The sequence below is a fragment of the Dendrobium catenatum genome, unplaced genomic scaffold (assembly GCF_001605985.2).
Source record: "Dendrobium catenatum unplaced genomic scaffold, ASM160598v2 fragScaff_scaffold_151, whole genome shotgun sequence".
NCBI classification, from domain to species: Eukaryota; Viridiplantae; Streptophyta; class Magnoliopsida; order Asparagales; family Orchidaceae; genus Dendrobium; species Dendrobium catenatum.
In genome coordinates, this window is record NW_021318613.1 from 267,733 (window position 1) to 333,465 (window position 65,733).

Genomic DNA, 65,733 nt, shown 5'->3' on the forward strand with positions numbered 1-65,733 from the left:
TCTTATTACAAACCTCTTCACCATGACCAATCCTCCCACAATGGAAGCAAAAGGAGGAAATTTTTTCGTATTCAATTCTTTGAAAAAATCTTCCTGAAATACTATCCACCCAAACTCCCACCGGAAGCTTCTCGTCAATCTTCACTCTAACACATATTCTGGCAAATTCTCTCCTTCCCCACTGGAATAAATTACCATCTAACATAAGCGGAATGCCTATCCTGGAAGCAATAATAGAAATATTATTTTCATCCCAGCACTGTAAAGGAAGGTTTGGCATTCTGATCCAGATTGGTGAGGTCAAACCTTTTGATGTTGAGAAATCAGGATTCCATTTTTCCATCCCTATTATATGGTCATTGACGAACCAGGGTCCCCCTGAAAGCACAGCCTCCATTGAGTCAAGATCATCAAAAGAGCATAAAAACCATCCTTCACCAATTGTTGTAAAATGGAATTTTCCCAGCTTATTCCATTGTTTTCTAATTTCCCATGCCACCACATGTGGAGGTAAATCCTTGCCAAATATTTTTATTACCAAAGATTTCAGCAATCTATTAGCATTGGTAATTTCAGCTGCTTCACAAAGTTTTACTGCCTTACCATCTTCAGACAATGAGACATCTTCCTCTTTGAAATTCAACTTGATGTACGTTTTCATCAGTCCATTCCTTGATTTTTGTTCAAGACTTTTCTTCTCCGGCATTACACCATTAACCTTGTCCGCAAATGATATCCCCTTGTCAACCAAGGATGATTTGAATTGCTGTGTAATACTTCCTTCCCTACCAGCTTGAGGAGGATTATCATTACAGCCTCCTAAATCAGCTGAAATACATTGTCGGACTTCCTGTAAGTCCGAATTAGAATCAAGCTGAAATTGTTTACCCTTCAGATTTTCATTGCAGTGATGCGTGGTAGTACATTTCTCTTTGGAATCAGGAGACTTGATAGGAAAGTGAATTTCTCTGTTTACCGAATTTAAGGAATTCGTGTTTATCTTGCTGCCAGGGACAGAGATTGCACTTGAATTCCCAAATCGATTCACAAAAATCTTCAATCCTGAAGAGGAAGCCTCCTGAACTAGAGAGAAATTTTGATCTACCACAATTACCTGTTTACCTTTACCTTCTACAAGCGATGGATTATCATGTTTCTCAGGCACTGTTTCTGAAATTACAAGTTCTCCCCTTGATCGATGAATACGATCGATTTCAATTTGACGATCAGTTGCTGTTTGAAGATGTCGAAGTCCCGAGGACTCCGACGATGTCAGATTAGTCCGGCGGCCATCCGCCGCCATGCCTACCTCCTTCCGACAAATGAGATGGAAGAACCGCGAGCGAGAAAATTTGAAAAATAACGGAAATTCTCTCTCATGAAGTTTATTTCACCTTCCATATGTCTAAGCTAATAGCCTCTTAGGCCTAGGTTACCCAATATTAACCGTTGTTAATTAAGTTAATTTAATTAGTTAGGGATTAGAGGTTGATAAATTTTAATCAAATTGATTGATTACTGGTTTGAATGATTAAATAAGAATTTTTCAGAATTTTAAGTGAATTAATGAATTTTTAGAATTATGAAATTATTTAATAACATTAATTAAGGGGCCAAAAGTTAACTTTTAGAATTAAAGTATTTTTTTGGAACTTTAATATTTTTTCTTAATTATTAGACCTTATGATAGGTAATTAGGCTTTGAGTTTGCTCAATTTGAAATTTTCTACAATAAGTTATAATTTTTTTGAGGTTTTCACTAAATTTTGAATTATGGTTGACCAAGGAGTTAACTTTTTTACCTTGATTTAATATTGAAGTTTCAACATTTTTAGAATTAATTAGGTTTGAATGGATTTGAGTTTGATTTAATTGGATTTTTCTAGAATTATTATTGATTTTTCAAAGTTTAGCTTTTTTGGATTTTTTTAAAATTGCCTAATTACGAAAATTTTTTAGATTTTATTTCAAATCAGTCCTAAACCTCTTGGAATCATCTCCAAGAGTGAGAAATGACCTAAAGGGATGTTTCCAAATTTTTAGGGATTTTATGGAATTTTTAAATATTTTTAATTAACTAATCTAATTAATTATTAATTTTGTTTTGAAATTAAATGAAAGTTAAATTAAAGGACTTATCATGGAGATTTTAATTTTCATGAATTAAGGATTCAATTATGAGAAATTAGAGTTATTATATAAATTTTCAGGATTTAACATAAATTAATTATGAATTAATTAAGAAAAAGGGTCAATTCTAGGAAGGGATTTGGGGGTTCTTAGTTGGTGGACAAAATAGGCACCAATTCTAGTGAAACTTGGGCCATGAGATCACCTGATCTCAAGGCCCAAGCCCACTGAATTTGGGTCCAATTTGAATCCCCTAAGGTGGTTAACCAAACAACCATAGGTAACAACTAGGTTACCTTAAAAAATGCTAGCTCACTATCCTAAGCTTAGAGGGGAATAAAATTAATGGCTCTAAACTCCTTGGGCTAAACAATGTCAACACACAAACATTCAATTCCTAATTCCCATTGGAAATATCATAAAACTAATTTGAACATATGGATCAAACCATGTCCTCTAAGTTTAAATTGAGTCAAACATCCCCTTAAACATTTCAAATAGGAAAAATAAAATTTGGGCATGTCAAGAACATGCCCAAATTCAATTTCCCAAAGTCAAACTTAGTTTGAATGGGTAGGAGTGTTTGAGAAGTTTGGTCAAACTTAGTTGACTTGGTCAACCAAGTTGACCTAGGGTCAAGGGTTGGGTCCATTAAGTTCAAATTGATCATATGAACTCAATAAAAGTGGTCCCATGCCAAGGGGGCTCATTTGGTTTGAAATGGATACTTAAATCCTTAAGGGCCACTTTGGTCAACCATGGTGGACTTGGTCTACCAAGTCAAACCAGAGAGTGGATTTGGATCTAATGTGTCCATAATGATGTTTAGGATTCATTATAATAGGTTTTAAGGTTTTATATGGCTAGGCCATGTTGAAATTTGGGGAAAAGCCAAAAATCTCTTTAAAGGGTATTTTGATCATTTTGACCCCTAATAAACAATGGGTCAAACTGGGTCCTATAAAGTATGTATTACTGATCAACAAGTCAAAATAAAGGTCATGAATGTGGTTATAAGCTTTGGGGAGATTCCAAAGGTTAAATTACATAGGTGGAAAGTCTAGTGGCATAGGCTATAAATATTTGAAAAGTTTTATAACCTTTGGAAATCAATTCCGTTTCTGAGACTAGGAGTCTCATAATAGCTCAAATTTGGTGGGTTGACCTTAAATACATGTATAAATAATATTCAATTGACAGACCATAAATCAGAAGTTATTTGACTAGGTTTCAAGGTGGTATAAAAACCACCCAAAAAGGGTTTTATGACCTAGGTCTTTAACCCAAAGGTTTGGTTTGTAATATTGGATTTGGATTGGTTTTTGGATATGAATGATTGAGTTTGAATTATCCACATCAATGAAAATTAATTAAATGATTGAAATTGATTGGATAAGATTTGAATGTTGATTAAAAGGTTATTGAAGGCTGAACCAGAGCTTAGAAGTATGAAAACTGGATTGAAGGTTGGATTGGAAGATGGACTGGGATTTGATTAAGAGTTGGATTGAAATTTAATTGGGACCTATATGATTAAAAAATGTTCACATGACAATCATTAGGTCACCAAAAGAAAATCCAAGTAGGTCTTAGTGACAGGTCAACATGCATACATATTCATAATAAAAGATCTTACACCTTTGCCCGAGTTCCCCAAAGCATAAGGCGAATAATTTGTAAATTGATTTTGAACTTGCACTTTCCTTGTTATTTCTTTTTTAAGTGAGAAAGAGCTCATTTAGAGTTTTAATTTTATTTTTTATTTAAATATATCCCACCACTAGTCTTTAGTTTTGAGTGCTTGGGGCCTTAGCTCACCGTAAGGAGTAGCACAATCTTTTCTTTCAGCTAGAATCGTGAGGGTAACTTAAATGGCGCATGTTACTCAAGAGGACATGCTTAATTTTTGAATAGTTGAGGTTATGTGGGTTGAAAGGTTTCTCCTTAAAAAATTATTTTCAGTGTGAGTGAACTCATTTGGAGGTTTCATTTTTGGGTTTAAAGTGTAGCCTCCCACTAGTCTCTTGACAAGGAATAAGAAGCGGATCTATCTAAGAAGATGACTTACATTCATGTTGTGGGCTCTAGCACATATGTAGAACTTGAGTGCCTGGGGGCCTTAGCTCGCTACATTGAATAGTCCAATCTTCTTTTTTTTTTCCTCTTCAGCTTGAACCTAGAGGGGGACTTAAATGGCCTATGTCACTCAGGTGATCATGTTAAATTAGCACATAGTCAAGGTATTATTGTTTGAGAGGTTTCTCCTTAGAAATGTCTCCCGAGGAGTTCTCATTAAATCATCCAAGCATTCAATCTTGGCATCCCAAGTTCCATGAGTATCTTAAAGCGATAGTTTTATTGCGAGTGAGTTCCTTCAATATCTTTTTTTAATAAGAGGTTTCTCATGAAGGGTAAAAAAATGGTTCTTAATAAAATAGAGATTATAATGTAGAGTAAGTAATGACAAATGCTTCATTGATTGATAAAATGACTTGAGATCATCAACACTTTATATCATAGGTATTTCATTTTCATTGTGGGTCTATAATTGGTAGGCTTTTGGGCCAACTTGTCTTTTAATAATGTATGATCCTTCTGAAGTAGTTGCTAGTATACTGAGTGTAGAGTGACTATTAGCTGCATCTACTTTTTCATGATTTGGTCTCCACATATGAAGGTTTTCTCTTTTAGTTCTTCCAATAACTCGATAGCTATTTGTAGACCTTCTCAACTGGCTATCTCCCATTCACTGAAGTTGGTGTTCTAATTATTGGTTATGTGTAACACCGTTTGACTCTACAAGTTGAGTTCTATTAAGAGTACATAATAAGTGCCATATGAGAGAGAGAAAGGAGTGTGCTTGGTGGTTATTGATGGGGTTATTCTAAGTAACCATAATGCTGAGGGAAGTAGTTCTGCCCATTTTCCCTTGGCACCTTCAACCTTCTTTTTGAGGAGGTTGAGTATGAGCTTGTTGGCATCTTTGAGCTGACTGTTAGTTTGAGCATTTTGAATAGATTCAAATTCCTTAGATGTTGTAGAATTCTTTGAGACTTTAATCAGTAAATTGTGGTCAATTTTCAGTTATGATGGTAACAGGGACTCTGTTTAATACTGTTTAGATGAAATTTAAAACCATGATAGAGGTTATGTGGGGGAGTGCTATGGATTTGATCCACTTGGTAAGTAGTCAATCATGACTAGGATGAACCTTTTTTATCCTATTGATGGTGTAAATGGACCTAACAAGTCCATTCCCCATATAAAAAATGGTCAGGGGCTCATGATTGAGTGTAGCTTATGAGAGGGTTGTAGCTGTATTAGATAGAACCTTTAGCATTTTATGCATCTTTTAGAAATTTCTTTTGCATATTTTCTTAGGTTTGTCTAGAAGTATCCTTTCTTGAGAATTATGTGGGCTAGTGCATGTCCTCCTAAGTGGCTATCACACTCACATGAGTGGATTTCAATCAATAATGCTTCATCTTGCTCTTCTTGTATGCATATGAGGTTAAGTGAGGAAGTGAATCTTTTGAATAAGCTATCACCTAGTGATTGATGGCTAGCTACTTTGATCTTGAATAACTTGGGGTCATCAACCTTAGTGTTGACCAATCTGATTTTTAAGTACTCGATGTAACACGACTTATAAGATATAAAGTTAGAAGATCCATCTTTGTTTATATCACTTCTTCTTCCTTTATAATAGATATTGAGATTTGTGTGGCAAGGTGGCCGTCAATATATCCTTATTTATAGAGAAGACAAGGGAGTTGGTTTTAATTCCTAAGAATTTTTAAAATGTTAAAGTATTTGAGCCTGCCAATTTCTTATTTAACATTGAATAGATATCTCATGAGTATTTCATCTTTGACTTCATATTCACCATTGATCCAGTTTACCATTAGTTTTGAGTTTAAGTATACTTCCAGCTTAGTGACGCCTAGTGCAGAGGTAAATCGTAGGCTGATGAGTAAAGCTTCAGGCTTAGACTGGTTATGAGTGATCTTGAATTCAAAGTTTGCAGCTTGTGTGACCATAACCCCTTTGGGGCTACTGAGAACCATGTCTACACCAACTCCTTGCTTACCTGAGGTGTCACCTCCCTATAAGATCCAATGAGGTTGTGTCATTATTTATAAATGCATACCTCAATTGTGCAGTTTATGAGAAAGTTGGCAAGCGCTTGAGCTTTGATGGTCATCCTTGTTATATAGGTGATTGACAATTCGTTGAGTTCTATGTTAAGTTGCCAGCATGAATGATCAAGTTTGACAAAAATTGCTTTTGAGAGGATGATTAATTACTATATGAATGGAGTGGGTTTCGAATTATGGTCACAATCTTATGGCTGAGTTGATGAGTGCACATACAAGTTTCGCTATGATGAGGTACCTTTCATTCGCACCTCAAAGTGTATGAGTCACATAGTAGATGGGTCATTTCTTATTTTCTTCTTTTCTAACAAGCATGGAGATGATTGTGTCTTCATTGACTCTAATATATGTCAATAAGTTTTTGACTAGCCAAGTGCTTTAAAGAAGAGGTGGTGAAGTGATGAGGATCTTCAGTTACTGGAAGGCAGCTTACACCCAAGAGAATTTTTTTTATATTTATGAGAATTTTGAAGAAGGGGGCATCTCTCTCTAAGTTGAGAGATGAAATGGTTAAGTCCAGCATTCCGTCTGATGAGTCACTGAATTTCCTTGGTGATTTTGGTTATTTTCATCTCTAATATGGCTTGTACCTTATTGGGGTTGTTTATAATTTCATCGAGTGTGAGAAGGAACCCTAGGAATTTCCTCGTGTTTGCTCCAAAGGTGTACTTAAGAGGATTCAACCTCATGTTGTATTTATTGAGTGTAAGGAATGTCTCTTGGAGATCTTTGATGTGTTGGTCGGGATATTGGATCTTAACTAAGAAGACATCTATGTAGACTTCGTTGTTTTTTCCCCTTCTATTTCTTAAAGAGTTTATCCATTATTTTTTGATAAGTTGCTCTGGCATTTATCATGCCTAAGAAAGCGACTTTGTATCATAATAAACCTTCCACTATGATGAATATAGTTTTTTTTTTTGTAGTCATTAGTGTGCATCTTGATCTGGTGGTAGCCTGAGAAGGTATCCATGAGGCTCATTACCAAATAGCCTACTGCATAATCAACTAAGGTATTTATCCTTAGAAATGGGTAGCCATTTTTGGGGTATGTTGAGTTTAAATTGGTGAAGTCCACACACATTTTCTATTTACATGTTGCTTTATGTACCATCACCATATGTAAATTATATTTGAATATTAAACTTTCCTGATGAAGTTGGCAGTAACTATCTTTTCTATTTCTTCTTGGATGGGTCTGATGAGTAAAGCTATAGTTTCTCTAATCTTCTATTTGAGGGGACAAGAGTCTCCTTTTATATATAGATGATGGCATATGACTTCATCGCTGATGCCTAACATGTATGTTATTGTCCATGTGAATGCTTTTAAGATTATTATGGAGTGTTTGCATTAACTCATATCTATCTTTCTTGTTGAAGGAAGAGCTGATTATGGGACTATACCTTATTCATATTTTGTTATATTTATTGATCTATAAATATCATTTATTATGATCATTCCTATATCTTATACAACAATAATGAGAAATATTGAGAGCTGCATATGAAAATATTTTTGAAGAAGTTAAAAAGGACGTGAAAGGGAAGAATTTGGCTACCATTAATTAGTAAGAGCAAAATTTGAAGATACAAAATCACCAAGACTCTAGCATTTCCTTGATGGTAGTGCGAAATGAGAAAGATTCAAGAATGATTAACAAACAATTCATGTGAGTGTGTTAAATTATTCACCTTTGCTGGTTCAAGTGAAGTGGAAGAATGTTGATGCCATATTCAACACAAGATGCCAAAATATCTAATTTTAATGAGTCTAATCAAGTGGCTAGTACAAAAGATGAGTCATTCAAACAACACACACATAAGATCCAAGTTGTTTAGTTAAATATACTTATGTGAACTATAGAGATAGTTTTCACTATATTTAAAGTAGTATTATAATGAGTGAGTACAATAATAATCAATAGAACATAATTATTAAAAAAAAACCATCTTTACTAACTTATATTCTTTTTCCTCCTAGTCCCCCATAAGATATAAAAATATGGATTAAGTATATACTATGATTGATTGTATGGATGTTACTTATTTAACAAGATAAGAGGGTATATGTCAATATTAAATATCAATACTAATAAGTTAATAACAAATTCATATATGATATGCAACACTGGTAAAAAAAAAATAAAATTCAATAAGAGTTGCAGTTATAAGAATGAATGCTATAATACCAATCATTAGTTGGGACAATATTTCGGTGGTGAATGTTATCAAGATAAGATACCATACCCATGTCAAGTATGTATGATGCGTTGATTGTCATGTAATTTTATAATGGAGTTAAAGTGCCTTATTAGGCATTTAATATTGTGTCGATGACATAATTATGAAGTAGTAAGACCAAGTAATATTGGAGGTTGAGAGGCCAATTTGACCATGTCACACAAATAGGCTATTATGGTGAATTTGGAATAATGGACTTAGTCAAGAAGAGATTGTGGAGATAGGTTCTCTGCTTTGCCGGGGTGGCAAAAAGAGGTTCTTTGTAAAGGCTTTTCCGCATAGTTGTGGGGGCTAAAGGAGAGTCACGAGTGTAGTGCAATACTCGGAGGGCGCCTCCGGGGAGTGGACGTAGGTCGAGCTGACCGAACCACTATAAATTTATGTGTTCTTATTTCTTGCTTCCGCATTTTAATTTCCGCACTTAATTTTGTGGTGTGATTTTGGTTTATGTGATTTTTACTTCTTTGTAAATTTTTTTTTTAAAAATACCAATTCACCCTCTCTCTTGGTTAGCTTGGGCCAGTTCTATAGGGCTTAACATCTCTAACGAACTTTCAGAGATCATGGTTAACTGAATAAGGAAGCCAACTTTATTGCAAAGTTAAGCTTCTTTTAACAATTCTTGGTTATTTTTTGCTAATGTAATGAGCCATAGAGGACTTGAGTTGGTGGAAGCACAAGGAAGTACATACATGGGAATGTTGTGAGAAGGCTATAAATGGGCTTGTAAAATTGAATTAGTTGTTAGTAGGTGGACTGACAGGATCAAGCCATGCCTAAGTATATTATAGAGTTTTAGATCTTCCATTGAGTTTTCCATTGGGTAGGGCCTGTCTTTGGCGGGGTTATGAAAGTTTTCACCATATATTGACAAATGAACAATCAAGACTGAATAAGTTATCATCCCACAACCTTCCATATTCTAATCCATTTTACTAGCTCCACCCACCATTCCATCCCTTCAACCCACGCCCCATTCCTACACTTTGCAAATTACTTCAAATTTCTACTAACTATAATGGTTGACATCATTGTTATTTATGAATATTATTTATAATAGTTGTTGACTAGTGCAATAAACGATGAAGTTTTTGCAGCTCACCTTGGTCTGTTGGTTGAGAGCTTTGTGTATTAACCAAAAGGTTTTGTGTTGGAGTCTTGCACATGTGATGTGTATGTAAGTTTGTTTTAATTGGCCTAAATGTCAAAAAAGGAGAAAAACAAATAGATGATGTCTTGTTTGCTTATAGACACTCGTTTATGTTTGATTGCTTTAATTGATGCTTTCTTACTAACATTTTTATTTTGTTTTCCATCGTTGGTTGGTTGATTTCATGATATATCTAACTCTTTTATTGAGATTTGTATTATAAAGAGTGTTCGAAGTTTTTATTTTATTTTATTTTTTAGGCCTATCATGATTTATTCTTTTGCAACTCATTTAACTATTTGAGTCATCTTGCTTTTTTCTTATTTAAGCATAATATCATTTATTTTGTGCAAGACAATTTATTAGTCCCCTTTTAGTCATTTATTTTGATTAAAGCTGGCTTTTTTGGGTATTTTATTTTAAATTTAAGAGTGAAAAATATTTTTTTTTTTGACTTTTGATTTTATTAAGATTTTCTTTGGGAAAGCTTTATTATTATTATTTAAAATAATTTTTTATACAAAATTTGTAATTTAATATATTTTTAAATTAGAAAATTATTTTAAAAAGCAAGCAGAAATGGTGCTTAAAATGAAAAACATTGAGTAGGCAATCGGAACCGACCTTCCCTGGACTGTCAGGCCCGTCACAGTATTATTTCACTTGTTCTAGCGGCGCGACCTCAGCTTTCTAGGGTTTTAGCGAAGAGGATTTACCCGTTGCGGCTTGCCTGCGTTTCTCCGTTCCTCTAGATTTTCGGATCGTCCAAATGGCGGTATGCTCTCCTGGCAATTATGTTATCGTGAGCTTAGATCCATTTCCATTATTATGATCGGAAGCTTATATAACCCTCTTCTGTAATTGGGAACATGATGCAGGTGGAGCGTTTGCTTAAAGATGAGGCCACAGAAGAGAAGGGAGAGAGGGCCAGGATGGTATGTCTCCACTATTTCCACTATCAGACGAAATTTTTTGAATTATAAGTTTCTTTCTGCTGGCAGAAGTTTAGGATTGATTATGATGATGCTCTTGGCTACTTATAGTACGGTGGAATAGTCAATGTGACAAGATTAAAAGTATGAAATATTGCTTCTTTGCTTATTGTAACTTCTTTCATTAGTGATGAAAGAGTGAAAGACATTATTCTTGTTGCTTTTAACTTCAAATCCTTTAATTAACGAACTTTGTTAAACTGGAGAGCAAGGGTTCTTTTCCGTTCTCTTGTGTGTGTCTGCCTGTGTGTGTGTTTTTTGTTTTTTTTGTTTTATTCTGCTTAGGCATTTCTTTTTCATTTTAATTCTGATATAAATGCACTAGTAATTTTGAAAATAACTAGACATTATCATATACCAATTCATGCCTGAAAGTTAGATAATGGACGGTGGGACCTATGATAAATTAAACTAGTATTGTGCCAACAGATATTTTTTACATCCACCATTATTATGGGCTGTGGATAACATACAAGGCTAGATCATCTTTGTCTTGAAAGACCAAACGCTGATTTTGAATATAAGGTATTTAATTTCTTTAGAAATAGAAACATTGAGATGGTATGTGGTCAAGGTTTAAAATGTTGAAAAGGTTTTTTGACTTTAATGCTTTTGCAGTCATCTTCAACAATCATCCTGTTAATTTTAAGAAGGGCTATACTTAATTATTGATTATGTTTTGCAGGCATCATTTGTTGGTGCCATGGCCATTGCTGATTTAGTGAAGACTACTTTAGGGCCAAAGGGAATGGTAAGCATATATGCCTTTTGCCAAGTTAATTTTTTCTTTTTGGAATTATTGTTAGCAATCAATCTGTGTTTATTTTTTGTTGCATGCCATTTGTAGGACAAAATCCTGCAATCAACTGGGAGAGGTCGGAGTGTTACTGTCACTAATGATGGAGCAACTATATTGAAATCTCTTCACATTGATAATCCTGCTGCTAAGGTTCTTGTTGGTATCCTTTTTCCTATTCTTAGTTTGTTGGTGACCATTTTAGATCTTGTTAGCTACATATTTCCTCTTCTATTAATTATTTGATTCAAAATTTTCTGTAATTATCTTCACTTAACTGCTGATGCAATATTAGTTAAACAATAGTACTTGACAATTTATGTTATTCTTTGTGTACTTCTTTTGCTATATTAATTATACAATATTACTTGAAAATTTATGTTATTTTTTATATACTTATTTTGCCTCCTAAAGCGATTTTTTTCTTCAATATATACATTTTCATGATCAATGTGGCGCAGTAAAAAAAAGTAAAAAAGAAAACCGGGTGCAATGGAAAAAATTTCATATTATTCCTTAATTTAAAATAAGATATCTCTAAAGTTCAAGATGATGAGGTTGGTGATGGAACAACTTCTGTTGTTGTTTTGGCTGGGGAACTTCTTAGGGAGGCAGAGAAATTGACAAATGCAAAGGTCCATCCAATGACTATAATTGCAGGTTTGTTTGCACGCACAACTCAGATTTGTAAGTTTTTAAAGTAAGCGCAATGCTTTATTGTATCTTGCTTTTAACTTAGATTGTTATGACGCTGAATTTTGTAGAGCATATTTCCACTTATTGCTGATTTAGTCATTTTTATATTGTATTATCCTCTATTCTATCCTCATCTTTGATTTTTCTGCTGCTATTGTTTCCTTCTATTTCCAGGTCATTTGTTCTACTTGTGAGATCAAAATTGTTAAAAAGCACCTTTAAAGCACACACGTCAGGAGGGAAGTGCTTCACTTTGCTCAAAAGTTTTTGTCAAACAAAATAATGCTCCGAGCAGTGAATCACACAATTTGCTTCTGAATTAAAATACACCTCAATTGCACGTTTCAGTTATACAACTAGTATCAACTGGTTGAGTTATTTTTTTTTTATTTGTTGTGATTTAAGTGGTTTTTTTCTTAGGTTTTCCCGTTATACCCAAACTATTATCTTATTATTTCTTCATTACTTATTTAGTTATTCATTATTGTGGACTTTGTAGCATAGGATATATTTTTTCACTTAAAATTTAAATATACATTAAACTATAGGGTTTTAATTGCTTTCTGCATTGCTGTCTAGCTTGTATGGTGTTAATAATTTTATCCTTGTGTTTTTTCTAGCAGATTCAAGTTGTTATCTGTCAAGTTTGAACTTTTAAATGCTTTATTTATATAATGCATTCTGAGTTTTATATAATGCCAATGTCTAAATTGTCACCAGTATGCACAATTTGGCCATATGTAGCCTGTTATCATAAACAATTAGTTTTAATTATTAGAATAGATTTTCTTATATCTCTTAATTGCGATAGAATTGTGCTTAGTTCACTTTGAAAAGAAAAAATTTCTCACAATTCGCTTTGTGCATTGCATTTTGAAGACGAATTGTACAACAACTGTGTGCCGCTGTGTTCTTGAAGTACAAGTGAAATAGAAGGATTTCATATTCATTGTTAGTGTGTTTTAGAAAATCTATCAAATTTAGTTTACGAGGATGCTACATTTAGTTTTGAAAAGATGAGAATTTTTACATTTAAAAAGTTTTTGAGTTGACATAATAAACTTAAACTCAATTTCTTTTTCCTCCAAACAATTATTTTCTCTTTTATTCAGATAAGCCTTCATGTAATTGAAATTGCTTAGGTATTTGATGAAAACATAATAGTTCATGAGGATCCATATGTCCATCGTCTTCAACTTGGTAGCTATGCATTCCTGCTTCTATCCTTTATTGATTTAAGCTATGATTATTTATTTAGTACATTGGGCATAGTCAAGTTAGTTATTGGTTTCCCACGTGAACAGGCAATCTGTGATCCTTTTATGATATATAAGCCTACAAATCTAACTTAGAAAGAGCCAGATAGCCTTTCTGTTATTGTAACTTTGATGGAAGTCAAATTCATAAGGAAGAGTGTTTCACAGAGTATCTTAGTCTTGTTGTTTTTTGGATGAAGCTGTAGAAAAATGCATTGAAAAATATGTGGCTGGAGAAAATGTTAATATTTCTTTGATTTAATTCGCTTAGGCCGAGGAGGGGAAGTTAGTTGGATGGGTGGCTAGAGCCTAGAGAGAGCCAAGGAACTAGGACAGGTGGGGCAATCCAGACAACATTCCATTGCTCATTGAGAACAAAGACGGTTTAATTAGATATGATCAAGTCAGTTGTTACTTTCATGTGGTACACGGATAAGTTGGCACTTTATGGGGTTCTGTTGCAGCATTTGCTTAATATTGGCCAAATTGCAGTTTGGTCCTATTTTGAACAGTGGTTCCATTTGGTTAATTAAATTTTCAATTTGCATAAACAGGCCCCTCTATTTTCCAAAAATTGCAAGTTCTTGCTTTTATAAAGAAATTCCTTAAGTTTTGTTGGTATATGGATATTTTTAATAATGAATTTCCCTTAGAATATTTTAATTGACACCCTCTATAATGAATATGTTTAGTAGAGTGTGGAGTAGGTAGCAGGTTGTTGATGTAGTAACAGATCTGTGGGCCATGCTAACGTGAGCCTCATTCCTTGGCTCAGGCCTTGGCCTAACTTGAATGAAATGATGATAGAAAAGTTTTGCAACTCGTTTTGGGGATGGGGGTCTCGTGGGTGGAGAGAGGGGATATGGGCAAGTAGCAGGTTTTTGTTGGCTCAATTGTTCTTTAGCCTAGGCTAACCTAATCTTGGTTCCTTGGCTTAGGCTTTGGTCTGAAATGAATTAAATGATGATAGAATGGGTTCGACTCGGCTGGGTTGGATTGATTCCATATTGAATTGGTATTTAAATCAAGGCAATTTGGTTCCTCAATGAGTGGAATCAAAATTAGCCAAATTTACCTTAGAACCAAATTAGGTTGAACCACATTTTACTGCTTGGTTTTTCTTTGGTTCTCAAGATTGATTAATACTCATGGCATTGAGATTTCTTTGTGTTGGGATTGGGTCTTTTAGAGAAAACTTCATTCTTTCAACTATAACCTCATTCATGATAATCAAATTTAAACAATTTAATATTTTCAGCTATGTATCATTTAAAACCTAATTAAACAAAATCAGTTTGCAGTATACAATTTTAGATGTTTATGTTTTGATCTATTAGCATGCAACCTTGCGAAGCAAGTTGAAAATGCCATTTAAACTATGTGAAACTTACAAATTCACTACTTAATTATCAAGGATAGATTTGAGCAACAAGTCTCGCCTTGAATTTCTAAATTCACTATTATAATCATCATTAGACCCTATCTTAACTTTTTGTGTTCAATTCTAAATTTGTTTAGGTTACCCTTTAGTTGTTGTTTGGGTTGGCGCATTGATTCAAGCTCTAATGTCTGGGATTTTTGACTATTGGTACCTACAACCGGCCCATTGGAATTTTATAAGTATTTTAAAAATCTGACTCGAATCATGTTTTTCATGAACTAGCCCAAATTGATTTGATCATTTCAATTTAAATAAGTTATTTGGTATTTTTACACATTCGTAAATACATTAATAAAATAGGAATATTTAATATGGATGTTTTTATGTTTACTTAACTTTTGCATCTCCATTTGCATTATGTTATGCGGTGTTTTATTTATTTGGCCAGGTGGTTTAGGTCGACTCAAGTTGCCCATTGCATAAGTTTTAAGAGAAGGCAGTTGGATACATGATAATAAATTTAAAAGATCTAATAGCATTATGCTCTTTTAAGGTAACTTTGAACTTTTGGTATTTGTTTGTTAGTTAATGAACATGGCCAACACTTCTACTTGTGAACTAGTGGTTTGTTCACATAAAATGATAAACAAGGGAAGAAATAGAACATAGATCCTAAATGTTTGGACTTTAATTAGTTAACTTTTTTATTTGATGTGCTAATCCTTATTCTTCTGTAATGATGAGTAACTGTTAAGGAATTAGTACCCTATAACATCATTCTCTTAGTCTAGCTAGGTACCACTAGTGCATCTTGCCAACAAGGCATGTTGAAAGGTCGATTGTATCACTGACTCGACATCAGTACTTGAAACACTATAGTCAAGAATAGCAGCTGGATGGTGATTTAATTCTTTCAACAACAACTAAAACGATAAAATAAAATAAAATAATTTTTTTTGGAAAGAGCCAATAATTATCCATTACAAGTTTGAAGACGAAGGGGATCTAATGAAAATATGTATGAATTGCACTATATATATAGTGCAATTCATACATATTTTCATTAGATCCCCTTCGTCTGTTTATGCAACCTTTTATGTCAGCAATTTATTCAATAGGTGCTTTACCCCCCAAAAAAAAAAGATTGAGTTTTCATCATCAAATCGAGTTGTTAATTACTATTTTATAAAATAGCAATGATAATTTAAGGTTTAAAATTTGATATTCAGGTATGAGTCATAGTAAAAATGATGGTGATTATAAATAAGAGTTTAAAAGATAATGCTGTAAAAATTAATAAAATTGAAGATAAAATTTTAACTTTGAAGGTTGTTATTGATGCTAAGAGTATTAATATTATAAGTGTTTATGCTCCTCAAATAAGTTTGGATATGTGTTCAAAAATAAAATTTTGGGATGGCTTTGAAGAATTAATACTAAAGATATTTCTTGAAGAAAGAGTTTTTATCGGAGAAGATTTAAATGGACATGTTGATAGGGTATTAGAATATTTTAAAAGCATTTGTGAAGGCTAGAATTTGAAGTTACTAATGAACATGGTAAGATCATATTAGATTTTACTCTAGCTTATGATTTTGTAATTGCTAATACTTTATTTAAAGAAAGAGAGGAACATTTCATCACTTATAAAAATAATTATAGTAAACATTAGTTTGATTATCTTCTTATAGAAAAAATAGATTGTTTAGAGTTTAAAGATTGCAAAGTCGTTTCGAGTGAAATTTTATGTACCTAACTATTTATTAGTTTTGGACTTTTACTTGAAGGGGTGAAAAATGAAAAATAAAATAAAATATTCTAGAATTATATGAAACTATTTAAAGAATGCTAACAAAAAGATTTTTTAGAGTAAGATTTCGGATCTTAAGATTTGGGTTGATCATGAGAAAGCTAATGTTATGTGGGAAAAAATAGCTTGTGATATTAAAAATGTTGTAAAGTAGACGCTTGAAAAATAAAAAAAAGTTCATAAAAAGAAAAATAGTTGTTGGGGAAATCAAAATATATAAAAAAGATAAAAAACAAGATTTCTTATAAAAATTAGTTTATATAAAAGCTTGAAAAAAATAGGAAAGATATAGAGAGGCTCGTAGTGATTTTGAGAAAGTAATATGTGATGTAAAGAATTTAGCTTTAAGTGATCTATATAATAGATTATATATTAAGGAAGACGAAAGATGTATGTATAAGTTAGCCAAACAAAGAGATAGGATAAATAAAAGTTTAGTTCAAGTGAAGTGTATTAAGTATGAATATTATAAAGTTTTTTTAGAAGAAAATATTCAACATAGGTGGATGATTTATTTCGATAAAATTTTCAATGAAGGTTGTGAGAATACGATTGAATTTAGTAACCTTAGTACAACAATAATACAACAACAATAACAAGCCTTTATCCCACTATGTGGAATCGGCCACATGAATCATTTTCCTCCATTATGTTATGTTAATAGTGAAATTCTCATTTAAAACTAATAAAGAAAAGGCCATTTCTAATATTTTTTCTAACCAAGTCTTTTTAGGTCTACCTCTTCCTTTCTTAACATAAGCTAAATCTAATACATATACTCTTTTAATCGGGTCATCGAAAGGCCGCTATTTTATGTGACCAAACCATTTAAGATGAATTTAGTGACCTTAGCACCCTAAAGTAAAATAGAGATTTTTATTTTCATCGTCATATTAGTAAAATTGAAGTTGGAGAGACTTTTAAGAAAATAAAGTGTGGAAAAATAATAGGATCTGATGACATCCCAATAAAAGTGTGGAAATGCTTAAGAGATCATGCAATTTCTTGGCTTACTAATTTTTTATATTATTTTGAATAATAAAAAATGCCAAATGTGTGGAGAATAAAATGAGTGTGTTGATTCCTATTTTTAAGAATAATGATGATGTACAAGAGTATGTAGAGTAGAGAGGAATTAAGTTGATGTATTATATATGAAAATTATAGGAGAGTAATCTGGCATAGATGATGAAGTGATACTAATATTTCTCAAAATTAGTTTGGATTCATGTCGGAATGGTCTACTATGGAAGTTATACATTCGTTGAGAGGTTTCATGGAGAAGTATAGCAAGAGTAAGGAGTATCTTCATATGATTATCATTGATTTATAGGAAGCATCTGATAAAGTTCCAAGAGAAGTGCTCTGGAGAGTTATAGAAAATCAAAGAGTTAATAATGCTTATTTTCAAGTCATTAAAGATATGTATACATGAGTTATTACTTGTGTTCAAACATATGGTGGTTTGACCAATTTTTTTTTATATTTCAGTTTTTATTACATCAATGATTAGCTTTATACTCATCTTTTTGCTTAATCATTGATGTTCTTATTAGACATTTGCAAGAGGATGTACCTTGTTGTATGTTTTTTACTGATTATATTCTTCTTATTAATAGAATTAGAGAGGGAGTCGATGAAAAGCTTGAATTATGAAGGTCAATGTTATAGTCTAAAGGTTTTTGTTTGAATAGATCTAAAACCGAATATATGGAGTGTAATTTTAGTAGTAGTAGATCTAGATGGAGGATTATGACTTTAGATGATCAATTCATTAAAAAAGGTGCATGCTTTGGATATCTCGGATTTATTGTTCAAAGCAATGGTGTAATAGATGGGGATTTTATTTGTAGAATTTAAGTTGCATGGTTGAAGTGGACTTAGTGGAGAAATACATCGGGTCTGTTGCGTGATAGGAAAATACCCCTCAAAGTTAAGGGAAAATTTTATAAGATGGTTTCCCAACTTGTAATGCTTTATGTCACACAATCACAAAATGTTAGCTAGGTAAAGAGAAGCATAAAATTAAGTGTGTTATAGTGATGAGGATGCTTAGGTGGATGAGTAGCTTTATACTTAAGAGAAACAATGCGAAACAAGTATATATGTGAAAAGGTTGGAGTAGCTCTAGTGGCAGATAAGATTAGAGAGCCACTTTAGATGGTTTGGTCACATAAACTTCAGCCTTCTAATGATTAGGAGAGTAGATTTATTAGGGCTGGCCTATGTTAAGAAAAGTAGATGTAGACCTAAAAAAATGACATTTTTTTAATTGGATTTAAATGAGAATTTGACTTTTAATATGATATAATAGAGAAAAATGATTCATGTAGCGGACTCCACATAGTTGTTGTTGCATAAAGGCTTGTTGTTCCATCAATGAGATTTAAATTATGGCTTTATTGTTATTATTATTATTATTATTATTATTATTGCATGGGTCCATTACTTATTGAACTAGTATCATAAAAGGATGAACTCTTATATTTGCCTATATATATCTTTTCCTTTTAGTATATTCTTTTCAATATTATATTTTATTCATTCCATTTAAATTTGCATAAATTTGAATTTTAATATGCTGTTGTCAGGTCCTAAGCCCTGGGTGAAAAAAGTGGAAGGTTTCGTTAGGTAGTCGATAGCCAGAGTAAAACTTGTCGAATAATCATGACATATATCCTTTAATACATTGTCATTAATAAGACTATAAGAGTATACTTTTTAGATATCTTGGGTATGTTGGTTAAAATGATGGTGAAATATATGAGAGGATATTATTAGTAGAATTCAAATTTGATGGTTGAAGTGGAGGAATGCATCAGGTCTATTGTGTGATAGAAAAAACCCCTCAAACTTATGGGAGAATTCTATAAATGGCGGTGAGACCTGCAATGTTTTATTGCACAAAATGTTGGCTATTAAAAGAGAAACATAAGATAAAATGAAGTGTTGCTGAGATAAGGATGCTCAAGTGGATGAGTGGTTTCATTCTTAGAGAAAGAATGCGAAATGAGTATATATGTGAAAAGGTTAGGTAGCTAAGCTTCTATGGCAGATAAAATTAGAGAGAGTTACCTTAAATGATTTGGACACAAAACATCGGCCTTCCGATGACCTAGCTAGGAGAGTAGATGTGTTAGATTTGACTTATATTAAGAAGATTGAGGTAGACCTATAAAGACTTGGTTAGAAAATATTAAAAATGACTTTTTTTTAATTAGATTTAAATGAGAATTTGACTCTTAACAGGACACAATAGAGAAAAAAAGATTTATCTAGCTTACCTTACGTAGTGGGATAAAGCCTTGATGTTGTTACTGTTATTGTATGAATTTCAATATGATGATATCACCTTTAATGTGTATTATATTCTAATTAAGGTTATTTAGTTTTTCATTTTAATGCAATGCATTATTGCTAAAATTAGCAAGTATGAATATAAGGTGCCATGTGTAATTGTAATTATTATAAAATAAAATTATCATTACGCTCCTCACTTCCTTTTTGAAGGTTAAATCTACTTCAATGTTCCTTAAATTCTTAGTCAATCCTTTCTTAGTGCACAACCTAACCATCATGTACATAATTAAGTCAATTTATTTAGCTAATTCAGATATATATTTACATTAAATTTTCTAATTTATTAATAATAACAGCAATTTCAAACCTTATCTTATTTTTCAAGTGCACGCTTACTTGCCTTTAATGTGTTGCTTCATCTATACTGTTCAGTTATTTCATTGTCTAATACAAACATTAAAGGTGTCAAACAACATATAAAACAATGTCATAGATGTGGAATCTTGTCAAGGGCAACGTCAAAAATATTGAACGTTGTCAAAGATAACATTGAACGCATCAAACGTCGTTAAAGACAACATCAAAAATATATAATTATTAACTCAGACTTTTAATTACATTTTATATTATATTCTATAAAAAATGATTGAAAATATATTTATATAAATTTTCTTTGTTACCATAACTTGTTCTTCATCTTCATTCATCGAATTGAGCTCGCACAGATCGATCCTCCTTTTTTCCTATCTAACATATCACATAAATTAATTAAATCAAATATAAATTATAATTTTTTTATTTTCCACACTGACAGGAAATTCACTCGCTCTTATCTTTTTTCTTTGTCTACAGTTCTAACGAACAAATGACACTTCTTTTCATTCTTCTTCTCTATTTCTAACTCTGATTGAGTCTGGCAAACAGCCGTCTTCCAACAACTTATTACAATCAGGGTCATTGAACAAGTTGCACGGGAAACACAATTGATGGGCAAACTCTTCTTCACCTTTGTCTGCATTGAGCTACATCCGAATGATTGAACCTTTTTCTACCTCTCTTATTCCAGCAAATAGATTGATATTGCACTATTCTATCTCCTCCATCTCTGTTGAGTAGGGCTGGAAAGATCGCTCATTTTTTTCTCCTCCGGTTTTATACGAACTCATGTTCTCTGTCGATCGAAGCCATGAAACCGCACGTGATCCCTCTTCTTCCTCTTCTCTGCCTTTAACTCCACCAAACCGATTGAGGCCTGTTTTGTTCTTGCGAGAAGTCATGCTCGCTGGCCACTTCGAACCCTCTTCCATTTGATTGTTTGAAGATAATGGTTCAGTTGAACTGGTTTTGCTGGATTGGTTTAGCTGGTTCTTACAGATCGCCTTAGTGCCTTCTTCAGTTGGTTCTGGGTGCCTCAGGAGAGAATCTTTTTTTGTACTTTGCCTAATTTTCTAAAACTAGGTTTGCAATCGATCCAGATCGGAATGAACTTGGGCTCTGATTGCTTCATTCATTGATTATTGAGTTGAATACAAATGATATCAATTACAGGTTGAACATCTTGTTTGTGTCTAGCTCATTTAGAATTAAGTTGAATATGAAAAATAAGCATAATTGATGTCCATCAAATGCATCAACAATTTTTATTGATTAATAGCTCCAATTGCATGAAAAAGTGAGTTTCCATAATGCAATTTCTTTCGTTCTTTATGATACAGTGTATGAGTATAATGAACTTTTATGTATATACACATATGACTTACATGTATAGCATTTATATATAGTGAGGTCTAATCAAGTAGGATTTTGTTCGTGTTTGTCTCATTTAGTAAATGAGCTGAAATTTTGTTCGAACTCAGCGGTTTATTCAATTAATGAACTAAACATGAATAGTTTTTTAGTCAAACATGAGTTGTTTGTGAATAGTGAGCTTATTTGACACCATTATATAAAACCAACCACCTTGTTTTTTCAACATTATTGATATATTGGGTACAATTTTTTCTAAGAAGTGTTTAACATAATCATGAATTTAAGTAATATTATTTTGTCATTCTTTTCTTTGTTTCCCTCTTTTTTTTGGAATTTTCTTTGTTTCCCTCTTGTAGAGAGAGGCGAAGCAATTACTTTCACTCTCTTGTTCTCCTTAGGTCAACTTCACAGAAATTTTTGTGATTCAAAATTTTTAATGACCCAGTTCTCCATTGCAGACAATGAAAGATCATTCACTTTCATTCTTCTTCTTCTGAGGAATACTTTCATTTTTCTGAATATGTTGTTGTATTGAATTTAAGTGTATAATTTATTATGCTTTTATGTTTTTAATTCATTTATAAATTTTATTTATTAATTCGATCTACTTATGAGTTATAACTTGAGCTTGCTCATGGAAATTTTTTTTTTATTTCATGTTTCTGAAGTTAAAATATGTTAAATTTACTATATATTAAGCAATTCTACATGATAAAATATTTTTGTTTAATTGACCTATTTTTCCAGGTTTGTATGATTCTATTCATGTACCATCATCATTCTGTGCTGATTATGCCGCATATGTCAATTGCCAATTTGTTTGGATTTGTAAAAACTTCCTGCTAGCGGCACTTGGAAATTAGGCTTTTATATGAAGGTGGTGGATGCCTTGGGGTGGTTTTGAGCTTTACTCTCCTCATTCGTTATATATCTTTAATATGTATGCGGTTGATTTATATCACTTCTTAGAAGGAACTCAACATAGCAAATTATTGTATGGATAGTTAACAGAGGGTAGTTGAAATCAGAATAATGCCACCTGCATCTGTTTGGACAACCAGATGCTGTCTGATATGGTGGTTCAATCATTATGGGGGTTATTTTGATGTTCACTTTTGTTCAAGGATGGAACATCTTCTTTGATTGACCATCCCCGTTCGCTTGAGTTGAATATGGGTAAAAAGGGCACGATTAGTGTGTGAGGTTCTCACTAATACTGGTTTAGCTCATAAGGTTCTTACGCTGTTTTGTTGTGGAGGGGTTGATGGCACTCTGTTTGAAGCTTTTTGAGTGATTCAAACTAATGTCCGTCAATTCAATCATTGTTCCATGCTTGCCCTCACATTTTAAGGTTACAACTACTCATTGATGGAGTAAGATGAAAAATCTTGGCTGACATGAGCTGTAAAACATTTTATTTGTTGTCGTGAACTGTAGGACATATATTTGTTGTCATTAGCTGTAATTTTTTTATATGCTGTTAACCATGCTCTTTTATTGTTTTAAAATAATATTATATGGTCTGAGCAGTTTATGATGTCCTTGATTGCCAGATATAATATTTATTCTTTTTTGGGTATTGTTAATTCACCTCCTTTTGTTGGATGCCTTCTAGCAGAAGAGTACAAATTTGTTCTGTTTTTATTTTGAAACAGTTAATAAAACCTATACGGATATGAACTTTTAATCACTCAAACAGGTTATAGAATGGCGGCTGAGTGTGCACGGAATGCATTGTTGCAAAAGGTTTTGGACAACAAAGATGATCCAGGTATTTCAGTGAATTTCACTAATGTGGCAGCCTTCTCTGATATTCTGATTGTTAATGGTTACAATTTCTCATTTGCTACTTAAGAATTACCTAGAATTTAAAATTCAAACCAATTTTGTAAAGAGCTCCTTCAATTCATTATCTTGCTTGTTTACTTTCATTAATCCTTTTTATTATGGGATTGAATTTGTTAATCTATATTTTATAGATATTTTTATGTTTGTTGCTCTTGGTAATTCTTGCTTAAGTTTGACGAATCTTGTGTAATATTCTGCTACAGAGAAGTTCAAGTCAGATTTGATGAACATTGCAATGACAACATTGAGTTCGAAAATACTTTCGCAGGACAAGGAACATTTTGCGAAGCTAGCAGTTGATGCTGTTCTGAGACTTAAGGTATATTACATCTCTTTGTTGACTGTTTGCAATATCTGTTATTAGTCTTTTTCGACCTTTTTCTTCCGTGATGATGAAAATGGATTTTACTTTTTAAAGAAAATTAAATAAAGTGTTTATGTTGAACAAAGAATGTATTGTGATTCAAAATTTAGCTTTTATTGGAATAAGACGACTGATAAGTTGAAACTTTGGAAAATTTTACTTGAGGTATTATTTTTCTTCGTCCTTAGCGTTGGTAGAACATAAGAAAGATTTGGCAGCATTTACTTGTGAAAGAGGAATATGTATGAAGGGTTGAATCATGGATGCCTAAGGTAAAAGTAACTGTTGGAAGTATCACAATGCAATTATTTAAACAAATTCATATGAAATTGAGTCTATAACTATTTCAAAAGCGTGCTGCAAGTTTTTTTCCACGCAGATATTCAAAAGCGTGCTGCAAGTTTTTTCCACGCAGATATATTAGTGATCATCGTTTTGGATTCTTTCCTGCTTAAATGTTTGCTATTTGAGCTTGTACAGTGAGTTTATATGGGGGTTGTCAATGAAATCAATAATATCTGTCATTATCTGGGTGGGATTATTATTAAATTTATGATTGACATAAAAAGAAGTTGATTGATATTGAAATAGTTTGACTGCAATTATGGGAGCTTATTTCAATTGGCTTGACTTGTCTGACATGACAGTTAAGAACATTGCTAATCAATTAATGATCAAAATATTGGGCTTTTTTGTTTTGATGTCTGGGTCTTTGGGGAACCCCTTCCGCTTTGCTTTTCTTAAATGGTTGCTATATGGTTAACTAGAGCTCTTCTTAAATGGCTGCTATATGGTTAACTAGAGCTCTTTATAGGAGATAATGAGAGTGAGAAGAAGAGTTATGGGTCTGATCTCGGAACTCATTAACCATCAATGCCTAATTTTTTATATTCAACCCTCTTGACCCTAAATAATTGTACAACAATAATAATAATATCAAGCCTTTATCTCATACATGGGGTTGGTTATAGGAATCCTTTTTCTCCAATATGTCCTATTAAGAGTCAAATTACCAATTAAATTTAATATAAATGTTCATTTTCAATATTTTCTAACCAAATCTTTTTAGGTCTACCTCTACCGATCTTAACGTAGGCCAAATCTAATACATATACTCTCCTAACCGGGTCATCGGAAGGCCGAAGTTTTATGTGACCAAACCATCTAAGGCGACTCTCGCTAATTTTATCTGCCATTGGAGCTACTCCATTCTTTTCACGTATATACTCGTTTTCATATTGTCTCTAAGGGTGAAGCCACTCATCCACCTGAGCATCCTCATCTCTACAGCTCTTAACTTAAATTTATACTTTTTTTTTAATGTCCAACATTCTGCGCCATAAAGCATCACAGGTCTCACCACCATCTTGTAGAATTTTTCCTTAAGTTTGAGGGGTACTTTTCTGTCACATAATAAGCCTGATGCATTCCTCCCCTTCAACCATCCAACTTGACCCTAAATAACTGTATTGTGTAAAATAGTGCTATCCGAGGCGCACCTTAGATCTAAGCACTAAAAAAACCTTGAGATTTACATCTCATGTGGAACAAATGAAGCGAATGCCTCAGTTTTGTGAGGCTCGTCTCAAGGCATTGGCGAGGGGGCTTAAGTATGTTACTTTGATGTTAGCGCACTCTTACTAAAAAATATGGAAGCAAACATGGCTCAAATTCCACTCAACATAATCATTGCTTACACCAGCGGTGGAGTAACATGATGGGTGAGGGATATTATGGAGAATTGTGTGCCAGTCGGTTTTGTTGGAGATGGGGCATATTGGGGCGATGAGGACATCTATGATAGAATGGATATTGAGTAAGCCAAATTCAAGGGTGCGCTTTGCAAATTGCTTTGTACACTTAACATACTTTGGGAAGCTTGAACACCTTTCTTTGGGTTGGTGAGTGCTGAAATTCCAAGCAGCAAATTAACTCAAGAACATGACATTTCTAAGAGTAGTCTTTAGTTCTTGTTTTCCCTGGTAAAAAAAGATAACAATTTCTATGAATTTTTTTTGGATATGGTGTTTACATGGATATATTTACTTTTTAGCATTCTTTTTAATTGCCTAGTTTAAGTTCTAGCAATCTTACCCAGTGATGATGTTAAGAGAATAATAAGACGTGTCAATAAAAAAAAAAAAAAACTGAGTGTTTTTGCCTTGCGTACTATTGGTGCCTATAAATGCCTCACAAGATTTGTATTGTTGTACTTTTTTGAACTTTGATTACATTCTATGTTTGTGTTGCGCATAATGCAATTATCTTGCAATTATACCAGGGTAGTACAAACCTGGAGGCTATCCAAATTATCAAGAAGGCTGGAGGATCCTTGCTAGATTCATTTTTGGATGAAGGGTAAGAATTTAAGCGTTCCTACACTATGACATATATTATACGGTAGCATAGGCTGTTGTGGGAAACTAGATATGTTCTGTCTCATTCACTAAGTTGAAATCTTGCTTAAATAATGTATTTTTTGTGTGTAAGCTGGTATTTTTTTATTTTACATATATACTAGCATCTACCTGTTGAAGAAGGATTAAGCACTTTTTTCGTTGTCTTCTACATTACAAACTATCTAGACATGATATGCTTAGAGCACTGCTTCATGGATATTAAATTCTCCCAATGCCTTCATAATCTTTTGACATCAGATATCAGAGATTTTGAAACGGCCTTGGGGCTATTTGGCTGGGTGACAATTATGTAAAGACTCTTTACCATGTAAAGAAATTTGTGATCTTGGGTTGGAGTAAAATTTATGAAGTAACCTTACTCAAAAACTTGCTGCAAGCAGATCCGGTCAGATTAGCAGCATTTACTTTTCAGACTTTCCAAATTTGCCAAACCAAAGAGCCGTGCGTTTTTTATTGACTATATCTCTAGAGCACTTGGTTTTCTTGGATCTCCAGACCATTATAATGTTATTTGTGCTATATGCTACATGCTACAAGTTGCACAAACTTCTTTATTATCTTGTTTGTCCATCTTATTAGAAAGTTGGCTTGCTTGGAAGGGACACGCTATATGACCTGAATATAGCGATAAATGTGCATGGGCCGCTGCACTGGCGCCCGGGTGCAATTTTAAATAGGCAAGGGTTCTCACATTATGGTCGGATATATGCAAGCTAGTCCATGAAACTAAAATTAGGATAAGAACTTGGAATATAGATACCCTTACAAACAAATTAATGAAATTAATGTATATTATGATTCATTGGAAAATAAATATTCTACGCATTTAGGGAACTAAATTGGTTGGAGAGAAGGCTAAGGAGATTGATAGTTTAGAATTTAAACTATGATATTCTGGTAATATTCGTACTATAAATGGTGTAGGTGTGATTATAGATAAGAGCTTAAAAGATAATGTCGTAAAAATTAATAGAATTGAAGATAAAATTATAGTTTTAATGATGTGAAACAAACATGCGGCAAGAGTTGCTTAGATTTTAACAATAAATATTGAACATGAACTTTGCTATTTAAGAACTTATGCTTCACTCAATTCAAACTCGTAGAATTTTCAATAAGAGATTGAGTGATGACAAAAGTTACAAGTAGGATAACAGGACAATCTCAATAACTATGAAACAAAATAATAATGCTAATAGCAAGAAAACAAGAATCCACAGCAGAGGAGGATGAAGCACATGAGGAAAGAGATTACCTCTAGGAAGATGGCGCCAAGGATCTTCGTCGGTGGAGAGGTAGCCGGCGGTGGAGAAAGTTGTGTATGACTAACGATTATCCAATGACCCGGTGAAAGGTGCTCTTCAATCGACAATGTTAGTTGGTACAAGATGCGGTTGATGTATCCTTCAACAGTTTCGTCGTTGCCAAAGAAGACGTCAAAGAACAGGGAACCAAGAATATCTGTCCTTCCTTGCTCGTCGAATAAAAATCCGTGGTTGATCTCAAGATCGGCCATGCACCATTGACGTGAGAGAGGAGAGAGTACAAGTAGGGAGAAGGAGAGAAGAGGGAGGTGGAGAGGGAGGCTGGCGGCTTGGGTAGGGGGAGATGGGTGGGACGACTTGAGGAAAAGGGGGAGGCAGCTAGGGTTTGAATTAGGAAGAGTTTGGGATTAGAAAAGTTGAATTTAATTTCAGTTTAAGTGAATTTGGAGGGAAATGTTTTGAAATTAAATTCAAATTTCAAATAGGGCTTAGGGATTAAGTGGGAAATTAATGGGTGAAGCCCATCTTGGGGCCGACGGCTTTATGAGGTGGTGGGAGGGGATTGGGAAGAGAATTATTAGCTTCCAAACAAGGCTTTGTAAATAAGGAGAGCTAATATTAAATCCAATCTAATTTAATTTCAAATTGAACTCATGATTATATACTTTCCTTATTTAGACTTTTAAATATGAAAGTATTTGAAATTCAAATTTGAATTTAAATATTTCCTTTACTTGCTTGAGCCAATCTAGGGAATCATTATGATGATGGGAGCAATGAGGTGGCCGACGGCAAGGGGAAGAGAGAGGGATTGGCGCCGGGTTGGGGTGTGGAGAGGGATTAAGCCTGCGGGTGGGGTTTTGGTGGTGGAGTTATAGGGTGATTTGGAAAGGTGAAGATGGCCGGCGGTGGAGGATAGGGAAATAGACGGGTGGGGTGGGGAAAAGGAGGAGAAGAATAAAAGAAAATAGAAAGAAACCACGAGCCGCTGACTCTTCCAACGACTGGTGGATATTGCGCTTGCTCACCTTGAGCTCTCTCTCCGTTCTCTCTAGTGCACTCACAAGAAGAAGAAGAAGACAAAATAAAATATCATATCATTTATCATCCTGCTACAACACATATGGCCACTATATGTAGGCATCTAACATGAAAAAGGAAAAATGACAAATTTAACTCCGGGCTACAATAACAAGACACTCCCCATAGGGGTAAAATCGGAAAACAACAAAACTAAATAAAACATAATGCATACAACAAGATTAAATAAAACATAATGTGTCAAAAGTAAAGACGCTGAATCGTAGCCGTCGATCTACGATTCCGTTGCCGGCGCACGTGTCTGAATCTCTGAATGATGTCCTCATCATTTAAAGATTGTTGTTGATGCTAAGATTATTAACATTATAAGTGCTTATGTTCCTCAAGTAGGTTTGGATATGGGTTCGAAATTAAAATTTTGAAATGACTTAAAAGAATTAATACAAAGGATAACTCTTAAAGAAAAAAATTTTATTGGAAGATATTTAAATAGACATGTTGGTAGAGATATAGATGATTTTAAAAATCGTTCATGGTGGCGATGAATTTGGAGTGACTAATGAATGTGGTAAGATCATATTAGATTTTTTTTTAGCTTATGATTTTGTAATTGCTAATATCTTATTCAAGAAAAGAAATGAGCAGTTCATCACTTATAAGAATGGATATAGTCAAACTTAAATTGATTATTTCCTTATAAGAAAAATAGATCGTTTAGATTGTAAAGATTATAAAGATATTCTAAGTGAAAGTTTATGTATCCAGCACCGCTTATTAGTTTTGGACTTTAAGATAAATCATAAAATGACAGAAAATAAAAAATAAAGTAAAATATAGAGATAAGATTAGTAAGGATTTAGTTCAAGTGAAATGTATTAAGGATGAAGATCAAAAAGTGTTTTTATTAAAAGAGGATATTCAATAAAGATGGATGAGATATCTTTATAAACACTTCAATGATGATTATGACAATGCGATTGACTTTAGTGACCTTAGCACCCTAAATGAAAATAAAGATTTTTTTTAATCGGCGTATCAGTAAAACTAAAGTTAGAGAGGCTTTAAAGAAAATGAAGTTTGGAAAAGCTATTGGACCTGATGATATTCCAATAGAGATGTGGAAATGCTTAGGAGATGAATGGATTTTTTGGCTTACTAAACTTTTTAATATTATTTTGTAGACTAAAAGATGCCAAATAAGTGGAGAATGAGTGCGTTGATTCATATTCTTAAGAACAAAGGTGATGCACAAGATTGTACGAATTATGTAGGAATTAAATTAATGTCTCATACTTTAAAACTATGGGAGAGAGTTATGGAGCATGGGTTGCGGCGTGATACTAATGTTTCTCAAAATCAATTTGGATTCATGCCGAGTTGGTCTACTATGGAAGTTATACATTTATTGAGAGGTTTGATGGATAAGTATAGAGAGAATAAGGAGGATCTGCATATGATATTTATTGATTTAGGATAAAGTTCCAAGAGAATCGATATGGAGTGTTCCAGAAAAGAAAGGGGTTAATGATGCTTGTATTCAAGTCATTAAGGATATGTATGCAAATAAAAAAAAAGATATGTATGCAGGAGTTGTTACTTGTGTTCAGACATAAGGTGGTTTGACCAAGTATTTTCTTATTTCAATTGGATTACATCAATGATCAGCCTTAAGCGTGTACTTTTTGCTTTAGTAATGAATGTTCTCACTAGACATGTACAAGAGGTTGTACCCTGGTGTATGTTTTTTGTTGATGATATTTTTCTTGTTGATAAGACTGGAGAGGGAGTTGAAGGTAAACTTGAATTATGGAGGTCAACCTTAGAGGCTAAAAGGTTTTCGTTTGAGTATATCTAAAACTGAATATATGGAGTATAATTTTAGTAATAATAGTTCTTGTGGGGGGATGACAACTTTGGGTGATCAAGTCATTAATAAGAGTATTCGTTTTAGATATCTTGGGTCTATTATTCAAAGTGATAGTGAAATAGATGGGGATATTATTAGTAGAATTCAAGTTGGATGGTTGAAGTGGAGGAATGCATCAGGCTTGTTGTGTGATAGAAAAGTTCCACTCAAACTTAAAGAAAAAATTCTATAAGATGGTGGTTGGACTTGCAATGTTTTATGGTGCAGAATGTTGGCCATTAAAAGAGAAGCATAATATTAAGTTAAGTGTTGTAGAGATGAGGATTCTCAGGTGGATGAGTGGCTTTACTCTTAGAGACATGATAAGAAATGAGCATATGCGTGAAAAGGTTGGAGTATCTCCGGTGGAAGATAAAATTAGAGAAAGTCACCTTAGATGATTTGATCACATAAAACGGCGGCCTTCCGATGACCTGATTAGGAAAATAGATGTATTAGATCTGACTTATGTTAAGAGGAAGAGGTAGACCTAAAAAGTTTTGGTTGGAAAATATTAGAATTGATATTTCTTTATTAGATTTAAATGAGAATTTAACTTTTAATATTGCATAATTGAGAAAAAGGATCCATGTAGCCGACCCCACAGTGGGATAAAGGATTAATGTTGTTGTTTTGTAGTATTAGAAAGTTGGCTTGCACTCCATGTTCATTAGGTCTTTGACATGTTTTAAATGAGAATTGATGTAGTTGAAAGTGATTGATTGGTGTGATGTGACTGCAGCTTGCAGATTCTTGTATTACATACTTCTGAACATGTTTTAAATTCCGATCTTCAATACAATGTGCTATCCCGTCCGCTTCTATCCGTTCACATTTTTTCTTTGGCCGGGGATATCCAATTGAGATAAAGATGTTCCTCGTCTTTACACTCGAAGTGTATGTGTGAAAATTGAACTTTCAGTTCTTGCCTGAATTCTATTCTCTGTTATCCCCGGGTTTTGTACATTATTATTTTTTTTATTTTGGACGGTTTAATTAGCAGTTTTGTACAGTAATTTTATTTTGGACAGTTTCATTAGCTTTAGTGTGTCTCTAATCATTCTTTTGATATGTTTTGGTACACTTTTAAGCTTTAATAATTGATAGGATTTTTAAGATTGATTTAATAATGCTTTTAACCTTAAAACGAAAAACAATTTCAAAAATAATTTACGGTATGAAGATTCTTTTATTCTTTTGAGTTTAGAAACAAATAGAGAGTATTATAGCACAGATAGTTTGATCTTACAAATAAAAAATATAGTTTTAAAACTTTATTAAAAAAAAAGTTCTATTAATATTTTGAATATATAAATAAAGATATTACAATGTTGATGCATAATTTTTTGTGAAGTCACTGTTAATGAAGGCCTTTTGCATTAAGTGCTTTCCTTCTATACTACAAGAACGCATAGGACTAATGATGTAACGGGTTGTGGCTTATATTTGAGTAATATAGGTTGGATGATAGAAGCGTTGAAATTTGCTCTATACCAAATTTAATGATGGAGATGAATATAAATATTCTTGATTGTCATTCTAGAAGCTTTAAAATATAAGTACATGAATAAGAAAAATATTGGAATGAATATAAACAAAAACAATTCCATTGTTTTCCAGAGCACTTGTTGTTCTATATGTGTGGTTTGTTGATGCGAGCAAAAAATACAGGGGACCCTATATCTCTTGATCACAATAAGAAACGACGGACTTCTACCGACGAAATTGACTAATGACGAGAAGTAGGACGAACAAACTCTTACATTTCAAATTAAAGAAATAAAAAGAAATTAAAAACACAAACTCGACTCAAGACAAAATGACGACACCCTAAAGTTGCTGCACTTGGAGAAGAAAGATACAGGTGGAGTGGCACTTGCGGAGAGACGAAAGAGGTTAGAAGCCCGAGAAGAAAGGGTGGAAAGAGCCCGCAGGATTTCCGGACAACCATGGGGCAAAATGCAAAATACGAATAGCCAAGGAGGAAGCCAAAGGGCCACCTCATGGGGAAAAGAAAATCTTGGAATTCCAAAGGTCGGTTTGGAATTCCAAGAGACAAACATTAATACTAACATAAAAAGCATAAAAGACATTAATTAAAAGATAATAAATGAACTAAAATGTTAGCTCATAATGAGCTAACCCTTAGTTCAATAAATGAACTAAAGTCCAGCTCATAAATGAACTAAAAGTTCAGCTCAAATATGTTAAACTACTAGACTCAAGAGAAGACAAAATTTGATTTATTTTGGACTAGTGTTGACCCCCCCTTTGTCTACATCATTTGTCATTTTGTTGGTGTAGATGAGAGCACATTTTGTTTTCATGTGCATGTGTGTTTTTTTCTCGGTGTCTGAATTGATGTGCTTGTGCGGTCATGTGCATATAAGATTGTATTATATATAAGATATATTGGGATAGGAGATTTCTTATTAATGCATATGATGTTTAACCTAAAAATAAGCCTTTTAAATTTATTTATTTATTTTTATTTTTCCATCTTGGCCATCTGAGACTATATAAGCCTTTTAACTTGATTTAAGGTTTTGTTAGGTATAAGGTATGCTGCGCTGATACAAAGCGCTTTACCCAAATATAAGGTCTTTGACCCATGAAAATTCATGAAGGTCAGTGGTTCTTTTTGTAGCTATAATAATGATAGTCTTATAGACTGATAATGTAGCCTTATGTTAAGTATTTATTTATTTGGTTTGTACTTTATTCAAAAATGTAAAAGATACTTTATGTTAAATTCAGAGAATTAGAGAGAGACAAAAGGCTTAATTTTATTGCTCAAACATGTCCCTATTTATAGATCTATACAATATATCTTAATAAAGAAACAAATAATTATAAAATCATACATAATTGCTCTAATATAATCCTTCCTAAATCAGCCACCTAAATATGGAAGGAGATCGCTGCAATCCAGGTGAGCCTCCCACAGATTCCCATCCTAGCCGTAGGATCAAAATGCCAAGAGACGATTGAGATCGGCACAATCTTGGTGAGCCTCCCATGGATCCCCTTCGTAGCTGTGGGATCAAAATATTAAGGGACGACTGTGATTTAACACTTCATCTCAAACTGGGGAATATAGATCTGTCATTCCCAGCTTGGTAATCAGTCCCAGAAAGATAGAGTTATCAAGTCCCTTGGTAAGAATATCTGTAAGTTGATCTTTTAATGGGCATCCTAGATACATATAAGATTACTGTTTAGTTTCTCCTTTATGAACTATCTGTCTACTTGTATATGCTTGGTTCTGTCATGATAAACCGAATTGTTAGCTATATTGATTGCTGATTTGTTGTCACAGTGTAGCTTCATGGGTCCTTCCCACTTTATTCTTAGGTCTTCTAGAATCTTTTTAATCCATAGTAGCTCACATATTCTCAAGGTCATAGCTCTATATTCTATTTTTGCACTAGACCTTACCACCACATTCTGTTTCCCATTTATCCATGTAATAAGGTTTTCTCTAAGGAATGTGCAGTATCCTGAGGTAGATCATCTATCTATTGGTGATCCTGCATAATCTGCAACAACATATGCTTATGGGGTTATTATACTCTTTTGAAGAGAATCTCTTTACTTGGGTTCCCTTTAAGGTAATGCGATATTCTGTCTATAGCTTGCATGTGAGTCTGCTTTGGATTTGGCATGAACTGGTTGACATGCTTACAACAAACACTATATCTTGTTTGGTGTGGGAAAGGTAGATACCTGTTTCTTTAAGAAGTTTATTAATGTATTTTTATTGTGAAATGAAGATTCTTCTGAAGGAAATATTTTAATCTACCATGATCTTTGATCTCATATTCCTTGGCAAGATATTTCCTTAGAATCACTTTCTCCTTTCATCATTTCCAATCAAGATGATATCACCACATAAACTAATAAAATAGTGACTTCTCCTAAGTTTGAGTGCTTGAAGAATAATGTATGGTCCCCTTGGCTCTATCGATAATCAATAAGTAGCATGAATTTTGAGAATATTCTAAACCAAGCTCTAGACATTTTCTTTAACCTATATAAAGCCTTTTTTAATCTATACACTTTGCCACCCCCAAATTTCTCCTTGAATCCTAATGTAATCTCCATAAATATTTTTTCCTCCAAGTCCTCATATAGGAATGCAATTTTTACATCCAATTGTTCCATATATCAGTTGTAATCATCTGCTAGTAAGAGCAGGATTCTCACAGTGTTAATCTTGGCCACATGTGCAAAAATTTTCTTGTAATCAATATCATACAACTGAATGTACCTTTTCTCCACTAGTCTTGCCTTATACCTTTCCAATGTGCCATCAGCTTTGTATTTCATAGGGAACACCCATTTGCATCTGATTAGTTTTTTTTTCATACTAGTAAGTCGGTGATCTTCCATGTATTGTTCTTTTTCAGGGCCTACATTTCATCTTTCATAGTACTTTTCCAATTTTCATCAGATAAGCTCTCAGAAATATCATTAGGAATATGAATATCATTTAGTGTAACCATAATTTTTTGTGTGAAGGTGATAACTTATGGAAGGATACAAAGTTGGTTATGGGGTACAAGGGAGGTTTTTTTGGTGAACTTGTGCTTACCTCAATTTCAGGAGACGGTTCAAATTCTTTGATATGCTCTGGAGCATAGTTTGAATTTGTACGCCTAGAATACACTTACCCAAACCTCCTATTATCCATAATAACTTTGTCCTCAGTTTTCTTGGCTTTGATTTTAGGTTTAGGTGGATTGGTTTGAGGTGGAGCTAGAAGGTCAAGAGGGGCAAGCTCACTTTCCTCATATATCTCAGTTTTATTCTCCCCCTGAAGATGAGGTTTGGCGAAATAGGAATTTTATTCATCAAAGATAACGTCAACAAATCAAGAGTTTTTTGAATATCTAACAAAAATACATTTGAGTGATCTTGAATCTAATTTCTTCTATTTTGACGGTGGATGTGAACATAGGCAATGCACCCAAAGATTTTGTGTGTAAGGTTATTATTGGTTTGAAATTCGGGATAAAAATATGATAGAATATCCATTGGTGTTTTTAGTCCCAAGGTGTTTGAAGGTAGTCGGTTTATGAGATATGTGGCAGTTAGAAGGGCTTCCCTCTAGTAGGATTTCGATATATTGTGGTGGAATATAAGTGCATAGGTGGATGCTAGAAGGTGACCATTTTTCTTTTCTACAACCCTGTTTTGTTGTGGGGTGTGGATGTATGAAGACTCTTAAATGATGCCTTCTTTTTGAAAGTAGGAGGATAGGGTTTAATTGAAATAATCTTTAGCATTATTAGAATAAAGTTTTCTTATTTTTTACTCCGAATTGGTTCTAGATCATGGTATGAAAAATATGGAGGATAGTGGTAACATCGGATTTTTTTTTGAGGAAAAAAAATTAGGAGACTCGAGTGTAGTCATCAATGAAGGATATAAACCATCGGGTCTTTGAGATGTTGGGGATTTTTTAGGGTCCCCAGATATCACTATGAATAAGGTAAAATGGAGTGTTACATCTCTCATGTTTGTTTGGAAAAGAAACTCGTTTATGCTTGGTGAACTCATAGGTTTCACAATGAAAAGATTCGTGCAGCATCATGAGCTTTTGAGAAGGTTTGCCTTGCGACATCTCATATGTATTTTGCAGTAGATAGGAACATGAAAGTTTCGCTAATTTTTGGAGTCATGGAATTCCACAACCATGATATGATCATGGAGTCTGCTTCATCCCATACCCAAAATTAGGATCTTCTTCTTTTGGTCCTACCCCAAGGAGGTGATTCATCTTTCCTTTCCATTTCAATTAGGTTTTCATAAATTGAGTCCACTTCAAGTAATTCTTCCCCATTTAAGCAACATGAAGGTTGCATATTTTGGAGATTTCCTCTTCCTTGGTGCACCATAGAGTTTGGGGAGGAATGGGAATCAGCGGGATTCTTGGATTCGATGGCCAAGAGGTATGCATGCTAGATTTTTTGGTTTCTTCCCTCTTGTTTTGTTTATACAGAGGTTAACAAAAGGATAGCGATGCTGGTTATATTAAGCATGTTAGCAAGGTGCAGGATAACAATAAAGATTGTGTTGGTTATAAGAGTAGCAGCAATAACAAGAGAAGGTCGGCAATGAAGGTCGCTTGCTCTTCTACGCATCCTTCTCTTTAGTCTCTGAATGAGAACAACAATGAATGCTGGTGGTGGAACTCACAGATTATATCTCTTTAGGCTTTGATACCTTGTTAAATTCAGAGAATTGGAGAGGGAAAATGTTTAATTTTATTGCTCAAACATGTCCCTATTTATACATCTATACAAGATATTTTAATAAAAAAACAAATAATTATAGAATCATACATAATTTCTCTAATATAATCCTTCCTAAATGAGCCACCTAAATATGGAAGGAGATCGGCACAATCCAGGTGAGCCTCCCATGGATCCCTATCCTAGCCGTGGGATCAAAATGCAATGGACGGCGGAGATTGGCGCAATCCAGGTGAGACTCCCATGGATACCCATCATTGCCGTGGGATCAAAATGTCAAGGGATGGCTGAGATTTAACACTGTAGAAATGCCCCTCTCACAGCCCTCTTATATAAATTTAGGTTAATATTCTATGGATCCAACTAAAGAGAGCTAACGTTATTGACCCTAGTGCTGTTCCCCTCAATTTAATATGATATCATGAAACACTTCTCTGATGACACTGTAGCTTCTTTGTCACGAGGAATGTGTGTGATAGGTGAGAACTCTTGCTAGTACTAGCCAATCTATTTCTTTACAATCATGATTGGTAAGAAAACCAAATATTCTGAATGTTTTCTTTGGTTGTGAGCCTCTGATTGTAGCTGATAGGAGAAATTCCTAAACGAATTGTTTGTGCTGCAACTTCCAACATTGTCTTTTGACCAGATGGTAACTCTTTTCTTTAATGTAATTAATCAACTGCAGATACATTTTGTTGCCATTTCAAGTATTTCTGAAGATATAGGCCTCGTTTAATAATGCCTTTACAACTGTTTCACTTTTTGAAAACCTTTCATCATAATTTTGATTTTTGCTGAATGTGGTGGAAATAACCGTTTGCTGTTTTTTCTTTTAATTCATCGCAATATAATCTTCTTTATTGAATTACTTGTTTGCAAGGTACATTGATATGTTATTTTATGATTTATAGGTTCATTCTTGACAAAAAGATAGGTATCGGCCAACCAAAACGCATTGAGAATGCTAAAATATTAGTGGCAAACACTGCTATGGACACTGACAAAGTGAAAATTTATGGGGCTCGAGTGCGAGTTGACTCGATGGCTAAGGTTGCTGAGATTGAGGGTGCCGAGAAAGATAAAATGAGAGAAAAGGTTCAAAAGATTATTGCGCATGGAATCAACTGTTTCATTAACCGGCAGTTAATCTATAACTTTCCTGAAGAGCTTTTTGCTGATGCGGGGATACTTGCAATTGAGCATGCCGACTTTGAAGGGATTGAGCGTCTTGCTCTTGTGACTGGTGGCGAAATTGCTTCTACCTTTGATAATCCAGAGTCCGTGAAACTTGGACATTGCAAGCTCATTGAAGAAATAATGATTGGTGAAGACAAGTTGATTCACTTCTCTGGGGTTGAAATGGGCCAGGCATGTACAATAGTGTTACGAGGGGCCAGGTATGTATCATCTATGAACAATTTTACAAATTCATTTTCCTCAAAATATTCATTTTCTTGCACACTGGCCACTTCCTGTGATTATTTTTATGAACCGGATACGTAAGCCAACTTTTTTATGCACTGATGATACCATTGATAATTTGCTGGATCATATATCTATCAATAGGGTTGTAAGCAAGTTAATTCATTTGATGAATAACTTGATACTAGTTCATGCAAGGCTAGCTTATGCTTATTTATTTAAAGAATTAAATAAGTTTGAGGAAAATTTTAAAAACTTGGCATACATGAATAGATTTGGACATTAACCGGCTTATTTAGTTATGTTCATGAACATACTCATTTGTTATTCAACTAGTAGCCCTCTAAGTACTCATTTAATGATGATTTAATTATTTATTTGTTGATTTATGCTATGTTATTATATGATTTTCTTATATACGATACACCATTTAATCTGTGTATATTATTTGAGTTATGAGTGTGATGTAAATATCAAATAAATAATTAAATATATAAGCTAAATATATTTTTAATAAACATTTGAACCCATCAAATAATATAATTATTAGTTATTTATGTCAGTTTGTCCAGAAAACTAATAGAGGAGCTTGACTAAAATTTCAGAACTTCGGTAATGTTCAAGCTCAGTTTGAATTGAATGAAAAAAAAAAAGAGGGATAAACGAGCTTTAGAAGAAGAAAAAAAAAAAAAAGATGATAAACGACCTTTTACAAAGCATTAATTCACAGCTTTACAAAAAGGATAACGAGTTTGAGTTGAATTAATTCACAGCCTCATCTATATAGTTAAATGTTGGGATGTTTTGGATTCTATAATACCATATTAGTATGAAAGATTAAAATCTATATTATAAGTTTTATTATAGAATATATCATCCCTATTAGAATATCACTTCAATATTGATTATTGACATTCGGATCTATCTAGCAGCATGAGAAATGGCTTTTGATCTGAAACAAAATCTTTTATTATAAGTTTTATAACAGAATATATCAACTACTACAGGATTATGTTGATATTAACATGCTGTTGCAATTTTTAATTTTCAGCCATCATGTTCTGGATGAAGCTGAAAGGTCCCTTCATGATGCTCTGTGTGTGCTGTCCCAAACTGTGAATGACAGTCGAGTATTGCTTGGGGGTGGTTGGCCAGAGATGGTGATGGCCAAAGATGTTGATGATCTTGCTCGTAGAACTCCTGGTAAGAAGTCTCTTGCCATTGAGGCTTTCTCCCGTGCACTCCTCGCCATACCAACCATCATAGCTGATAATGCTGGACTAGATAGTGCCGAGCTTATTTCCCAGCTCAGGGCAGAGCACCACAAAGAGAAGAGCAATGCCGGAATTGATGTTATATCTGGATCTGTAAGTACCAAATTTTTTTCCTTTCCTGTTGGTCTGATGTTCAGAATTGTTTCATGAAAGAAAATCATTATAACAAATGCTTAATAATTACTAAAACCCTGTAGATTATATGTTGCTTTTCATATATACAAAAGAAAAAAATTGAGTTAGGATATATTGATATATTTGGCTATTTTGGCATACATTTCAGCAATGGTGGAGCCATTTTTTTTAACAGATACATATAAATTAATTTAATTATTTGAAATAGCGAGAATTTATTGATATACACGTATTATATATAAAAATATTAAAAATTTAGTAGATGCACAGCAGGCCAAATATACTCCTTTAAATGAGAAATTATTACGTGCCGAGTTTAGATGCCATCCGAACTCCAATTATGTGAAGACATGTGGATTTTTTCGCTCTCTTGTATGTAGGGTGTATACAAGAGAAAAAATTCATGTGTTTTCATGTGATTTGAGTCTAGATGAAAGCTACGTCCAGACTCCGCACGGAATAATCTCTCCCTTTAAATCCACCTTTGCATTTAACAGTAAAAATTTTCATTATTTTTGAATGTTTATGGAATTGATGTCTGATGGAATTGCATGCAATTTAAAAACAATAAAAATGTACCATATCATTTTTGTTTCTGTACAAACAACTTACTAATAAATGCTTTACACTTTTACCTGCTTCTGATATTGAGCAACTGATTTGCAGGTTGGTGACATGGAGAAATTAGGCATATCAGAGTCCTTCAAGGTTAAGCAGGCGGTCTTATTGTCTGCTACTGAGGCTTCTGAGATGATTCTCAGAGTTGATCAGATTATTACCTGTGCTCCTCGCAGAAGAGAAGAAAGAATGTGAACTTCTATCTCTTCTATTTTCTGGTTTGTATTTGCCACTATGGATTGTTAGTTACTTTCCTGTGATGATTTTTGTATGATGGTGAATTTTGTTTTGTGAAGGCTCCACATTTTTAATCTGAATGAGACTTCTTAGGTTTTTACTTTGTTCTGTTTGTGATTGTTGGAGAAATATTTTGAAAAAAAAAAAAAACAATTTTCAAAGCTATTTTATGTATTGCAACTCTTTGCTTGCAAAATTTGTTCATGAGTACAATGTTAGTAAATTTTACTTTTCTTTGGGACAGCTTTCTTATAATTTTTTAAGTTGTTTTTTAATATACAATTTTTTAATTATCTCATATAAGCTTTAGGTGGAAAAATATATTTATAGAAAACTTTGAAAAATAGCAAAAATTGTAGCCATCAACAGTATTAAATTAGTTGTGAAATTTTTATGGCAAAAAATAATTTTTGAAAGCTTTAGGTAAGTTTTAAAATTTTTCTTTGTAAATTTTGTATTTGCTTTGTTGTGATTATAATCTTAAAGATCTGATAATGAAATTTTTTTCTCATTATAAAAAACTCTCTAAAAAAGACGGTTTGAGCCAAACAAAAGTGATCAGGTATGGAAAATAAAACTCGAAAAAACTATATTAAACGGGCAATTAATAATCTCATTAGTATTACTGTGCTGTTGACTTGGATAAATGATAAAAACGTTGCTTGAATTGCATAATAATGACCATTAATTATCAAGCTTATTTTAGTTAGAATTAAGCAATTGTTAACTGTAATAATAAATTTTATTTACAAATCAATGCAATTTAAGAGGCATAAGTTTAATCAATCTCGTTTGGATATTGAGAAACACAATATAAAATGCATGACTTGTTTTCAAGTTTGCTTCATAATATTGTCATTATCTCGGCCTTATTTAAATTTAGGCTTTATTTGGGAAAGTTTTTTTAATATTTGTTATAACAACTTTTTAATATATAAATTTTTTGAAAGAAATAAAAAAATAATGATAAAATTATCTCAAATGAAATCTTAATAATATATTATATGTTTGATTTAAATGCATACTAAGTCGGGTTTTGAAAATTTTGCTACAATAGAAAAAGAAAAACAAATGATATTGGAGTCCTTCAAAACCCTAGTTGCCTCTTTGGTTCCTCTTACATCTTTCTCACCTCCTTCGACTCTATTAGAAGCGTGACTCTTCCATATGGAGTCGGCTGACCACCTCTCCATCTTAGGTTTCCCTCCACTACCTACGGGGCCTCATTCACCAAAATTCCTTATCCCTAATGATGAGGCCGCAATTGTTGCTATCAATTGGAAAAATGCTCTTTCTTCTTGGAGCTGCTCATTGGTGGATTTTCCTATCTTTTTCCGACCTCCTAAGGAGTCTGTGGTTAAATTTACACCATATATGATTGTCAAAGGCGCGAAAGATTGCAATCTTGCCCTAATAAAAAACTCTTTTGGTAAGTGTCTTTATTGTCTGGCTCTTCTCACTAACATGAAACAGTATGGCCCTTCAAAGATAATCTTGCCCTATTCACATTATCAGATGATTTTTTTTTTTGTTATTATTATTATTATTATTTTAGTTTGAAGGCTATGATATGATTTAGTCCGGAGGACCTTACTTTTTCATCAGGAAATCTTTTATCTTACATAAATTTTATACTTTTTATTTCCAAAAGTGAAAACTTTACTTACTATCCCTCTGTGGATCAAGATCCATGTTGTGCCATTAGTGTATGGAATCCTGAGGGTATTTCCATGATTTCTATCTTTGTTGGATACCTTTAGCTATTGATTGACTTTTTGTTGAGATATCTCATCTCACTTTTGCCTAGGTCTGTGTTTAGATTTATGGGAAATCGCAACTTGTAGATGAAATTCCTATTTCTTTTGATGGGAAATTCTTTAACCTTAAAGTCCAGCATGTTTGGAAACCATCAACTTTTGAATTATGTAGTTCATTTGTTCATCCCATCAATATTCTCCCTAAAAACCCTAATCGTAAAGTTCCTGAAAATATATTGAATCGGGGGAGAAGCACCAGTAGGAAACCTATAGGGTCTATGTTTCAATCTAAATCTAAAACTTCCAAAATTTATATACCTAAAACCTCTACTACTCAAACGGGTCTATAGGGTGCTGGCCCATCTAGGACTTGTATGATTATGTGGGCGTTTTGGATACTGTTGATAATCTTAATGCTATTGCAGATTTTAATATTGAGATTGTTCCTATGGGGCATGCAAATGACACATTGGGAGCTATTGATGAAGATGTAACTATAAATGCTCTGAACGATTGTATTAAATAGATTTCTTCTGCTCTTGTTGAGGAAAATGTGGCTATTAATATTGGCATTCCTACTGCTAATAAGGGCATTTTTGCTAATTTAGAAGTGTCTGTGGCTAATCCCTCTCCTTCTGTTAAAAATATTGTGGTTAGCAATGCTTTTAACAAACCTTTCTCTTCTGAAGATTGTGCCTCCTCTTCTTCAGAGGTTATGGTTGTTATTCCCAACTTAAACTTACCATTCAGGGAAACTCACTCCTCATTTATCTCTTCTCCTATTATTAAGGATTCTACTTGGTTGCACACTTCTAATAAATATGAATTACTTAATAATTATAATATTTTCTATATAGTTGCTGATGCCTTGGCTTCTCCTATTAAAGGTCAAGGGACCATTAATACTAGATTCAAAAGGGCTAGACAATGTTTCAAACAAAGGTCTAATAATATTTCTGTTTGGAATGTGATGATTTTAACAACCATGATAAAGTTTTGATGTGTAAGGATTTTGTAGGTATAAGCTTGATTTATTTGTATCTTGGAAGCCAAGATTATTTGTTGCTCTCTTTATGATCCTTAATTTTTTACTTCTCATTTAATCTTTTGCATGAATAATAGTTGTAAGAAGTTTGGTTTGTGCTCTCCTAGTTGTATTTGGGTTAAATGGAATTCTCTCTCTACTAATTTTATTTTTATTTACATTGATAACCAGTTTATTCATAGGGAAGTTTTGTTTAATGGTAGCTTTTTTTGTTATTTAATTTATATATGTGCTTCTAACTCTCCATGTGATAGATATTTACTATATCAGCAACTTTTAAAAATTGGGAGTGGCATCTTGAAACCTTGGGTTATTTTAGGAAATTTTAATTACTACAGGCACTATAATAAGGCTGGGGCGGCATCAAGTGGTTATAAGTAAGATCTAGACTTTTAATAATATGATCTTTGTGAATGGTTTGCATGATTTGGCCTCTTCTATGCTATTTTACTCCATAGGTTTATTACCCCATTCATATTAAACATGATAGAGTTGTGGTGAACAATTTGTGGCTTTAGAATGATTTTATATCTTTTTATAAAGTTGAGTCCTTTATTCTTTGATCATTCTCCTTTAATTTTAGATTTTAACAATATTATGCCTATCAAGCGTAGATTTTTATTTAAAAATTTCTAGCTCAATTATTATGATTATAGGGATGTTCTGATTTCTTCTATTTCTATGAATTATAATGGCGATTCTATTAATATTTCGTATAATATTATCATAATTAACCTCAAAAGAAAGATTAAAGCTATGAATTGGTCTTCTTCTTCTCTCCTAGCTCCTACTGTTTATGAGTTACAAACTCAACAAAAATACTATTTAGATTTACTTAATGATAACACTTTATCTCATTCTCTTAATTCTAATCTAAAATCTATTAATGACAAGCTCTCTGTTCACCATGATGCCTCGGCCTCTTGGATTATTCAAAGGGCCAAAGCCAAGAGGCTTTTTCATGGTGAGGATGATTTAAAATTTATCTGTAGTAAAATTAGAATGAGGCAGAATTATAATACTATTAGAAATATTACTACTACTGATAGGAGCTTTTCTTCTCCCCAAGATATCAATTATGCTTTAATCTCTCATTTTGCTAATCCTTTTAATTCTAATTCCCAAGACTTTGTCTTTCATGTTAATCTTCTTATTAGCTCTTCCCTACATATTCATCTTATCTCTGATTTAATTGCTCCTGTTAATGATGATGAAATTAAAAGAGTAATATTATCCAGTCCTAAATCTTCAACTCCTGGCCCAATGGCTTCACTTTTGAGTTTTACGAGAAATCCTGGACCTTTATAGGCAATTAAGTTGGTAAAGCTATCAAGCACTTTTTTATCACTTCCTTCCCAAAAAAGTTAAGGGCACTACTCTTGCTCTTATTCATAAACAGCATCATGCCTTCCATATTAAATATTTCAGGTTTATCTCTTTATGTAATACTTTTTATAAAATTATTTGCTAAAATTTTAGCTTTGAGTATTAAATTTTTCATGCCTTACACTATTCATTCTAGTTAGTCTGATTTTATCAATGACATAATTTTCACTAATAACATTATTCTCGCCTTTGAAATCCTTTCTAAATTTAATATTCATGGCAACCCTAAATATTTTTGTGGCAAGATCGATATCTTTAAAACTTTTGAACTGTCTCTAGAAGCTTTCTTCTAAATAGGATACGTCATAAGGGTTTCCTGGAGTCAATTTTTTCATGGGTTCAAGCTTGCATTTTTTATGTTCCTTTCTCTATCTACTTCAATGGAGGGTTATATGGGTTTTTTAATTTTTCATTTGGCTTGAGGCAAGTGTTTTCCTCTCTCTCGCTATCTTTTCTACATCATCATGGATAATTTCTCTAATCTTATTGATAGCTATAATGAGGCTTCTCTCTTTAAAGGTTTCAATCATGTTGGCTCTCCTATTTCTCATTTACTTTATATTGATGATTTGCTGATTTTTGCAATGCTTTTTCTTTATTTTTTTTATATTTTATTTATTTGGCAATGCTTCTTTAGCTAATGCTCAGATTTTGAAGGACATTTTGCTAACTTTTAAAAGTACTTATGGTCATAGTATTAATTATGATGAGAGTACTATTTTCTTCTCTAAAGGCTCTGTTAACTTAAGAGAAATTGCTGATTACTAAAGCTCTCTTTGAGTGATGATTTCTTTAAATATCAAGGTATTCTAATTGCTGGTAGGAGACTTAAAGTGGATGATTTTTCTTCATTGTTGAATAAAATTTCTAATATGTTAGATGGTTTAAAGGCTAAGTTGGCATCTTTTGCTGTTAGGCTCTAGTTTATCTAGATAAGGGGCTCAATCATTCCTAAGTATTGTTGCAAATTCATTGATAAATGTTGTGCCTGATTCCTTTTTAATGGAGCTGTTCATGGGAAGAAACTTCATATTATTTCTTGGAGGAAAATTTGCTTACTAAAAATTTACGTGGTCTTGGTCTTCCTTCTTTATATGTTCTTATTCATGCTTATTCTTCTTGTTTAATTTAGAGGTGAATCTTTTGTGATTCTCTTTTTAGCAGATGGTTTAAGATCATCTTATATATCTTTTGGGAAGCATATCAATAGGAAGGTTTCTACCTATTAAAAGCATTTGGTTACAATGGAAAGTCTAATTAAACCTAACATTTCTTTTAACATTGTAGTTGGTAATAATATCTCTATGGTGGGATCATTGGTGTGCTGGGAAATCTCTGGCTGAGATTTCTCAAAGTCTGATTAAACCTAATATTTCTTTTAACATTGTAGTTGGTAATAATATCTCTATGGTGGGATCATTGGTGTGATGGGAAATCTCTGGCTGAGATTTCTCATAGTTTTGTGACTCTCCTCCCTTCTAACTCTTTATTGGCTGATATTATTTTTGATGGGGTTTGGTCTTTTTACCCCAAGCTCTACCCCCTTCTCTGCATATTTCTATTTCTTCTATTAATATCTCTAATGCTAATCCTGATTTTCCATTGTGGTGTAATTCTAGCAATCCCACTTTTAAAAGATTTCTTTTGGATTTTTATAAATTTTGTACCGAGGTTGATTATTTTAAATTCATCTGGCACAAAAGGTACTATGTTTGTTTGGCTTGCTTTGCCTGGTGGTCTTAAAATTGCTGATCAATTTATATAGAAATATTCATGAAAATCCTATTTGCTCTCTTTACAACAACTATGATGAATCTATCTCTCATATGTTTTATGAATATGATTTCTCTTTTAACATTTGAAATGATGTCCATCCGGGTGCTAGTATTTTTTTGCTTAGACCTAATATTATTCAAGTTTTTAACTGTATCCATGGGGATCATAGGCTTTATGTGAATTTTAAATGTTATTTCTATTTAACCATTTGTGCTTCCATCTACTACATATGGTGTGAGCATAACAATAAAAGGTATGGCAATTCCCATTCCTCCTTAAGCCCTACTTTGATTATGATTAGGGGGGCTATAAAAGCCAAAATTTCTTGTTGAAGAATTAAGATAGCCTTTTAAGTCACATTTGTTAAGTCTAGTTCTAATTTTGGTTTGTTCTTTCTGGTTATGTTGAAATTCCTCTTTGATCTCTTTGGATTTGTTGCCTATTGCTACTGGAGCTTTGGTTATTTTGCGTCAGATTCATTCCTTTTTATATGCTGGGATTTTTTTCTAGACAATGATGTGATGGCATTCCTCTCCCATTATGGATGGTCATCCCTATGTTTAGCAACCTTCAAGGCAAATTGGGAACTTTTGGATTTACTTTGCTATGCTGCTAGATTATAATTTATCAATTGGTCACATATGCTCTTCATATAATGTTCTCTGTCCTGGCTATCTTGGTTGGTCTTTGTCGTATTCATATTGGGACCTCATATTTTATTTTCTTCTAACCGTCATTTTGCTTTATATGGAAGGCCCTCAGCCTTGGCAAGCAAGTGAGATTTTTTTTCTTTTGAGGAATTTTTGCAAGAATGCTTGCCTTCCTTGAGTCATTTAGGCTTTTTTCTTAATTTTTATCTATTTAGTTTTGGTCTTTTGGTTTTTTGAAGTTGTTGTGCTCAACTTTTAGGTGTTTCCGCTATCTTTTTCTTGTAGTTTCTATCTCCTTTGGAGGTATATATATATATATATATTTCCGTTATGTTTTTCTCAGTATGAAGATTATGATGTGATTTAATCTAGAGGACCAAAGTTTTTACTTGGGAAATCATCCTACAAATATTTGCCCTAAAAACACTAACCCTAAAGTTCCTGAAAATATATTGAATCGGGGGAGAAGCACCAATAGGAAACCTATAGGGTCTTGGTTCCAATCTAAATCTAAAACTATCAAAATTTATATAGCTAAAACTTCTGTTACTCAAAAGGGTCTATTGGGTGCTGGCCCATCTGAGAGTTGTATGATTATATGGGTGAGAATAATATTGACAATTTTAATGATATTTCAGATTTTAATATTGGGACTATTCCTAGAGGGCATGTGAATGCACATTGGGAGCTATTGATGAAGCTGTAACTATAAAGGCTTTTAATGACTGTATTAAATAAGTTTCTTTTGCACTTGTTGAGGGAAATGTGTCTATTAATATGCACATTCTTACTGCTAATAAGTAAATTTTTGCTAATTTAGGGTTTAGGAAGTTTTAGGTTGATGATATCTATAGCAGCAGACACTTCCAAGACCCTATAAGATGATGATAACTATAGCACCAGACACTTCCATCTTTGCCTCTTCTCCTGTTGGTGTTAAGGATTTCACTTGGTTCCACACTTCTAATAAATATGAATTACTTAATAATTATAATATTTCATCTATAGTTGATGATACCTTGGCCCCTCCTATTAAAGGTCAAGGGACCATTAATACTAGATTCGAAGGGCCAAAAAAAGTTTCCAAACAAAACTCTAAAATGCAATGGATAATCCTAATTTTGTTGTTTGGAATGTCATGATTTTAACAGCCTCGATAAAGTTTTGATGTGTAAGGATTTTGCAGGTTTGCATAAGCTTGATTTGATTTGTATCTTGAAAGCCAAGATAATTAGCTACTCTCTTAATGATCCTTGATTTTCTACTTCTAATTTAAACTTTAGCATGTAGAATACTTGTAACAACTTTGCTTTGTGCTCTCCTAGTCATATTTGGGTTAAATGGAATTCTCTCTCTACTAACTTTATTTCTATTTGCATTGATAACCAGCTCATTGATGGGGAAGTTTGATTTAATGGTAGCTTTTTCTGTTATTTAACTTTTATATATGCTTCTAACTCTCAATGTGATAGAGATTTACTCTGGCAGTAGCTTTTAAAAATTGGGAGTGGCATCTTGAAGCCTTGGGCTATTTTAGGAGATTTTAATTATTGCATGTACCCTAATAAGGCCAAGATACATCAAGTGGTTGTAAGTAAGCTCAAGACTTTTAATAGTATGACCTTCATGAACGGTCTGCATGATTTGGCCTCTTATGGGCTATTTTTACCTAGCATAACCATAATGTTGATTACCACATTCATATTAAACTTGATAGAGTGCTGGTGAATGATTTGTGGCTTGAGAATTGTTCTATATCCTTTTATAAGGTTGAGAGCCCTTTATTCTTTGATCATTCTAATTCAATTTTAGATTTTAACAATTTTATGCTTATCAATCATTGATTTTTGTTTAAAAATTTATAGCTCAATTATTATGATTATTGGGATGCTTTTATCTTTTATATATCTATGAATTATAATGATGATCCTATTAATATTTAGTATAATATTATCATTAACCTCAAAAGAAAGATTAAAGCTATAAATTGGCCTTCTTCTTCTCTTCTAGCTTATATTGTTTTTTAGTTACAAACTCAATAAAAATACTGCTTAAATTTACTTAATGATAATACTTTATCTCCTTATCTTAATTCTAATATAAACTCTATTAATGAAAAACTCTCTTTTCACCATGACGCCTTAGCCTCTTGGATTATTCAAAGGGCCAAAGCCAAGTGGCTTTTTCATGGTGAGGAAGATTTGAAATTTCTTTGTAGTAAAATTAGAATGAGATAAAATTATAATAATATTAGAAATATTACTACTGATGATAGGAGCTTTTCTTCTCCCTGGGATATCAATTACGCTTTGATCTCCCATTTTGCTAATCTTTTTAATTATAATTCCCAAGACTTAGTCTTTCATGGTAATCTTCCTACTGGCTCTTCCCTACCTGTTCATCTTATCTCTGATTTAATTTCCCCTGTTAATGATGATGAAATTAAAAGAGTAATCTTCTCCAGTCCCAAATCTTCTACTCCTGACCCCAATGGTATCAATTTTGAGTTTTATAAGAAATCCTAAACTAATATAGGTTATTAAGTTTGTAAAGCTATCATGCACTTTTTAATCACTTTTTTCCTTCCAAAAAAAGTTAAGGCTGCTGCTCTGGCTCTTATTCCCAAAGGCCTCATGCCTTCCATATCAAAGATTTTCAGCCTATCTCTCTATGTAATACTTTTTATAAATTGTTGCTAAAATTTTAGCTTTGAGTCTTAAACCTGTCATGCCCTTCATTATTCATTATAGTCAGCCTGATTTTATCAATGACATAATTTCCACTGATAACATTATCCTTACCTTTGAACTCTTTTCTAAATTTAATATTAATAACAACCCTAAATATTTTTGTACCAAGATTGATATCCTTAAAACTTTTGAACCATCTCTAAAAGCTTTCTTCTAAATATGATGCTTCGTAAGGGTTTTCCGGACTCATTTGTTTCATGGATTCAAGCTTGCATTTTTTATGTTCCTTTCACTATCTGTTTCAATGGAGGGTTATATGGGTTTTTTAATTCTTCATTTGGCTCGAGGCAAGGGTTTTCCTCTCTCCCTATCTTTTCTGCATCATCATGGATGCTTTCTCTAATCTTATTGATAGCTATAATGAGGCTTCTCACTTTAAAGTTTTCAATCATGTTGGCTCTCCTATTTCCCATTTACTTTATATTGATGATTTTCTAATTTTTTGCAATGCTTTTTCTTTATTTTTTTATATTTTATTTATTTGGCAAAGCTTCTTTAGCTAATGCTCAAAATTTAAAAGACATTTTGCTAACTTTTAAAAGTACTTATGGTCAAAGTATTAATTATGATAAGAGTACTATTTTCTTCTCTAAAGGCTCTGCTAACTTAAGAGAAATTGCTGATTTACTAAAGCTCTTTTTGAGTGATGGTTTCTTTAAATATCTTGGTATTCTAATTGCCAGTAGGAGACATAAAGTGGATGATTTTTCTTTGTTGTTGAATAAGATTTCTAATATGTTAGATGATTTAAAGGAGAAGTTGGTATATTTTACTTTAGGCCCCGTTTATCAAATTTAGCATTTGAAATTTCATTGCCTACTAGATAAGGGGCACAATCATTCCTAAGTATTGTTGCAAATTCATTAAAAAATGTTGTGCCTAATTCCTTTTTAATGGAGATGTTCAGGAAATCTTCATATTATTTCTTGGATGAAAATTTGTCTACTAAAAATTTACGTGGTCTTGGTTTTCGTTCTTTATATGCTCTCATTCATACTTATTCTTCTTGTTTAATTTAGAGGCGCATCTCTTGTGATTCCCTTTTTAGCAGATGGTTTAAGAACCTCTTATATATCCTTTTGGAAGCCTATTAATAGGAAGGTTTTTGCCTATTGGAAGCATTAGGTTAAAGTGGAAAGTTTGATTAAACATAATATTTCTTTTAACATTGTAGTTGGTAATAATATTTCTCTCTGGTGGGATCATTGGTGTACTGTGAAATCTCTGGCTGAGATTTCTCATAGCTTTGTTACTCTCCTCCCTTCTGACTCTTTATTGGATGATATTATTTTTGATGGGGTTTGGTCATTACCCCAAGCTCTACCCCCTTTTCTGCATATTTCTATTTCTTCTATTAATATCTCTAATGCTAATTCTGATTTTCCATTGTGGTGTAATTCTAGCAATCCCATTTTTAAAAGATTTCTTTAGGATTTTATAAAATCTTTATTAAGGTTGATTATTTTAAATTCATCTGACACAAAAGGAACTATGTTTGTTTGGCTTGCTTTGTCTTGTGGTCTTAAAACTGCCGATCAACTTATATAAAAATATCCATGAAAACCCTATTTGTTCTCTTTGCAACAACTATGATGAATCTATCTCTCATATGTTTTATGAATGTGACTTCTCTTTTAACATTTGAGATGCTGTCCTTCTGGGTGTTAGTATTTTTTTGCTTAGACTTAATATTATTCAAAGTTTTAACTGTATCCATGGAGATCATAGGCTTTCTGTGAATTTTAAATGTTATTTCTATTTAACCATTTGTGCTTCCATCTACTACATCTGGTGTGAGCATAACAATAGAAGGTATGACAATTCCCATTCCTGCTTAAACCCAACTTTGATTATGATTAGGGGGGCTATAAAAGCCAAAGTTTCTTGTTTAAGAATCAAGATGGCCTTTTACAACACATTTGCTAAGTCTAGTTCTGATTTTGATTTGTTCTTTCTGGTTATGTTGCAATTCCTCTAGATCTTTTTGGTTTTCTGGCTGTTGCTGCTGGAGCTTTGGTCGTTTTGCATCAGATTCATTTCTTTTTATCTGCTATTTTTTTTATAGACAATGATGTGACGACATTCCTCTCCCATTATGGATGGTCATCGCTATGTTTAGAAACCTTCAAGGCAAATTGGGCTCTTTTGGATCTACTCTGCTTGCTACTAGATGATAAATTGTCAACTGGTCACACATATGCTCTTCTTATAATGTTCTCTGTCCTGACTGTCTTGGTTGGTCTTTGTCGTATTCATATTGGGACCTCATATTTTATTTTCTTATAACTATCATTTTGCTTCATATGGATGACCCTTAGCCTTGGCAAGCAAGTGAGGTTTTTTTCGTTTGAGGAATATTTGCAAGAAGGCTTGCCTTCCCTGAGTCATTTAGGTTTTTTTTGTTAATTTTATCTATTTAGTTTTGGTCTTTTGGTTTTTTGATGTTGTTGCGCTCAACTTATAGGTGATTCATTTATCTTTTTTCTTGCAGTTGCTATATCCTTTGGAGGCTTATGTAATTCTTTTTTTCATTTAATGGATGTGTGGAAATCCCCTATACAACAACAACATCATCAAACCTTTATCCCACTACGTGGGGTCGGCTACATGAATCCTTTTTCTCCATTGTCCTATTAAAAGTCAAATTCTTGTTTAAATTAATCTAATAAAGAAAGGTCATTCCTAATATTTTCTAACCAAGTCTTTTTAGGTCTGCCTCTACCTTTCTTAACATAAGTCAAATCTAATACCTCTACTCTCCTAACCGGGTCATTGAAAGGCTGCCATTTTATGTGACCAAACCATCTAAGGTGACTCTCTCTAATCTTATCTTCTACTGGAGCAACTCCAACCTTTTCACTTATATGCTCATTTCGTATCCTATCTCTAAGGGTAAAGCCACTCATCCACCTGAGCACCCTCATCTCTGCCACACTTAACTTAGTATTATGCTTCTCTTTTAAGGGCCAACATTCAGCACCATAAAGCATTGCAGGACTCACTACCATCTTATAGAATTTTCCCTTAAGTTTGAGAGGTACTTTTCTATCACACAATAAGCCCGATGCATTCCTCCACTTCAACCATCCAACTTGGAATTCTGTTGATAATATCTCCATCTTTTTCACTATTACTTTGAACAATAGATCCAAGATATCTAAAATTTGTAATCTTATTAATGACTTGATTGCCCAAAGTCACAATCCCCTCACTAGGAAATCCCCTATAATTTTCTAAAAAAAAAAGTGCTGATTATAATAAAGACAATATGCAATGCATACTTGGCAGCTGGCATGATATGAACTCATCATTTGTTCAATCATTAGCATGTGGACTCCTATCAACCACTTTAACTAATTATAATAGTTGACAACGACTCCCAATTTTTTAATATAATTGATAACAACATTGACAACCCTTTATTTCATTATGTGGGATAAGCAACATAATTTTTTTTCTTCATTGAGTCTTCTTAGAAGTCAAAATCTTATTTAAATTTAATAAAAAGACCATTCATAATACTTTGTAACAAAACACCAAATGATAAAAATATAGAATTTTGTTAATTAAATAATTAGTTAACAACTAATGTAAAATTTATTGAATAATTATGACAAATTATTTAATATAATTTTTATATAAATAACTCTTATTCTTCTAAAAAATAAAATAATTAAAAAAAAAATTAATGGTTAAAAATATTTTTCAATTATCTCTTTTAAAATTAATCTCTCATTAATTCTTGACTTTATTCAATTTCTTCACTCATATTAGCATCTTATTAAATTAAGAAGCTAAACAATATTTTCCAAAGTAGTTGCATCAACTTTTGCTTGAATGATTTCAAATGATTTATAAAAAACTTAGGTTTCATTTGTGGCAGCTTTTTTATTCCTTTCAAAAATAACTTTTAAGTATAAAAATTTGTAGTTTAAAAGTGTTTGTATTAAAAAAATTGCTTTAAAAAGTAATAAGAAAACTGTCCCAAAAGAAGCCTTAAGTAAATACGCCCAAATATTTGAGAGGCTAGATTATTTAATATAGGAATGATCTTCATTTTCTAATCCAATGGTTAAGTAAATGAAGTAAATTAACAAAAGGAATTAATCATACTATGAAGACTAAGTTTTTCGCAAAGTTGCACTCATGATATTGCCAAAAACATTTTTAACGATGGTTAAAACCTACCAATTCATTACTGGATTAAACCGCCACCTAATACTCCTCAATAACGGTTTTTAAAATCGCCAATACTAAGAGCCGCAAAAAACATGAACTTTTAGTAGTTAACATAAAATAAATGAAGAGTTTGAAACACATTTGAATAGATAAATTAATACAAAACTTTATTATAGAAAATTGAGTGGGTGTTTGACTAGGACTTGAGATTAGTGTCATGATAATACAATATTCTCCAAATTCATTGATAAGGGAGATACTCAAAAATAATTTTTTAGAAGATTATAGAAGGGTTGAGAAAATCTAAAAAATATTCCATCAGTAAGCCTAAATTTTTATAAAGACAAAGGCATTTAATCATACAAACATAACAACAATAATAACAACAAGCCTTTATCCACTATGTTGAGCCGGCTATCTGAATGATTAATCTCCATTATGTCCTATTAAAAATCAAATTATCATTTAGATCTAATAAAAACATTATTTTTAATACTTTCTAACCAAGTTCTTTTAGGTCTACCTCTCTGGCTTTATCTTTTTTTAATATTGGCTGAATTTACATGAAGTATAAATAAACAAAAATGTTGGACCTAAATGTAAAATTTTCAAAATCCTAAGATAGAGGGATGACCACATAATGACAGGATCAAAGCTAAATTCAAGTAATATTTCAACCTCCACATAAAAGGAGGAGATAACAAAGAAATTCAACATTCAAGAAAATATCCTAAAAAGAAGAAATGTATTAAGTAAAACCTATCAAACTCTATACTTCATTGGAGGGTTATATGGATTTTTTAATTCTTTATTTGACTTGAGGCAAGGGTTGTCCTCTCTCTCCCTATCTTTTCTGCATCATCATGGATGTTTTCTCTAATCTTATTGATAGCTATAATGAGGCTTCTCACTTTAAAGGTTTCAATCATGTTGGCTCTCCTATTTCCCATTTACTTTATATTGATGATTTACTAATTTTTTGCAATGCTTTTTCTTTATTTTTTATATTTTATTTATTTGGAAAACTTCTTTAGGTAATGCTCAGATTTTAAAGGACATTTTGCTAACTTTTAAAAGAATTTATGGTCATAGTATTAATTATGATAAGAGTACTATTTTCTTCTCTAAAGGCTCTGCTAACTTAAGAGAAATTACTAATTTACTAAAGCTCTCTTTGAGTGATTGTTTCTTTAAATATATTGATATTCTAATTGATGGTAGGAGATTTAAGTGTATAATTTTTCTCGTTGTTGAATAAAATTTCGAATATGTTAGATGGTTTAAAGGCTATGTTGGTATCTTTTGCTGTTAGGCTCCAGTTTATCAAATTTAACATTTGAAATTTCATTGTCTACTAGATAAGGGGCTCAAATTCATTGATAAATGTTGTGCATGATTCCTTTTTAATGGAGATGTTCATGGAAAGAAACTTCATAATATTTCTTGGAGGAAAATTTGCCTACTAAAAATTTATGTGGTCTTGATCTTGCTTCTTTATATGCTCTCATTCATGCTTAATCTTCTTGTTTAATTTAGAGGTGCATCTCTTGTGATTCCCTTTTTAGTAGATGGTTTAAGAACCTCTTATATATCCTTTTGGAAGCCTATTAATAGGAAGGTTTCTGCTTATTGGAAGCATTTGGTTAAAGTGGAAAGTTTGATTAAACATAATATTTCTTTTAACATTGTAGTTGGTAATGATATTTCTCTCTGATGGGATCATTGGTGTGCTGAGAAATTTCTTGCTGAGATTTCTCATAGTTTTGTTACTCTCTTCCCTTCTAACTCTTTATTGGCTGATATTTTTTTTTTTTTGATGGGGTTTGGTCTTTACCCCAAGCTCTACCCCCTTTTCTGCATATTTCTAATTCTTCTATTAATATCTCTAATGCTAATTCTGATTTTCCATTATTGTGTAATTATGGCAATCCCACTTTTAAAAGATTTCTTTTGGATTTTTATAAATTTTTTTACTGAGGTTGATTATTTTAAATTCATTTGGCACAAAAGGTACTATGTTTGTTTGGCTTGCTTTGCTTGGTTGTCTTAAAACTAATGATAAACTTATATAAAAAAATCCATGAAAACCCTATTTGTTCTCTTTGCAACAACTATGATGAATCTATCTTTCATATGTTTTATGAATGTGATTTCTCTTTTAATATTTGAAATGTTATCCATCCGGGCGCTAGTATTTTTTTGCTTGGACCTAATATTATTCATGTTTTTAACTGTATCCATGGGGATCATAGGCTTTATGTGAATTCTAAATGTTATTTACATTTAACCATTTGTGCTTCCATCTACTACATTTGGTGTGAGCATAACAATAAAAGGTATGGAAATTACCATTCCCCCTTAAACCCTACTTTGATTATGATTAGGGGGGCTATAAAAGCCAAAGTTTCTTGTTGAAGAATCAAGATAGCCTTTTAAGACACATTTGTTAAGTCTAGTTCTAATTTTGATTTGTTCTTTCTGGTTATGTTGCAATTCCTCTTTGATCTCTTTGGATTTGTTGGCTGTTGCTTGTGGAGCTTTGGTTGTTTTGCGTCAGTTTCGTTCCTTTTTTCTAGAAAATGATGTGATGGCATTCCTCTCCCATTATGGATGGTCATCGCTATGTTTAGCAACCTTCAAGGCAAATTGGGAACTTTTGGATTTACTTTGCTATGCTGCTAGATGATAATTTGTCAATTGATCACATATGCTCTTCATATAATATTCTCTGTCCTGGCTGTCTTGGTTGGTCTTTGTCGTATTCATATTGGGACCTCATATTTTATTTTCTTCTAACTGTCATTTTGCTTCATATGGAAGGCCCTTATCCTTGGCAAGCAAGTGAGATTTTTTTTCTTTTGAGGAATTTTTGCAAGAATGCTTGCCTTCCCTGAGTCATTTAGGCTTTTTTCTTAATTTTTATCTATTTAGTTTTGGTGTTTTGGTTTTTGAAGTTGTTGTGCTCAACTTTTAGGTGTTTCCGCTATCTTTTGCTTGTAGTTGCTATCTCCTTTGGAGGCTTATGTAATTTTTTTTTCATTTAATGGATGTGTGAAAATCCCCTATAATTTTCCCAAAAAACAAAATGCTGACTATAATAAATATATTAATAATATGCAATGCATACTTTGCAGCTGGCATGATAAGGACTCCTCATTTGTTCAATCATTGGCATGTGGACTACTCTCAACCACTTTAACTAATTATAATAGTTGATAGTCACTCCCAATTTTTTTAATATAATTGATAACAACATTAACAACCCTTTATTTCATTACGTGAGATAAGCTACATAAATTTTTTTTCTTCATTGTCTTCTTCGAGGTTAAATACTTATTTAAATTTAATAAAAATATCATTCATAATACTTTTTAACAAAACACTAAATGATAAAAATATAGAATTTTGTTAATTAAATAATTAGTTGTTCAACTAATGTAAAATTTATTGAATAATTATGACAAATCATTTAATATAATTTATATATAAATAATTCTTATTCTTCTAAAAAATAAAATTATTAAAAAACTAAATAAATTAATGGTTAAAAATATATTTCAATTATCTCTTTTAAAATTAAGTCTCTCATTAATTCTTGGCTTTATTCAATTTCTTTACTCATATTAGCATCTTATTAAATTAAGAAACTAAACAATATTTTCCAAAGTAATTAAAAAATTGCTTCAAAAAGTAATAAGAAAATCGTCCCAAACAAAGCCTTAATTAAATGCACCCAAATATCTGAGAGGCTACCTTATTTAATATAGGAATGATCTTCATTTCCTAATCCAATGGTTAAGTAAATGAAATAAATTAACAAAAGGAATTAATCATACTATGAAGACTAAGTTTTTCACAAAGTTGCACTCATGATATTGCCAAGAACGTTTTTAACGGCGGTTAAAACCGACCCAATCATTACTGGATTAAACCGCCGCCTAATACTCCGATAATAACGGTTTTTAAAACCGCCAATACTAAGAGCCGCAAAAAACATGAATTTTTAGTAGTTAACATAAAAAAAGGAAGAGTTTGAAACACATTTGAATAGATAAATTAATACAAAACTTTATGATAGAAAATTGTGTGGGTGCTTGACTAGGACTTGAGATTAGTGGCATGATAATATGATATTCTCTAAATTCATCGATAAGGGAGATACTTAAAAATAAATTTTTAGTATTTATTAGAAGATTATAGAAGGATTAAGAAAATCTAAAAAATATTCCATCACTATAAATTTTTATAAAGACATACAAACATAACAACAATAATAACAACAAGCCTTTATCCACTATGTTGGGCCAGCTATCTGAATGATTAATCTCCATTATGTCCTATTAAAAATCAAATTATCATTTAAATCTAATAAAAATATTATTTTTAATACTTTCTAACCAAGTTTTTTTATGTCTATCTCTTTGGCTTTATCTTTTTTAATATTGGCTGAATTTACATGAAGTATAAATAAACAAAAATGTTGGACCTAAATGTAAAATTTTCAAAATCCTAAGATAGAGGGATGACCACATAATGAGAGGATTAAAGCTAAGTTCAAGTAATATTTCAACCTCCACATAAAAGGAGGAGATAACAAAGAAATTCAACATTCAAGAAAATATCCTAAAAAGAAGAAATGTATTAACTAAAATCTAGAAGAAGACCACAACCAGGTCTTAGTAAATTAGAGAGCTGCCAGAGACACAAAGGATAAGCCACCACTTCTGGCACAAAGAATAAAGAAAGTAGAACTAAAAATTAGAAAGGAACATGACCAATCTTATAGAGTATATGTCCCACTTCTATTTATCAAAAATAAGGATGGGACTAAAATTCATCTCCCGAATCCAAAAGTGGATGAAATGCCTAAGATAAGACATCAGAAGATAAGGATGATCATGTCCAATCACAATATGATATGGCAGATCGGTGGAAATAATGTGCTAGAAGGAACACACAAAACCGGGGAACAAACACAGCTCAAGACTTAAAAGATATAATATTTTTCATTATCCTCCTTACGCATAATCTTAGCTATTTATAAAGCAAATAGAACAATTTTAAAATTAAAGATAGCTCCATTATAATTAAAATGTTTCACATCACAACATCAACTTCCATTTAACTTTAATGCAAAGTTGACGATCTTTTTTCGATGTAGTAAATGAGAATAATGTAAACAATAGGTTGGAAGCATTTCAAATTTATCTTTTCACAACTACAGTATTACACAAAAAAACATCTTATACTTGATTAAAAATATCATCATATGCTCTCATGTGATGAAAGGCCAATCCAAAAAACTATGACATGACAAATTTGGCATGTTCTCAATCTAAAGGCCTCACTAGGTCTCAATTCTTTAACAATGCCCATGAAGAAGACCAATATATGCAATAGAAACAACAAAAACAAAAGTATTAGCAATGCCTACATGACTACACCACATTATTTTAAAAGCAAGCCTTCATGATGCATAAGATAAAGTAACAGATTATCATAGCCTCACTACTAAATCAAGATCAATAATCAATGCTACTATATATAGATGATGTGACTTATGAAATAGTGCAACTAAAAAGCAAGTTCTCTTTGCCAATATGGCAAGCACTTCCATAGTAGGGCAACTCTCCTCCATCATTTCAGTGCCTGAAGCCATTTGAAGCAAGAAGGATGAAGCCTATTTTTGGACAAGGCTTGAACATTTATGATATAAAGGGAGCAGAAAAGAAGGACGCAATCTCCAAACTCAATGACATTATTGGGTGCGGCACAGTAGGAGGTAGAGTTCTAGTTGTTGAATTATCTTTTATAAAAGGTTCAATCTCAACTTTAAAACCGGGGAACAAACACAGGCTCAGGGCTTAATATTCTTCATTCCCCTTCTTACACCTAATCTTAACTATTTATAAAGCAAAAGAACAATTTTAGAAATTAAAGATATATTAGACCTTAGCTCTATTATAACAAAAATGTTCCACGTTACAACATCAACTTCCATTTAACTTTGATGCAAAGTAGACTATCCTCTTTGGAAGTAGTAAACAAGAATAATGTAAACAATGGGCTGGAAGCACTTCAAATTTATCTTTTCACAACTACAGTATTACACAAAAAAATATCTTATACTTGATTAAAAATATCATCATATGCTCTCATGTGATGAAAGACCAATCCAAAAAACCATAACATGACAAATTTGGCAAGGTCTCAATCTTAAAGGCCTCACTACGTCCCAATTCTTTAACAATGCCAATGAAGAAGACCAATATATGTAAAAGAAACAACAAAAACAAAAGTATTAGCAATGCCTACATGACTACACCACATTATTTTAAAACCAAGCCTTTATGACGCATAAGATAAAGTAACAGATTATCATAGCCTCACTACTAGATCAACATATATAGATGATGTGACTTATGAAATAGTGCAACTAAAAAGCAGGTTCTCTTTGCCAATATGGCAAGCACTTCCATAGTAGGACAACTCTCCTCCATCATTTCAGTGGCTAAAGTCATTTGAAGCAAGAAGAATGAAACCTATTTTTGACAAGGCTTGAACATTTATGATATAAAGGGAGCAGAAAAGAAGGATGCAATATCCAAACTCAATGACATTATTGGGTGTGGCACATTAGGAGGTAGAGGCATAGCTCAAGTTGTTGAATTATCTTTTAGAAAAGGTTCAATCTCAACTTTAAAACCAGGGAACAAACACAGGCTCAGGGCTTAATATTCTTCATTCCCCTTCTTACACATAATCTTAACTATTTATAAAGCAAAAGAACAATTTTAGAAATTAAAGATATATTAGACCTAAGCTCTATTATAACTAAAATGTTCAACGTTACAACATCAACTTCCATTTAACTTTGATGCAAAGTAGACTATCCTCTTTCCAAGTAGTAAACAAGAATAAGGTAAACAATGGGCTGGAAGCACTTCAAATTTATCTTTTCACAACTACAATATTACACAAAAAAAACATCTTATACTTGATTAAAAATATCATCATATGCTCTCATGTGATGAAAGACCAATCCAAAAAACCATAACATGAAAAATTTGGCAAGGTCTCAATCTTAAAGGCCTAACTTCGTCCCAATTTTTTAACAATGCCCATGAAGAAGACCAATATATGTAAAAGAAACAACAAAAACAAAAATACTAGCAATGCCTACATGACTACACCACATTATTTTAAAACCAAGCCTTTATGATGCATAAGATAAAGTAACAGATTATCATAGCCTCACTACTAGATCAACATATATAGATGATGTGACTTATGAAATAGTGCAACTAAAAAGCAAGTTCTCTTTGCCAATATGGAAAGCACTTCCATAGTAGGACAACTCTCCTCCATCATTTCAGTGGCTAAAGTCATTTGAAGCAAGAAGAATGAAACCTATTTTTGGACAAGGCTTGAACATTTATGATATAAAGGGAGAAGAAAAGAAGGATGCAATATAAAAACTCAACGACACTATTGGGCGCGGCATTGTAGGGGTAGAAGCATAGCTCAAGTTGTTGACTTATCTTTTAGAATAGGTTCAATCTCAATCTTTATAGACTAAAGAGCTGAGCCCAAAAGCCTTAAAGGCCTTGTCCCTTTAAGTTAAAAGTTGCCCCTTACCCAAATCCAAGATTGTCTTGAAATAGAAGCTAGTTCTAAAAATGTCAATTCAAGTTTAAAATATAAAGGGACCAAGGGCCCATTAGCTAATCCAAACTGATAATGCCCAAACAAACTTATAACCTTTTTGTGATCAGCAATTTCTGAATAAATAAGCCACCGACAACTTTAATAAACTACAATCAAATGGTTCTTCATGAATCTCTTAATAATTAACACACGCTTACTCCAACCTGCTAGCTTCACCGCAATCAATACAGAATCACTCATCATTGCCCAGTCTGATTAGATTAGCTGACCAGTATTGGGTAGAATTAGGCTTCTAGGCTCCTGAATGATTTTTAGCCCCAATTTATACATGCTCCTATTCAAAAACATGGAAATGAATTTTTTTTACTACTGTGACCCTCGCTGTTGCTAAAGAAAAATGAGGATAGAACACTAGAGCCCAGTTGATTTGGCTGTAACACCTAAAAACTGTCATAAGCTAATGGAACAAGCAGTTTTTCAACAGCTTCCAAAATAAAATATAGCACAAAAATTTGGGGTCCAGGATATTCTTCAAGATACCACTTTAGGCCTGAAAGCTGGAAAGCATCCATTTCAATCTACTGAGTTGATGACTCTGAAGGAGTCCATCACTTTTCTTAGATCTTTCTCCTCGTCCACAAACACACTTTCAGGGGTTTGCAACCTCAATTCATACAGGCGGTTATTGCCAACACCGAGAACCGAGAGGTATCGCCTATCCCATTCTAATCGAGCTATTCTGTCCTGAGGCATTACTGCTAGCTCATTGTTGTTTGCATATGATTTGATATTTACCTGGATTTGACATGAAAAATGTAGGCTGCATGTTTCATTAGAGAAAAAAAAAAGAAAGAAAAAAAAAAGAAAGAAAGAGTACACACATTTTAAGAGGCACAAAACTGAAACACATTTGTTCAAATTGGATGGATGGGGACATTTAATTACTAACAACAACCACTTTTATCAGTTTCACTATTCTGAAATAATTCTTAAAACTCTTGGAAGAACTCTTAATTCCATCATCCAACAATTTCTTGATCTCTGCATTTGAAACCTTTAATATATACAATTTTTTAATGAAAAACCATATGAATTTCCACATGGTGCTAAGTGCGTAAGAAAATAGATATTGGATTCCTAAAAGCGCATACACAGTCCAAATGCAGAGAAGCCCAACAGCTGCTTGTACAGGCTAAATTTTAAAAACTTATTCATTTAAAAATTTAGGGGAATTCAAATTTTGAAAATAAACATAGCCGTCACCATGTGGGCGATTTCCCTTGCCACATGAGCACTTGCCCAACATCTGATGATTCCCCTTGCCACGTGGCGTAAATTTCCTTCCACGTGGTGATTTTCCTATTTAAAAAAATAAAATAAAATGGGGTAGCCGTTGGGCTACCATTGGCATGATTTGTATGGCTGTTTAAGCTCCCATTCTCTAGTTTTTTCATTTTCTCCCCTTCTACTTGTTCTGCTAAAATTGTCTTCTTTGAGTTCTAATAAAGATTTTCATATCCATCAACAAAAAATCTGTCAGTTTTTTGTATTTGTTTAATCTTTGGATGAAGATTTATTTTGTTGAAATTTTTTAGTTCATGTTTTCTTGTTCACTTACATATTTATGGCCACCACCAAGATCTAACTATGGTGTAAGTAGTCCATCACCATCGGCCTCGGCCTCCTTGTTGCTTTTCGGGGGAGTTTTAATGGATTAAGTTCGGGGGTAAATTTTGGGAAGTCAGATTGGGTTTGTAGATAAGACAAAACCCAGAGATTTCACCCTCATTTTGCGAGGACTTTATGATATGAGTTCTGGTTTCCTATAGGCGCAAGCCCCTATAGTTAATTACCCTTCTCGATAACGAGAGAGAACTTTTGATTAAGGCTAGTCATCGATCAGATACATAGAAATACATGATATATTGCATATAGTAGCAGCATGGGTTTCAAAATATGAGAATTTACTATTTAAAATTGGAAATTGCACCATTTTGCACTTTAAGGCGGATGATGGGGAAATGGATGATGGACCCAATCAAAATCCCATGGTTTAGTTGTCCTGGGTCATTGTGGTCCCTGGTCTACTAAGTCAGAGGAGGTAGTCGACCCAACCTGACAGAAGGATCATTGTTGTGCAGCAATGGGTTGCTTCATCCAATGGTACCTTGAAGACTTGGGATGGATGTTTGTCTAAGTGGACAAATTTGAATCCACCTTAGCTGGCAGAGGGCTTTGTGTCGTATCAATTATATCCTATTGATTTATATCTTAAGTATTTTATGCCATTGGACAACATACTAGCTATGTCCATACCTATAATTTAGTGGTGTCATTTGGCGGCAAACTACCTGGTTCAGGGACCCCGGTCATAACCGTTTACCTGCGACGCCATTTGGTGGCAAAATAGCCGGCAAGAGAACACGTGTCATGTCCTTACTGGAAGGAGACTTTGAGAATGAATCCTAGTAATATTCTCAATCATAGAGTAACTCTTTATGCGTTAAAGTCATATTTGAATTTGTCCACCTCGATAAATTGTTGCGGAGGATGGATAAATTTTTGTTTTAAGCATTTAATGGTTTATTTCAATTTTAAATATTATGGTTTTTGGTATTTTTTTTTTGGATTTTGAATGTTTGATGGATATTTGGGAAGTATTTAAAAATATTTATGATAATCCTTCTGATTAAGATTTTCGTTCAACACGACCATCATCGAGGTATTAATGGGCATTTGTATTTGTTGATTGAACCTTGTCGACTCTGTTAGTTGTCGACAGAGGATCAGGTTTTTTGTAGGCTTTATCTCTTTGCTAATGAAATTTCTTGGTTACAGGCCTTAAGGCTCAACATGAACGTATTAAAACAACTATTTCGGTCGCCGTCGTGACCGTGTATTTGTTTGATAGTTCGAACTGTGTCGACTTCTATTTACCCATATATAAGAATCGGGTTTGAACTTATATTCACTTATTGACCCGCACAACATACCTAGGCATCACGTGTGTACCCATAACATGCTCGTCGGGGCCCATGTTGGTGTATGATTACATATGCACTTCTTTATGCTTGTGTATAAATATCATAGTGCATGCATGGGGGTATTTTTTGAAATATTTTGGCATTGCTCAGTTGCGTGAATGTGGGCTCCGAAAATTTGGCCTCGTCCTCCACTCGCTTTTCTTATTCGGCGAGGGAGTTTTAACGAACTAAGTTCCGAGGTAAATTTTGGAAGACATATGAGTTTGTAGATAAGACACTACCCAGAGATTTCGCCCTCATTTTGCGAGGACTTTATGATCTGAGTTCTGGTTTCCTATAGGCGCAAGCCCCTATAGTTAATTACCCCTCCCGATCATGAGAGAGAACTTTCGATTAAGGCTAGTCGTCAATCAGATACGTATATAATACGTGTTATCTAGCATATAATAGCAGCAATGGATTTGGAAATTGGAATTTGAATGATTTAGATTGGGATATTTGATGGTTTTGGAAGGTTTAATATTTAAAATAGAAATTTCACCATCTTGCACTTAAAGCGGATGGTGGGGGAATGGATGATAGACCCGATCAAGATCCCATGGTTCCGTCGTCCCGGGCCATCGTGGTCCCTGGTCTACTTAGTCAGAGGAGGTAGTCGACCCAACCTGACAGAAGGATCCTTGTCGGCAGCCGTGGGTTGCTTCGTCCAAGGGGACCTTGTAGACCTGGGTTGGATGTTTATCTAAGGGGACAAATTTGAATCAACCTAAGCTAACAGAGGGCTTTGTGCCCTATCGATCATATCCTATTGATTCAAATCTCAAGGATTTAACGACATTAAGGAGCGTATTGGCTCTGGCCATAACCGGTATATCGTGGTGCCATTTGGCGGCAAAACCACTCGGTTCAGAGGGCCCCGGGTCATAACCGTTTACCTGCAGTGCCATTTGGCGGCGAAACTGCCGGTTAGAGGACACGTACCACGTCCTTACTGGCAAGAGATTGTTTGAGAATGGATCCTAGTAATATTTTCGACTAGGCATTTGGCTCTTTGTGAGCTAGAGTTTATTTAAATTTGTCCACCCCGT

The 65,733-nt window shown here is 33.0% G+C and overlaps 2 protein-coding genes across 4 annotated transcripts in view; one reads left to right on the top strand and one right to left on the bottom strand.

The window, feature by feature from the left end:
• The first annotated feature begins 10,289 nt into the window (after positions 1-10,289).
• Positions 10,290-40,600, top strand: LOC110113125 (T-complex protein 1 subunit beta). Of its 2 annotated transcripts, XM_020845559.2 has the most exons (11): positions 10,290-10,455; positions 10,559-10,615; positions 11,358-11,423; positions 11,520-11,631; positions 12,000-12,128; positions 23,360-23,431; positions 23,712-23,827; positions 26,154-26,230; positions 37,676-38,161; positions 39,238-39,553; positions 40,262-40,600. In XM_020845559.2, exons 1-11 carry the CDS (start codon positions 10,450-10,452, stop codon positions 40,406-40,408), a joined length of 1,584 nt encoding a protein of 527 aa, XP_020701218.1. In that variant the 5' UTR covers positions 10,290-10,449; the 3' UTR covers positions 40,409-40,600. The 2 variants fall into 2 exon arrangements, with proteins under 2 accessions (XP_020701218.1, XP_020701219.1); XM_020845560.2 differs by lacking the exon at positions 10,290-10,455 and having other exon boundaries at positions 10,553-10,615.
• A 21,134-nt stretch (positions 40,601-61,734) lies between these two features.
• LOC110113117 (psbP domain-containing protein 1, chloroplastic) overlaps positions 61,735-65,733 on the bottom strand; it is a 9,952-nt gene continuing 5,953 nt past the window's right edge. Inside the window, exon 3 of one of the 2 annotated variants that reach the window (XM_020845548.2) lies at positions 61,735-62,456. In XM_020845548.2, the coding sequence (XP_020701207.1) occupies positions 62,235-62,456 (222 nt within the window). In that variant the 3' untranslated portion in view covers positions 61,735-62,234. Of the gene's footprint in view, positions 62,482-65,733 lie in introns of both variants that reach the window. The other variant, XM_020845549.2, reaches the window with a different exon arrangement.

What these genes read in the sequence shown, in the direction of transcription:
- LOC110113125 (XM_020845559.2), top strand. An exon ending in TGCTGCTAAGGTTCTTGTTG is followed by an intron (nt 11,632 to 11,999) that starts GTATCCTTTTTC and finishes ATTTAAAATAAG; the next exon opens with ATATCTCTAAAGTTCAAGAT. An exon ending in TTGATGTTATATCTGGATCT is followed by an intron (nt 39,554 to 40,261) that starts GTAAGTACCAAA and finishes ACTGATTTGCAG; the next exon opens with GTTGGTGACATGGAGAAATT.